Below are 69146 nucleotides of genomic sequence, written 5' to 3' on the forward strand. Positions count from 1 at the left end.
GTCCACGTCTACACACACGTCGCACCACGGAGAATTATGCCTTGTCAATGCTTAGCCTGGAAACCTCGAGGGAGCAGCACAGCCTTAACTCCGAGAGGCAAGCCTGAAGCCGAGCTCCCTTCCGCGAGCAGGCCTCTTTCGAGAAGAGAGAACGCTTGGCCGTGGAGTGGGTGGCGGAAGCCTAAGGGAGGCTGCATGCCGGGCCTCAGGTCGGGGGTCGTCCTAGAAGTAGGCCCCCGACCTCGGCCTCAGCGAAGCACTTCGCAAGTGCGTCGGAAGCGGCTCCTGCCACGACCCTGACGCCGGACCCACGGCAAGCAAACACACTGGTTGTGAGGGCACGGGAGGCCTTCTGACGGCAGCCCCGCTTGCCTCAGCCGGGCACCCGCCCTCAGTCGAACCCACCGGAGCCTGCGTTCGGCATGCCGCGAGCTGAACACCCGGCTCTCGGGGAGGTCGTGACGGCGACGCCGGCCTGCAGGCCAAACTCTATGGGGGCGCCCTGAGCTCGCAGGCTCGCCCGAAACGCATGGGGGAAGCGCCGAGCCCATGCCACGGGATGGATTCAGTACGACGCATTGGCCCAGCAAGCCCCACTCCGTCCCGGGAAGAGAGAAGCGGTTCTGGCACCTAGGAGCCCGGAGCGAGGCGCCCAACCCTCAGCACTTGGAACGCGCTTCCCGGAGGGGGCCCTTTCACCTCCCCATTCCCCGAAAGCACAACGCCTTCTCTCAGATGCGGAAGAAGACGCGCCCACGCTGCCGGCTTGGGCCTCCGCTCCAGGGACCTGCGGGTGCCGCCAGCCCCTCCGGGGCCACAGCGGGCTTCGCGGAGTCAAGGTCGACACCCGCCCGGGCCTGGCAACCGAGGAGACAGCTGCCCCCTGGATCCTGTGCAACAGGGTGCTGCCGGGAAAACGTCCGCCCAGGGAAACATGAGTGCGAAGAGAGAAGCAGGGAGGATAGAGGAAGTGCGCGCTTCGTGAGACCCGAGCACCCGGGCTGTGGGGCCGGATCACGGGCCGGCGCCTCACGTCCTACACGGGGAAGCGGTTTGCTGACTCGCCGGGGCTTGGACGCCCTGAGTGAGGTCAAGCCCCCCGACCTCCCTGGGAGAAAGCAGGCAGGGTGCCATGCCATCGCCGTCCACGTCCACACACACGTCGCACCACGGAGAAGGATGCCTTGTCAACACTTAGCCTGGAAACCTCGAGGGAGCAGCACAGCCTTACCTCCGAGAAGCAAGCCTGAAGCCGAGCTCCCTTCCGCGAGCAGGCCTCTTTCGCGAAGAGAGAACGCTTGGCCGCGGCGGGGGTGGTGGAAGCCTAAGGGAGGCTGCCTGCCGGGCCTCAGGTCGGGGGTCGTCCTAGAAGTAGGCCCCCGACCTCGGCCTCAGCGAAGCACTTCGCAAGGGCGTCGGAAGCGGCTCCTGCCACGACCGTGACGCCGGACCCACGGCAAGCAAACACACTGGTTGTGAGGGCACGAGAGGCCTTCTGACGGCAGCCCCGCTTGCCTCAGCCGGGCGCCCGCCCTCAGTCGAACCCACCGGAGCCTGCGTTCGGCGTCCCGCGAGCTGAACACCCGGCTCTCGGGGAGGTCGTGACGGCGACGCCGGCCTGCAGGCCAAACTCTCTGGGGGCGCCCTGAGCTCGCAGGCTCGCCCGAAACGCATGGGGGAAGCGCCGAGCCCATGCCACGGGATGGCTTCAGTACGACGCATTGGCCCAGCAAGCCCCACTCCGTCCCGGGAAGAGAGAAGCGGTTCTGGCACCTAGGAGCCCGGAGCGAGGCGCCCAACCCTCAGCACTTGGAACGCGCTTCCCGGAGGGGGCCCTTTCACCTCCCCATTCCCCGAAAGCACAACGCCTTCTCTCAGATGCGGAAGAAGACGCGCCCACGCTGCCGGCTTGGGCCTCCGCTCCAGGGACCTGCGGGTGCCGCCAGCCCCTCCGGGGCCACAGCGGGCTTCGCGGAGTCAAGGTCGACACCCGCCCGGGCCTGGCAACCGAGGAGACAGCTGCCCCCTGGATCCTGTGCAACACGGTGCTGCCGGGAAAACGTCCGCCCAGGGAAACATGAGTGCGAAGAGAGAAGCAGGGAGGATAGAGGAAGTGCGCGCTTCGTGAGACCCGAGCACCCGGGCTGTGGGGCCGGATCACGGGCCGGCGCCTCACGTCCTACACGGGGAAGCGGTTTGCTGACTCGCCGGGGCTTGGACGCCCTGAGTGAGGTCAAGCCCCCCGACCTCCCTGGGAGAAACCAGGCAGGGTGCCATGCCATCGCCGTCCACGTCCACACACACGTCGCACCACGGAGAAGGATGCCTTGTCAACACTTAGCCTGGAAACCTCGAGGGAGCAGCACAGCCTTACCTCCGAGAAGCAAGCCTGAAGCCGAGCTCCCTTCCGCGAGCAGGCCTCTTTCGCGAAGAGAGAACGCTTGGCCGCGGCGGGGGTGGCGGAAGCCTAAGGGAGGCTGCCTGCCGGGCCTCAGGTCGGGGGTCGTCCTAGAAGTAGGCCCCCGACCTCGGCCTCAGCGAAGCACTTCGCAAGGGCGTCGGAAGCGGCTCCTGCCACGACCCTGACGCGGGACCCACGGCAGAGCAAACACACTGGTTGTGAGGGCACGGGAGGCCTTCTGACGGCAGCCCCGCTTGCCTCAGCCGGGCGCCCGCCCTCAGTCGAACCCACCGGAGCCTGCGTTCGGCGTGCCGCGAGCTGAACACCCGGCTCTCGGGGAGGTCGTGACGGCGACGCCGGCCTGCAGGACAAACTCTCTGGGGGCGCCCTGAGCTCGCAGGCTCGCCCAAAACGCATGGGGGAAGCGCCGAGCCCATGCCACGGGATGGCTTCAGTACGACGCATTGGCCCAGCAAGCCCCACTCCGTCCCGGGAAGAGAGAAGCGGTTCTGGCACCTAGGAGCCCGGAGCGAGGCACCCAACCCTCAGCACTTGGAACGCGCTTCCCGGAGGGGGCCCTTTCACCTCCCCATTCCCCGAAAGCACAACGCCTTCTCTCAGATGCGGAAGAAGACGCGCCCAAGCTGCCGGCTTGGGCCTCCGCTCCAGGGACCTGCGGGTGCCGCCAGCCCCTCCGGGGCCACAGCGGGCTTCGCGGAGTCAAGGTCGACACCCGCCCGGGCCTGGCAACCGAGGAGACAGCTGCCCCCTGGATCCTGTGCAACACGGTGCTGCCGGGAAAACGTCCGCCCAGGGAAACATGAGTGCGAAGAGAGAAGCAGGGAGGATAGAGGAAGTGCGCGCTTCGTGAGGCCCGAGCGCCCGGGCTGTGGGGCCGGCCTCACGGGCCGGCGCCTCACGTCCTACACGGGGAAGCGGTTTGCTGACTCGCCGGGGCTTGGATGCCTTGAGTGAGGTCAAGCCCCCCGACCTCCCTGGGAGAAACTAGGCAGGGTGCCATGCCATCCCCGTCCACGTCCACACACACGGGGCTCCACGGAGAAGGATGCCTAGTCAATGCTTAGCCTGGAAACCTCGAGGGAGCAGCACAGCCTTATTCCGAGAAGCAAGCCTGAAGCCGAGCTCCCTTCCGCGAGCAGGCCTCTTTCGCGAAGAGAGAACGCTTGGCCGCGGTGGGGGTGGCGGAAGCGTAAGGGAAGCTGCCTGCCGGGCCTCAGGTCGGGGGTCGTCCTAGAAGTAGGCCCCCGACCTCGGCCTCAGCGAGCACTTCGCAAGGGCGTCGGAAGCGGCTCCTGCCACGACCGTGACGCCGGACCCACGGCAAGCAAACACACTGGTTGTGAGGGCACGAGAGGCCTTCTGACGGCAGCCCCGCTTGCCTCAGCCGGGCGCCCGCCCTCAGTCGAACCCACCGGAGCCTGCGTTCGGCGTCCCGCGAGCTGAACACCCGGCTCTCGGGGAGGTCGTGACGGCGACGCCGGCCTGCAGGCCAAACTCTCTGGGGGCGCCCTGAGCTCGCAGGCTCGCCCGAAACGCATGGGGGAAGCGCCGAGCCCATGCCACGGGATGGCTTCAGTACGACGCATTGGCCCAGCAAGCCCCACTCCGTCCCGGGAAGAGAGAAGCGGTTCTGGCACCTAGGAGCCCGGAGCGAGGCGCCCAACCCTCAGCACTTGGAACGCGCTTCCCGGAGGGGGCCCTTTCACCTCCCCATTCCCCGAAAGCACAACGCCTTCTCTCAGATCCGGAAGAAGACGCGCCCACGCTGCCGGCTTGGGCCTCCGCTCCAGGGACCTGCGGGTGCCGCCAGCCCCTCCGGGGCCACAGCGGGCTTCGCGGAGTCAAGGTCGACACCCGCCCGGGCCTGGCAACCGAGGAGACAGCTGCCCCCTGGATCCTGTGCAACACGGTGCTGCCGGGAAAACGTCCGCCCAGGGAAACATGAGTGCGAAGAGAGAAGCAGGGAGGATAGAGGAAGTGCGCGCTTCGTGAGACCCGAGCACCCGGGCTGTGGGGCCGGATCACGGGCCGGCGCCTCACGTCCTACACGGGGAAGCGGTTTGCTGACTCGCCGGGGCTTGGATGCCCTGAGTGAGGTCAAGCCCCCCGACCTCCCTGGGAGAAACCAGGCAGGGTGCCATGCCATCGCCGTCCACGTCCACACACACGTCGCACCACGGAGAAGGATGCCTTGTCAACACTTAGCCTGGAAACCTCGAGGGAGTAGCACAGCCTTACCTCCGAGAAGCAAGCCTGAAGCCGAGCTGCCTTCCGCGAGCAGGCCTCTTTCGCGAAGAGAGAACGCTTGGCCGCGGCGGGGGTGGCGGAAGCCTAAGGGAGGCTGCCTGCCGGGCCTCAGGTCGGGGGTCGTCCTAGAAGTAGGCCCCCGACCTCGGCCTCAGCGAAGCACTTCGCAAGGGCGTCGGAAGCGGCTCCTGCCACGACCCTGACGCGGGACCCACGGCAGAGCAAACACACTGGTTGTGAGGGCACGGGAGGCCTTCTGACGGCAGCCCCGCTTGCCTCAGCCGGGCGCCCGCCCTCAGTCGAACCCACCGGAGCCTGCGTTCGGCGTGCCGCGAGCTGAACACCCGGCTCTCGGGGAGGTCGTGACGGCGACGCCGGCCTGCAGGCCAAACTCTCTGGGGGCGCCCTGAGCTCGCAGGCTCGCCCAAAACGCATGGGGGAAGCGCCGAGCCCATGCCACGGGATGGCTTCAGTACGACGCATTGGCCCAGCAAGCCCCACTCCGTCCCGGGAAGAGAGAAGCGGTTCTGGCACCTAGGAGCCCGGAGCGAGGCGCCCAACCCTCAGCACTTGGAACGCGCTTCCCGGAGGGGGCCCTTTCACCTCCCCATTCCCCGAAAGCACAACGCCTTCTCTCAGATGCGGAAGAAGACGCGCCCAAGCTGCCGGCTTGGGCCTCCGCTCCAGGGACCTGCGGGTGCCGCCAGCCCCTCCGGGGCCACAGCGGGCTTCGCGGAGTCAAGGTCGACACCCGCCCGGGCCTGGCAACCGAGGAGACAGCTGCCCCCTGGATCCTGTGCAACACGGTGCTGCCGGGAAAACGTCCGCCCAGGGAAACATGAGTGCGAAGAGAGAAGCAGGGAGGATAGAGGAAGTGCGCGCTTCGTGAGGCCCGAGCGCCCGGGCTGTGGGGCCGGCCTCACGGGCCGGCGCCTCACGTCCTACACGGGGAAGCGGTTTGCTGACTCGCCGGGGCTTGGATGCCTTGAGTGAGGTCAAGCCCCCCGACCTCCCTGGGAGAAACTAGGCAGGGTGCCATGCCATCCCCGTCCACGTCCACACACACGGGGCTCCACGGAGAAGGATGCCTAGTCAATGCTTAGCCTGGAAACCTCGAGGGAGCAGCACAGCCTTATTCCGAGAAGCAAGCCTGAAGCCGAGCTCCCTTCCGCGAGCAGGCCTCTTTCGCGAAGAGAGAACGCTTGGCCGCGGTGGGGGTGGCGGAAGCGTAAGGGAGGCTGCCTGCCGGGCCTCAGGTCGGGGGTCTTCCTAGAAGTAGGCCCCCGACCTCGGCCTCAGCGAGCACTTCGCAAGGGCGTCGGAAGCGGCTCCTGCCACGACCGTGACGCCGGACCCACGGCAAGCAAACACACTGGTTGTGAGTGCACGAGAGGCCTTCTGACGGCAGCCCCGCTTGCCTCAGCCGGGCGCCCGCCCTCAGTCGAACCCACCGGAGCCTGCGTTCGGCGTCCCGCGAGCTGAACACCCGGCTCTCGGGGAGGTCGTGACGGCGACGCCGGCCTGCAGGCCAAACTCTCTGGGGGCGCCCTGAGCTCGCAGGCTCGCCCGAAACGCATGGGGGAAGCGCCGAGCCCATGCCACGGGATGGCTTCAGTACGACGCATTGGCCCAGCAAGCCCCACTCCGTCCCGGGAAGAGAGAAGCGGTTCTGGCACCTAGGAGCCCGGAGCGAGGCGCCCAACCCTCAGCACTTGGAACGCGCTTCCCGGAGGGGGCCCTTTCACCTCCCCATTCCCCGAAAGCACAACGCCTTCTCTCAGATGCGGAAGAAGACGCGCCCAAGCTGCCGGCTTGGGCCTCCGCTCCAGGGACCTGCGGGTGCCGCCAGCCCCTCCGGGGCCACAGCGGGCTTCGCGGAGTCAAGGTCGACACCCGCCCGGGCCTGGCAACCGAGGAGACAGCTGCCCCCTGGATCCAGGGCAACACGGTGCTTCCGGGAAAACGTCCGCCCAGGGAAACATGAGTGCGAAGAGAGAAGCGGGGAGGAGAGAGGAAGTGCGCGCTTCGTGAGGCACGAGCGCCCGGGCTGTGGGGCCGGCCTCTCCCGGGCCGGCGCCTCACGACCTACACGGGGAAGCGGTTTGCTGACTCGCCGGGGCTTGGATGCCTTGAGTGAGGTCAAGCCCCCCGACCTCCCTGGGAGAAACTAGGCAGGGTGCCATGCCATCCCCGTCCACGTCCACACACACGGGGCTCCACGGAGAAGGATGCCTAGTCAATGCTTAGCCTGGAAACCTCAAGGGAGCAGCAAAGCCTTATTCCGAGAAGCAAGCCTGAAGCCGAACTCCCTTCCGCGAGCAGGCCTCTTTCGCGAAGAGAGAACGCTTGGCCGCGGTGTTGGTGGCGGAAGCGTAAGGGAGGCTGCCTGCCGGGCCTCAGGTCGGGGGTCGTCCTAGAAGTAGGCCCCCGACCTCGGCCTCAGCGAAGCACTTCGCAAGGGCGTCGGAAGCGGCTCCTGCCACGACCGTGACGCCGGACCCACGGCAAGCAAACACACTGGTTGTGAGGGCACGGGAGGCCTTCTGACGGCAGCCCCGCTTGCCTCAGCCGGGCGCCCGCCCTCAGTCGAACCCACCGGAGCCTGCGTTCGGCGTGCCGCGAGCTGAACACCCGGCTCTCGGGGAGGTCGTGACGGCGACGCCGGCCTGCAGGCCAAACTCTCTGGGGGCGCCCTGAGCTGGGAGGCTCGCCCGAAACGCATGGTGGAAGGGCCGAGCCCCTGCCACGGGATTGCTTCAGGACGACGCATTGGCCCAGCAAGCCCCACTCCGTCCCGGGAAGAGAGAAGCGGCTCTGGCACCTAGGAGCCTGGAGCGAGGCGCCCAACCCTCAGCTCTTGGAACGCGCTTCCCGGAGGGGGCCCTTTCACCTTCCCATTCCCCGAAAGCACAACGCCTTCTCTCAGACGCGGAAGAAGCCGCGCCCACGCTGCCGGCTTGGGCCTCCGGTCCAGGGACCTGCGTGTGCCGCAAGCCCCTCCGGGGCCACAGCGGGCTTCGTGGAGTCAAGGTCGACACCCGCCCGGGCCTCGCAACCGAGGAGACAGCTCCCCCTGGATATCATGCAACACGGTGCTTCCGGGAAAACGTCCTTCCAGGGAAACATGAGTGCGAAGAGAGAAGAGGAGAGGAGAGAGGAAGGGCGCGCTTCGTGAGGCATGAGCGCCCGATCTGTTGCGCCGGCCTCTCCCGGGCCGGCGCCTCACGTCCTACACGGGGAAGCGGTTTGCTGACTCGCCGGGGCTTGGACGCCCTGAGTGAGTTCAAGCCCCCCGACCTCCCTGGGAGAAACCAGGCAGGGTGCCATGCCATCCCGGTCCACGTCCACACACTCGTCGCTCCTCGGAGAAGGATGCCTTGTCAACGTTTAGCCTGGAAACCTCTAGGGAGCAGCACAGCCTTACCTCCGAGAGGCAAGCCTGAAGCCGAGCTCCCTTCCGCGAGCAGGCCTCTTTCGAGAAGAGAGAACGCTTGGCCGTGGAGGGGGTGGCGGAAGCCTAAGGGAGGCTGCCTGCCGGGCCTCAGGACGGGGGCCGTCCTAGAAGTATGCCCCCGACCTCGGCCTCAGCAAAGCACTTCGCAAGGGCGTCGGAAGCGGCTCCTGCCACGACCCTGACGCGGGACCCACGACAGAGCAAAGACACTGGTTGTGAGGGCACGGGAGGCCTTCTGACGGCAGCCCCGCTTGCCTCAGCCGGGCGCCCGCCCTCAGTCGAACCCACCGTAGCCTGCGTTCGGCGTGCCGCGAGCTGAACACCCGGCTCTCGGGGAGGTCGTGACGGCGACGCCGGCCTGCAGGCCAAACTCTCTGGGGGCGCCCTGAGCTGGGAGGCTCGCCCGAAACGCATGGGGGATGCGCCAAGCCCCTGCCATGGGATTGCTTCAGGACGACGCATTGACACAGCAAGCCCCACTCCGTCCCGGGAAGAGAGAAGCGGCTCTGGCACCTAGGAGCCCGGAGCGAGGCGACCAAACCTCAGCTCTTGGAACGCGCTTCCGGGAGGGGGCCCTTTCACCTCCCCATTCCCCGAAAACACAACGCCTTCTCTCAGACGCGAAAGAAGACGCGCCCACGCTGCCGGCTTGGGCCTCCGCTCCAGGGACCTGCGGGTGCCGCCAGCCCCTCCGGGGCCACAGCGGGCTACGCGGAGTCAAGGTCGACACCCGCCCGGGCCTCGCAACCGAGGAGACAGCTGCCCCCTGGATCCCGTGCAACACGTTGCTTCCGGGAAAACGTCCGCCCAGGGAAACATGACTGCGAAGAGAGAAGCGGGGAGGAGAGAGGAAGGGCGCGCTTCGTGAGGCACGAGCACCGGTGCTGTGGGGCCGGCCTCTCCCGGGCCGGCGCCTCACGTCCTACACGGGGAAGCGGTTTGCTGACTCGCCGGGGCTTGGACGCCCTGAGTGAGGTCAAGCCCCCCGACCTCCCTGGGAGAAACTAGGCAGGGTGCCATGCCATCCCCGTCCACGTCCACACACACGTCGCACCACGGAGAAGGATGCCTTGTCAACGCTTAGCCTGGAAACTTCGAGGGAGCAGCACAACCTTACCTCCGAGAGTCAAGCCTGAAGCCGAGCTCACTTCCGCGAGCAGGCCTCTTTCGCGAAGAGAGAACGCTTGGCAGCGGCGGGGGTGGCGGAAGCCTAAGGGAGGCTGCCTGCCGGGCCTCAGGTCGGGGGCCGTCCTAGAAGTAGGCCCCCGACCTCGGCCTCAGCGAAGCACTTTGCAAGGGCGTCGGAAGCGGCTCCTGCCAGGACCCTGACGCGGGACCCACGGCAGAGCAAACACACTGGATGTGAGGGCACGGGAGGCCTTCTGACGGCAGCCCCGCTTGCCTCAGGCGGGCGCCCGCCCTAACTTGAACCCACCGGAGCCTGCGTTCGGCGTGCCGCGAGCTGAACACCCGGCTCTCGGGGAGGTCGTGACGGCGACGCCGGCCTGCAGGCCAAACTCTCTGGGGGCGCCCTGAGCTCACATGCTCGCCCGAAACGCATGGGGGAAGCGCCGAGCCCCTGCCACGGGATTGCTTCAGTACGACGCATTGGCCCAGCAAGCCCCAATCCATCCCGGGAAGAGAGAAGCGGTTCTGGCACCTAGGAGCCCGGAGCGAGGCGCCCAACCCTCAGCTCTTGGAACGCGCTTCCCGGAGGGGGCCCTTTCACCTCCCCATTCCCCGAAAGCACAACGCCTTCTCTCAGATGCGGAAGAAGACGCGCCCACGCTGCCGGCTTGGGCCTCCGCTCCAGGGACCTGCGGGTGCCGCCAGCCCCTCCGGGGCCACAGCGGGCTTCGCGGAGTCAAGGTCGACACCCGCCCGGGCCTGGCAACCGAGGAGACAGCTGCCCCCTGGATCCTGTGCAACACGGTGCTGCCGGGAAAACGTCCGCCCAGGGAAACATGAGTGCGAAGAAGAAGCAGGGAGGATAGAGGAAGTGCGCGCTTCGTGAGGCCCGAGCGCCCGGGCTGTGGGGCCGGCCTCACGGGCCGGCGCCTCACGTCCTACACGGGGAAGCGGTTTGCTGACTCGCCGGGGCTTGGACGCCCTGAGTGAGGTCAAGCCCCCCGACCTCCCTGGGAGAAACCAGGCAGGGTGCCATGCCAACCCCGTCCACGTCCACACACTCGTCGCTCCTCGGAGAAGGATGCCTTGTCAACGTTTAGCCTGGAAACCTCGAACGAGCAGCACAGCCTTACCTCGGAGAGGCGAGCCTGAAGCCGAGCTCCCTGCCGCGAGCAGGCCTCTTTCACGAAGAGAGAACGCTTGCCCGGGCGGGGGTGGCGGAAGCCTAAGGGAGGCTGCCTGCCGGGCCTCAGGTCGGGGCCATCCTAGAAGTAAGACCCCGACCTCGGCCTCAGCGAAGCACTTCGCAAGGGCGTCGGAAGCGGCTCCGGCCACGACCCTGACGCGGGACCCACGGCAGAGCAAACACACTGTTTGTGAGGGCACGGAGGCCTTCTGACGGCAGCCCCGCTTGCCTCAGCCGGGCGCCCGCCCTCAGTCGAACCCACCAGAGACTGCGTTCGGCGTGCCGAGAGCTGAACACCCGGCTCTCGGGGAGGTCGTGACGGCGACGCCGGCCTGCAGGCCAAACTCTCTCGGGGCGCCCTGAGCTGGGAGGCTCGCCCGAAACACATGGGGGAAGCGCCGAGCCCCTGCCACGGGATTGCTTCAGTACGACGCATTGGCCCAGCAAGCCCCACTCCGTCCCGGGAAGAGAGAAGCGGTTCTGGCACCTAGGAGCCCGGAGCGAGGCGCCCAACCCTCAGCACTTGGAACGCCCTTCCCGGAGGGGGCCCTTTCACCTCCCCATTCCCCGAAAGCACAACGCCTTCTCTCAGATGCGGAAGAAGACGCGCCCACGCTGCCGGCTTGGGCCTCCGCTCCAGGGACCTGCGGGTGCCGCCAGCCCCTCCGGGGCCACAGCGGGCTTCGCGGAGTCAAGGTCGACACCCGCCCGGGCCTGGCAACCGAGGAGACAGCTGCCCCCTGGATCCCGTGCAAGACGGTGCTGCCGGGAAAACGTCCGCCCAGGGAAACATGAGTGCGAAGAGAGAAGCAGGGAGGATAGAGGAAGTGCGCGCTTCGTGAGGCCCGAGCGCCCGGGCTGTGGGGCCGGCCTCACGGGCCGGCGCCTCACGTCCTACACGGGGAAGCGGTTTGCTGACTCGCCGGGGCTTGGATGCCTTGAGTGAGGTCAAGCCCCCCGACCTCCCTGGGAGAAACTAGGCAGGGTGCCATGCCATCCCCGTCCACGTCCACACACACGGGGCTCCACGGAGAAGGATGCCTAGTCAATGCTTAGCCTGGAAACCTCGAGGGAGCAGCACAGCCTTATTCCGAGAAGCAAGCCTGAAGCCGAGCTCCCTTCCGCGAGCAGGCCTCTTTCGCGAAGAGAGAACGCTTGGCCGCGATGTTGGTGGCGGAAGCGTAAGGGAGGCTGCCTGCCGGGCCTCAGGTCGGGGGTCGTCCTAGAAGTAGGCCCCCGACCTCGGCCTCAGCGAAGCACTTCGCAAGGGCGTCGGAAGCGGCTCCTGCCACGACCCTGACGCGGGACCCACGGCAGAGCAAACACACTGGTTGTGAGGGCACGGGAGGCCTTCTGACGGCAGCCCCGCTTGCCTCAGCCGGGCGCCCGCCCTCAGTCGAACCCACCGGAGCCTGCGTTCGGCGTGCCGCGAGCTGAACACCCGGCTCTCGGGGAGGTCGTGACGGCGACGCCGGCCTGCAGGCCAAACTCTCTGGGGGCGCCCTGAGCTCGCAGGCTCGCCCAAAACGCATGGGGGAAGCGCCGAGCCCATGCCACGGGATGGCTTCAGTACGACGCATTGGCCCAGCAAGCCCCACTCCGTCCCGGGAAGAGAGAAGCGGTTCTGGCACCTAGGAGCCCGGAGCGAGGCGCCCAACCCTCAGCACTTGGAACGCGCTTCCCGGAGGGGGCCCTTTCACCTCCCCATTCCCCGAAAGCACAACGCCTTCTCTCAGATGCGGAAGAAGACGCGCCCACGCTGCCGGCTTGGGCCTCCGCTCCAGGGACCTGCGGGTGCCGCCAGCCCCTCCGGGGCCACAGCGGGCTTCACGGAGTCAAGGTCGACACCCGCCCGGGCCTGGCAACCGAGGAGACAGCTGCCCCCTGGATCCCGTGCAACACGGTGCTGCCGGGAAAACGTCCGCCCAGGGAAACATGAGTGCGAAGAGAGAAGCAGGGAGGATAGAGGAAGTGCGCGCTTCGTGAGGCCCGAGCGCCCGGGCTGTGGGGCCGGCCTCACGGGCCGGCGCCTCACGTCCTACACGGGGAAGCGGTTTGCTGACTCGCCGGGGCTTGGACGCCCTGAGTGAGGTCAAGCCCCCCGACCTCCCTGGGAGAAACCAGGCAGGGTGCCATGCCATCCCCGTCCACGTCCACACACACGTCGCACCACGGAGAAGGATGCCTTGTCAACGCTTAGCCTGGAATCCTCGAGGGAGCAGCACAGCCTTACCTCCCAGTGGCAAGCCTGAAGCCGAGCTCCCTTCCGCGAACAGTCCTCTTTCGAGAAGAGAGAACGCTTGGCCGTGGAGGGGGTGGCGGAAGCCTAAGGGAGGCTGCCTGCCGGGCCTCAGGTCGGGGCCATCCTAGAAGTAGGCCCCCGACCTCGGCCTCAGCGAAGCACTTCGCAAGGGCATCGGAAGCGGCTCCTGCCACGACCCTGACGCGGGACCCACGGCAGAGCAAACACACTGGTTGTGAGGGCACGGGAGGTCTTCTGACGGCAGCCACGCTTGCCTCAGCCGGGCGCCCGCCCTCAGTCGAACCCACCGGAGCCTGCGTTCGGCGTGCCGTGAGCAGAACACCCGGCTCTCGGGAGGTCGTGACGGAGACGCCGGCCTGCATGCCAAACTCTCTGCGGGCGCCCTGAGCTGGGAGGCTCGCCCGAAACGCATGGGGGAAGCGCCGAGCCCCTGCCACGGGATTGCTTCAGGACGACGCATTGGCCCAGCAAGCCCCACTCCGTCCCGGGAAGAGAGAAGCGTCTCTGGCACCTAGGAGCCCGGAGCGAGGCGCCCAACCCTCAGCACTTGGAACGCGCTTCCCGGAGGGGGCCCTTTCACCTCCCCATTCCCCGAAAGCACAACGCCTTCTCTCAGATGCGGAAGAAGACGCGCCCACGCTGCCGGCTTGGGCCTCCGCTCCAGGGACCTGCGGGTGCCGCCAGCCCCTCCGGGGCCACAGCGGGCTTCGCGGAGTCAAGGTCGACACCCGCCCGGGCCTGGCAACCGAGGAGACAGCTGCCCCCTGGATCCCGTGCAACACGGTGCTGCCGGGAAAACGTCCGCCCAGGGAAACATGAGTGCGAAGAGAGAAGCAGGGAGGATAGAGGAAGTGCGCGCTTCGTGAGGCCCGAGCGCCCGGGCTGTGGGGCCGGCCTCACGGGCCGGCGCCTCACGTCCTACACGGGGAAGCGGTTTGCTGACTCGCCGGGGCTTGGACGCCCTGAGTGAGGTCAAGCCCCCCGACCTCCCTGGGAGAAACCAGGCAGGGTGCCATGCCATCCCCGTCCACGTCCACACACACGTCGCACCACGGAGAAGGATGCCTTGTCAACGCTTAGCCTGGAATCCTCGAGGGAGCAGCACAGCCTTACCTCCCAGTGGCAAGCCTGAAGCCGAGCTCCCTTCCGCGAACAGGCCTCTTTCGAGAAGAGAGAACGCTTGGCCGTGGAGGGGGTGGCGGAAGCCTAAGGGAGGCTGCCTGCCGGGCCTCAGGTCGGGGGCCATTCTAGAAGTAGGCCCCCGACCTCGGCCTCAGCGAAGCACTTCGCAAGGGTATCGGAAGCGGCTCCTGCCTCGACCCTGACGCGGGACCCACGGCAGAGCAAACACACTGGTTGTGAGGGCACGGGAGGTCTTCTGACGGCAGCCCCGCTTGCCTCAGCCGGGCGCCCGCCCTCAGTCGAACCCACCGGAGCCTGCGTTCGGCGTGCCGTGAGCTGAACACCCGGCTCTCGGGAGGTCGTGACGGAGACGCCGGCCTGCATGCCAAACTCTCGCGGGCGCCCTGAGCTGGGAGGCTCGCCCGAAACGCATGGGGGAAGCGCCGAGCCCCTGCCACGGGATTGCTTCAGGACCACGCATTGGCCCAGCAAGCCCCACTCCGTCCCGGGAAGAGAGAAGCGTCTCTGGCACCTAGGAGCCCGGAGCGAGGCGCCCAACCCTCAGCTCTTGGAACGCGCTTCCCGGAGGGGGCCCTTTCACCTCCCCGTTCCACGAAAGCACAACGCCTTCTCTCAGACGCGGAAGAAGACGAGCCCAAGCTGCCGGCTTGGGCCTCCGCTCCCGGGACCTGCGGGTGCCGCCAGCCCCTCCGGGGCCACAGCGGGCTTCGCGGAGTCAAGGTCGACACCCGCCCGGGCCTGGCAACCGAGGAGACAGCTGCCCCCTGGATCCCGTGCAACACGGTGCTGCCGGGAAAACGTCCGCCCAGGGAAACATGAGTGCGAAGAGAGAAGCAGGGAGGATAGAGGAAGTGCGCGCTTCGTGAGGCCCGAGCGCCCGGGCTGTGGGGCCGGCCTCACGGGCCGGCGCCTCACGTCCTACACGGGGAAGCGGTTTGCTGACTCGCCGGGGCTTGGATGCCTTGAGTGAGGTCAAGCCCCCCGACCTCCCTGGGAGAAACTAGGCAGGGTGCCATGCCATCCCCGTCCACGTCCACACACACGGGGCTCCACGGAGAAGGATGCCTAGTCAATGCTTAGCCTGGAAACCTCGAGGGAGCAGCACAGCCTTATTCCGAGAAGCAAGCCTGAAGCCGAGCTCCCTTCCGCGAGCAGGCCTCTTTCGCGAAGAGAGAACGCTTGGCCGCGGTGGGGGTGGCGGAAGCATAAGGGAGGCTGCCTGCCGGGCCTCAGGTCGGGGGTCGTCCTAGAAGTAGGCCCCCGACCTCGGCCTCAGCGAAGCACTTCGCAAGGGCGTCGGAAGCGGCTCCTGCCACGACCGTGACGCCGGACCCACGGCAAGCAAACACAATGGTTGTGAGGGCACGAGAGGCCTTCTGACGGCAGCCCCGCTTGCCTCAGCCGGGCGCCCACCCTCAGTCGAACCCACCGGAGCCTGCGTTCGGCGTGCCGCGAGCTGAACACCCGGCTCTCGGGGAGATCGTGACGGCGACGCCGGCCTGCAGGCCCAACTCTCTGGGGGCGCCCTGAGCTCGCAGGCTCGCCCGAAACGCATGGGGGAAGCGCCGAGCCCATGCCTCGGGATGGCTTCAGTACGTCGCATTGGCCCAGCAAGCCCCACTCCGTCCCGGGAAGAGAGAAGCGGTTCTGGCACCTAGGAGCCCGGAGCGAGGCGCCCAACCCTCAGCACTTGGAACGCGCTTCCCGGAGGGGGCCCTTTCACCTCCCCATTCCCCGAAAGCACAACGCCTTCTCTCAGATGCGGAAGAAGACGCGCCCAAGCTGCCGGCTTGGGCCTCCGCTCCAGGGACCTGCGGGTGCCGCCAGCCCCTCCGGGGCCACAGCGGGCTTCGCGGAGTCAAGGTCGACACCCGCCCGGGCCTGGCAACCGAGGAGACAGCTGCCCCCTGGATCCTGTGCAACACGGTGCTGCCGGGAAAACGTCCGCCCAGGGAAACATGAGTGCGAAGAGAGAAGCAGGGAGGATAGAGGAAGTGCGCGCTTCGTGAGGCCCGAGCGCCCGGGCTGTGGGGCCGGCCTCACGGGCCGGCGCCTCACGTCCTACACGGGGAAGCGGTTTGCTGACTCGCCGGGGCTTGGATGCCTTGAGTGAGGTCAAGCCCCCCGACCTCCCTGGGAGAAACTAGGCAGGGTGCCATGCCATCCCCGTCCACGTCCACACACACGGGGCTCCACGGAGAAGGATGCCTAGTCAATGCTTAGCCTGGAAACCTCGAGGGAGCAACACAGCCTTATTCCGAGAAGCAAGCCTGAAGCCGAGCTCCCTTCCGCGAGCAGGCCTCTTTCGCGAAGAGAGAACGCTTGGCCGCGGTGGGGGTGGCGGAAGCGTAAGGGAGGCTGCCTGCCGGGCCTCAGGTCGGGGGTCGTCCTAGAAGTAGGCCCCCGACCTCGGCCTCAGCGAGCACTTCGCAAGGGCGTCGGAAGCGGCTCCTGCCACGACCGTGACGCCGGACCCACGGCAAGCAAACACACTGGTTGTGAGGGCACGAGAGGCCTTCTGACGGCAGCCCCGCTTGCCACAGCCGGGCGCCCGCCCTCAGTCGAACCCACCGGAGCCTGCGTTCGGCGTCCCGCGAGCTGAACACCCGGCTCTCGGGGAGGTCGTGACGGCGACGCCGGCCTGCAGGCCAAACTCTCTGGGGGCGCCCTGAGCTCGCAGGCTCGCCCGAAACGCATGGGGGAAGCGCCGAGCCCATGCCACGGGATGGCTTCAGTACGACGCATTGGCCCAGCAAGCCCCACTCCGTCCCGGGAAGAGAGAAGCGGTTCTGGCACCTAGGAGCCCGGAGCGAGGCGCCCAACCCTCAGCACTTGGAACGCGCTTCCCGGAGGGGGCCCTTTCACCTCCCCATTCCCCGAAAGCACAACGCCTTCTCTCAGATGCGGAAGAAGACGCGCCCACGCTGCCGGCTTGGGCCTCCGCTCCAGGGACCTGCGGGTGCCGCCAGCCCCTCCGGGGCCACAGCGGGCTTCGCGGAGTCAAGGTCGACACCCGCCCGGGCCTGGCAACCGAGGAGACAGCTGCCCCCTGGATCCTGTGCAACACGGTGCTGCCGGGAAAACGTCCGCCCAGGGAAACATGAGTGCGAAGAGAGAAGCAGGGAGGATAGAGGAAGTGCGCGCTTCGTGAGACCCGAGCACCCGGGCTGTGGGGCCGGATCACGGGCCGGCGCCTCACGTCCTACACGGGGAAGCGGTTTGCTGACTCGCCGGGGCTTGGACGCCCTGAGTGAGGTCAAGCCCCCCGACCTCCCTGGGAGAAACCAGGCAGGGTGCCATGCCATCGCCGTCCACGTCCACACACACGTCGCACCACGGAGAAGGATGCCTTGTCAACACTTAGCCTGGAAACCTCGAGGGAGCAGCACAGCCTTACCTCCGAGAAGCAAGCCTGAAGCCGAGCTCCCTTCCGCGAGCAGGCCTCTTTCGCGAAGAGAGAACGCTTGGCCGCGGCGGGGGTGGCGGAAGCCTAAGGGAGGCTGCCTGCCGGGCCTCAGGTCGGGGGTCGTCCTAGAAGTAGGCCCCCGACCTCGGCCTCAGCGAAGCACTTCGCAAGGGCGTCGGAAGCGGCTCCTGCCACGACCCTGACGCGGGACCCACGGCAGAGCAAACACACTGGTTGTGAGGGCACGGGAGGCCTTCTGACGGCAGCCCCGCTTGCCTCAGCCGGGCGCCCGCCCTCAGTCGAACCCACCGGAGCCTGCGTTCGGCGTGCCGCGAGCTGAACACCCGGCTCTCGGGGAGGTCGTGACGGCGACGCCGGCCTGCAGGACAAACTCTCTGGGGGCGCCCTGAGCTCGCAGGCTCGCCCAAAACGCATGGGGGAAGCGCCGAGCCCATGCCACGGGATGGCTTCAGTACGACGCATTGGCCCAGCAAGCCCCACTCCGTCCCGGGAAGAGAGAAGCGGTTCTGGCACCTAGGAGCCCGGAGCGAGGCACCCAACCCTCAGCACTTGGAACGCGCTTCCCGGAGGGGGCCCTTTCACCTCCCCATTCCCCGAAAGCACAACGCCTTCTCTCAGATGCGGAAGAAGACGCGCCCAAGCTGCCGGCTTGGGCCTCCGCTCCAGGGACCTGCGGGTGCCGCCAGCCCCTCCGGGGCCACAGCGGGCTTCGCGGAGTCAAGGTCGACACCCGCCCGGGCCTGGCAACCGAGGAGACAGCTGCCCCCTGGATCCTGTGCAACACGGTGCTGCCGGGAAAACGTCCGCCCAGGGAAACATGAGTGCGAAGAGAGAAGCAGGGAGGATAGAGGAAGTGCGCGCTTCGTGAGACCCGAGCACCCGGGCTGTGGGGCCGGATCACGGGCCGGCGCCTCACGTCCTACACGGGGAAGCGGTTTGCTGACTCGCCGGGGCTTGGATGCCTTGAGTGAGGTCAAGCCCCCCGACCTCCCTGGGAGAAACTAGGCAGGGTGCCATGCCATCCCCGTCCACGTCCACACACACGGGGCTCCACGGAGAAGGATGCCTAGTCAATGCTTAGCCTGGAAACCTCGAGGGAGCAGCACAGCCTTATTCCGAGAAGCAAGCCTGAAGCCGAGCTCCCTTCCGCGAGCAGGCCTCTTTCGCGAAGAGAGAACGCTTGGCCGCGGTGGGGGTGGCGGAAGCGTAAGGGAGGCTGCCTGCCGGGCCTCAGGTCGGGGGTCGTCCTAGAAGTAGGCCCCCGACCTCGGCCTCAGCGAGCACTTCGCAAGGGCGTCGGAAGCGGCTCCTGCCACGACCGTGACGCCGGACCCACGGCAAGCAAACACACTGGTTGTGAGGGCACGAGAGGCCTTCTGACGGCAGCCCCGCTTGCCTCAGCCGGGCGCCCGCCCTCAGTCGAACCCACCGGAGCCTGCGTTCGGCGTCCCGCGAGCTGAACACCCGGCTCTCGGGGAGGTCGTGACGGCGACGCCGGCCTGCAGGCCAAACTCTCTGGGGGCGCCCTGAGCTCGCAGGCTCGCCCGAAACGCATGGGGGAAGCGCCGAGCCCATGCCACGGGATGGCTTCAGTACGACGCATTGGCCCAGCAAGCCCCACTCCGTCCCGGGAAGAGAGAAGCGGTTCTGGCACCTAGGAGCCCGGAGCGAGGCGCCCAACTCTCAGCACTTGGAACGCGCTTCCCGGAGGGGGCCCTTTCACCTCCCCATTCCCCGAAAGCACAACGCCTTCTCTCAGATGCGGAAGAAGACGCGCCCACGCTGCCGGCTTGGGCCTCCGCTCCAGGGACCTGCGGGTGCCGCCAGCCCCTCCGGGGCCACAGCGGGCTTCGCGGAGTCAAGGTCGACACCCGCCCGGGCCTGGCAACCGAGGAGACAGCTGCCCCCTGGATCCTGTGCAACACGGTGCTGCCGGGAAAACGTCCGCCCAGGGAAACATGAGTGCGAAGAGAGAAGCAGGGAGGATAGAGGAAGTGCGCGCTTCGTGAGACCCGAGCACCCGGGCTGTGGGGCCGGATCACGGGCCGGCGCCTCACGTCCTACACGGGGAAGCGGTTTGCTGACTCGCCGGGGCTTGGATGCCCTGAGTGAGGTCAAGCCCCCCGACCTCCCTGGGAGAAACCAGGCAGGGTGCCATGCCATCGCCGTCCACGTCCACACACACGTCGCACCACGGAGAAGGATGCCTTGTCAACACTTAGCCTGGAAACCTCGAGGGAGTAGCACAGCCTTACCTCCGAGAAGCAAGCCTGAAGCCGAGCTGCCTTCCGCGAGCAGGCCTCTTTCGCGAAGAGAGAACGCTTGGCCGCGGCGGGGGTGGCGGAAGCCTAAGGGAGGCTGCCTGCCGGGCCTCAGGTCGGGGGTCGTCCTAGAAGTAGGCCCCCGACCTCGGCCTCAGCGAAGCACTTCGCAAGGGCGTCGGAAGCGGCTCCTGCCACGACCCTGACGCGGGACCCACGGCAGAGCAAACACACTGGTTGTGAGGGCACGGGAGGCCTTCTGACGGCAGCCCCGCTTGCCTCAGCCGGGCGCCCGCCCTCAGTCGAACCCACCGGAGCCTGCGTTCGGCGTGCCGCGAGCTGAACACCCGGCTCTCGGGGAGGTCGTGACGGCGACGCCGGCCTGCAGGCCAAACTCTCTGGGGGCGCCCTGAGCTCGCAGGCTCGCCCAAAACGCATGGGGGAAGCGCCGAGCCCATGCCACGGGATGGCTTCAGTACGACGCATTGGCCCAACAAGCCCCACTCCGTCCCGGGAAGAGAGAAGCGGTTCTGGCACCTAGGAGCCCGGAGCGAGGCGCCCAACCCTCAGCACTTGGAACGCGCTTCCCGGAGGGGGCCCTTTCACCTCCCCATTCCCCGAAAGCACAACGCCTTCTCTCAGATGCGGAAGAAGACGCGCCCAAGCTGCCGGCTTGGGCCTCCGCTCCAGGGACCTGCGGGTGCCGCCAGCCCCTCCGGGGCCACAGCGGGCTTCGCGGAGTCAAGGTCGACACCCGCCCGGGCCTGGCAACCGAGGAGACAGCTGCCCCCTGGATCCTGTGCAACACGGTGCTGCCGGGAAAACGTCCGCCCAGGGAAACATGAGTGCGAAGAGAGAAGCAGGGAGGATAGAGGAAGTGCGCGCTTCGTGAGGCCCGAGCGCCCGGGCTGTGGGGCCGGCCTCACGGGCCGGCGCCTCACGTCCTACACGGGGAAGCGGTTTGCTGACTCGCCGGGGCTTGGATGCCTTGAGTGAGGTCAAGCCCCCCGACCTCCCTGGGAGAAACTAGGCAGGGTGCCATGCCATCCCCGTCCACGTCCACACACACGGGGCTCCACGGAGAAGGATGCCTAGTCAATGCTTAGCCTGGAAACCTCGAGGGAGCAACACAGCCTTATTCCGAGAAGCAAGCCTGAAGCCGAGCTCCCTTCCGCGAGCAGGCCTCTTTCGCGAAGAGAGAACGCTTGGCCGCGGTGGGGGTGGCGGAAGCGTAAGGGAGGCTGCCTGCCGGGCCTCAGGTCGGGGGTCGTCCTAGAAGTAGGCCCCCGACCTCGGCCTCAGCGAGCACTTCGCAAGGGCGTCGGAAGCGGCTCCTGCCACGACCGTGACGCCGGACCCACGGCAAGCAAACACACTGGTTGTGAGGGCACGAGAGGCCTTCTGACGGCAGCCCCGCTTGCCACAGCCGGGCGCCCGCCCTCAGTCGAACCCACCGGAGCCTGCGTTCGGCGTCCCGCGAGCTGAACACCCGGCTCTCGGGGAGGTCGTGACGGCGACGCCGGCCTGCAGGCCAAACTCTCTGGGGGCGCCCTGAGCTCGCAGGCTCGCCCGAAACGCATGGGGGAAGCGCCGAGCCCATGCCACGGGATGGCTTCAGTACGACGCATTGGCCCAGCAAGCCCCACTCCGTCCCGGGAAGAGAGAAGCGGTTCTGGCACCTAGGAGCCCGGAGCGAGGCGCCCAACCCTCAGCACTTGGAACGCGCTTCCCGGAGGGGGCCCTTTCACCTCCCCATTCCCCGAAAGCACAACGCCTTCTCTCAGATGCGGAAGAAGACGCGCCCACGCTGCCGGCTTGGGCCTCCGCTCCAGGGACCTGCGGGTGCCGCCAGCCCCTCCGGGGCCACAGCGGGCTTCGCGGAGTCAAGGTCGACACCCGCCCGGGCCTGGCAACCGAGGAGACAGCTGCCCCCTGGATCCTGTGCAACACGGTGCTGCCGGGAAAACGTCCGCCCAGGGAAACATGAGTGCGAAGAGAGAAGCAGGGAGGATAGAGGAAGTGCGCGCTTCGTGAGACCCGAGCACCCGGGCTGTGGGGCCGGATCACGGGCCGGCGCCTCACGTCCTACACGGGGAAGTGGTTTGCTGACTCGCCGGGGCTTGGACGCCCTGAGTGAGGTCAAGCCCCCCGACCTCCCTGGGAGAAACCAGGCAGGGTGCCATGCCATCGCCGTCCACGTCCACACACACGTCGCACCACGGAGAAGGATGCCTTGTCAACACTTAGCCTGGAAACCTCGAGGGAGCAGCACAGCCTTACCTCCGAGAAGCAAGCCTGAAGCCGAGCTCCCTTCCGCGAGCAGGCCTCTTTCGCGAAGAGAGAACGCTTGGCCGCGGCGGGGGTGGCGGAAGCCTAAGGGAGGCTGCCTGCCGGGCCTCAGGTCGGGGGTCGTCCTAGAAGTAGGCCCCCGACCTCGGCCTCAGCGAAGCACTTCGCAAGGGCGTCGGAAGCGGCTCCTGCCACGACCCTGACGCGGGACCCACGGCAGAGCAAACACACTGGTTGTGAGGGCACGGGAGGCCTTCTGACGGCAGCCCCGCTTGCCTCAGCCGGGCGCCCGCCCTCAGTCGAACCCACCGGAGCCTGCGTTCGGCGTGCCGCGAGCTGAACACCCGGCTCTCGGGGAGGTCGTGACGGCGACGCCGGCCTGCAGGACAAACTCTCTGGGGGCGCCCTGAGCTCGCAGGCTCGCCCAAAACGCATGGGGGAAGCGCCGAGCCCATGCCACGGGATGGCTTCAGTACGACGCATTGGCCCAGCAAGCCCCACTCCGTCCCGGGAAGAGAGAAGCGGTTCTGGCACCTAGGAGCCCGGAGCGAGGCACCCAACCCTCAGCACTTGGAACGCGCTTCCCGGAGGGGGCCCTTTCACCTCCCCATTCCCCGAAAGCACAACGCCTTCTCTCAGATGCGGAAGAAGACGCGCCCAAGCTGCCGGCTTGGGCCTCCGCTCCAGGGACCTGCGGGTGCCGCCAGCCCCTCCGGGGCCACAGCGGGCTTCGCGGAGTCAAGGTCGACACCCGCCCGGGCCTGGCAACCGAGGAGACAGCTGCCCCCTGGATCCTGTGCAACACGGTGCTGCCGGGAAAACGTCCGCCCAGGGAAACATGAGTGCGAAGAGAGAAGCAGGGAGGATAGAGGAAGTGCGCGCTTCGTGAGACCCGAGCACCCGGGCTGTGGGGCCGGATCACGGGCCGGCGCCTCACGTCCTACACGGGGAAGCGGTTTGCTGACTCGCCGGGGCTTGGATGCCTTGAGTGAGGTCAAGCCCCCCGACCTCCCTGGGAGAAACTAGGCAGGGTGCCATGCCATCCCCGTCCACGTCCACACACACGGGGCTCCACGGAGAAGGATGCCTAGTCAATGCTTAGCCTGGAAACCTCGAGGGAGCAGCACAGCCTTATTCCGAGAAGCAAGCCTGAAGCCGAGCTCCCTTCCGCGAGCAGGCCTCTTTCGCGAAGAGAGAACGCTTGGCCGCGGTGGGGGTGGCGGAAGCGTAAGGGAGGCTGCCTGCCGGGCCTCAGGTCGGGGGTCGTCCTAGAAGTAGGCCCCCGACCTCGGCCTCAGCGAGCACTTCGCAAGGGCGTCGGAAGCGGCTCCTGCCACGACCGTGACGCCGGACCCACGGCAAGCAAACACACTGGTTGTGAGGGCACGAGAGGCCTTCTGACGGCAGCCCCGCTTGCCTCAGCCGGGCGCCCGCCCTCAGTCGAACCCACCGGAGCCTGCGTTCGGCGTCCCGCGAGCTGAACACCCGGCTCTCGGGGAGGTCGTGACGGCGACGCCGGCCTGCAGGCCAAACTCTCTGGGGGCGCCCTGAGCTCGCAGGCTCGCCCGAAACGCATGGGGGAAGCGCCGAGCCCATGCCACGGGATGGCTTCAGTACGACGCATTGGCCCAGCAAGCCCCACTCCGTCCCGGGAAGAGAGAAGCGGTTCTGGCACCTAGGAGCCCGGAGCGAGGCGCCCAACTCTCAGCACTTGGAACGCGCTTCCCGGAGGGGGCCCTTTCACCTCCCCATTCCCCGAAAGCACAACGCCTTCTCTCAGATGCGGAAGAAGACGCGCCCACGCTGCCGGCTTGGGCCTCCGCTCCAGGGACCTGCGGGTGCCGCCAGCCCCTCCGGGGCCACAGCGGGCTTCGCGGAGTCAAGGTCGACACCCGCCCGGGCCTGGCAACCGAGGAGACAGCTGCCCCCTGGATCCTGTGCAACACGGTGCTGCCGGGAAAACGTCCGCCCAGGGAAACATGAGTGCGAAGAGAGAAGCAGGGAGGATAGAGGAAGTGCGCGCTTCGTGAGACCCGAGCACCCGGGCTGTGGGGCCGGATCACGGGCCGGCGCCTCACGTCCTACACGGGGAAGCGGTTTGCTGACTCGCCGGGGCTTGGATGCCCTGAGTGAGGTCAAGCCCCCCGACCTCCCTGGGAGAAACCAGGCAGGGTGCCATGCCATCGCCGTCCACGTCCACACACACGTCGCACCACGGAGAAGGATGCCTTGTCAACACTTAGCCTGGAAACCTCGAGGGAGTAGCACAGCCTTACCTCCGAGAAGCAAGCCTGAAGCCGAGCTGCCTTCCGCGAGCAGGCCTCTTTCGCGAAGAGAGAACGCTTGGCCGCGGCGGGGGTGGCGGAAGCCTAAGGGAGGCTGCCTGCCGGGCCTCAGGTCGGGGGTCGTCCTAGAAGTAGGCCCCCGACCTCGGCCTCAGCGAAGCACTTCGCAAGGGCGTCGGAAGCGGCTCCTGCCACGACCCTGACGCGGGACCCACGGCAGAGCAAACACACTGGTTGTGAGGGCACGGGAGGCCTTCTGACGGCAGCCCCGCTTGCCTCAGCCGGGCGCCCGCCCTCAGTCGAACCCACCGGAGCCTGCGTTCGGCGTGCCGCGAGCTGAACACCCGGCTCTCGGGGAGGTCGTGACGGCGACGCCGGCCTGCAGGCCAAACTCTCTGGGGGCGCCCTGAGCTCGCAGGCTCGCCCAAAACGCATGGGGGAAGCGCCGAGCCCATGCCACGGGATGGCTTCAGTACGACGCATTGGCCCAACAAGCCCCACTCCGTCCCGGGAAGAGAGAAGCGGTTCTGGCACCTAGGAGCCCGGAGCGAGGCGCCCAACCCTCAGCACTTGGAACGCGCTTCCCGGAGGGGGCCCTTTCACCTCCCCATTCCCCGAAAGCACAACGCCTTCTCTCAGATGCGGAAGAAGACGCGCCCAAGCTGCCGGCTTGGGCCTCCGCTCCAGGGACCTGCGGGTGCCGCCAGCCCCTCCGGGGCCACAGCGGGCTTCGCGGAGTCAAGGTCGACACCCGCCCGGGCCTGGCAACCGAGGAGACAGCTGCCCCCTGGATCCTGTGCAACACGGTGCTGCCGGGAAAACGTCCGCCCAGGGAAACATGAGTGCGAAGAGAGAAGCAGGGAGGATAGAGGAAGTGCGCGCTTCGTGAGGCCCGAGCGCCCGGGCTGTGGGGCCGGCCTCACGGGCCGGCGCCTCACGTCCTACACGGGGAAGCGGTTTGCTGACTCGCCGGGGCTTGGATGCCTTGAGTGAGGTCAAGCCCCCCGACCTCCCTGGGAGAAACTAGGCAGGGTGCCATGCCATCCCCGTCCACGTCCACACACACGGGGCTCCACGGAGAAGGATGCCTAGTCAATGCTTAGCCTGGAAACCTCGAGGGAGCAGCACAGCCTTATTCCGAGAAGCAAGCCTGAAGCCGAGCTCCCTTCCGCGAGCAGGCCTCTTTCGCGAAGAGAGAACGCTTGGCCGCGGTGGGGGTGGCGGAAGCGTAAGGGAGGCTGCCTGCCGGGCCTCAGGTCGGGGGTCGTCCTAGAAGTAGGCCCCCGACCTCGGCCTCAGCGAGCACTTCGCAATGGCGTCGGAAGCGGCTCCTGCCACGACCGTGACGCCGGACCCACGGCAAGCAAACACACTGGTTGTGAGTGCACGAGAGGCCTTCTGACGGCAGCCCCGCTTGCCTCAGCCGGGCGCCCGCCCTCAGTCGAACCCACCGGAGCCTGCGTTCGGCGTCCCGCGAGCTGAACACCCGGCTCTCGGGGAGGTCGTGACGGCGACGCCGGCCTGCAGGCCAAACTCTCTGGGGGCGCCCTGAGCTCGCAGGCTCGCCCGAAACGCATGGGGGAAGCGCCGAGCCCATGCCACGGGATGGCTTCAGTACGACGCATTGGCCCAGCAAGCCCCACTCCGTCCCGGGAAGAGAGAAGCGGTTCTGGCACCTAGGAGCCCGGAGCGAGGCGCCCAACCCTCAGCACTTGGAACGCGCTTCCCGGAGGGGGCCCTTTCACCTCCCCATTCCCCGAAAGCACAACGCCTTCTCTCAGACGCGGAAGAAGACGCGCCCAAGCTGCCGGCTTGGGCCTCCGCTCCAGGGACCTGCGGGTGCCGCCAGCCCCTCCGGGGCCACAGCGGGCTTCGCGGAGTCAAGGTCGACACCCGCCCGGGCCTGGCAACCGAGGAGACAGCTGCCCCCTGGATCCAGGGCAACACGGTGCTTCCGGGAAAACGTCCGCCCAGGGAAACATGAGTGCGAAGAGAGAAGCGGGGAGGAGAGAGGAAGTGCGCGCTTCGTGAGGCACGAGCGCCCGGGCTGTGGGGCCGGCCTCTCCCGGGCCGGCGCCTCACGACCTACACGGGGAAGCGGTTTGCTGACTCGCCGGGGCTTGGATGCCCTGAGTGAGGTCAAGCCCCCCGACCTCCCTGGGAGAAACTAGGCAGGGTGCCATGCCATCCCCGTCCACGTCCACACACACGGGGCTCCACGGAGAAGGATGCCTAGTCAATGCTTAGCCTGGAAACCTCAAGGGAGCAGCAAAGCCTTATTCCGAGAAGCAAGCCTGAAGCCGAACTCCCTTCCGCGAGCAGGCCTCTTTCGCGAAGAGAGAACGCTTGGCCGCGGTGTTGGTGGCGGAAGCGTAAGGGAGGCTGCCTGCCGGGCCTCAGGACGGGGGCCGTCCTAGAAGTATGCCCCCGACCTCGGCCTCAGCAAAGCACTTCGCAAGGGCGTCGGAAGCGGCTCCTGCCACGACCCTGACGCGGGACCCACGACAGAGCAAAGACACTGGTTGTGAGGGCACGGGAGGCCTTCTGACGGCAGCCCCGCTTGCCTCAGCCGGGCGCCCGCCCTCAGTCGAACCCACCGTAGCCTGCGTTCGGCGTGCCGCGAGCTGAACACCCGGCTCTCGGGGAGGTCGTGACGGCGACGCCGGCCTGCAGGCCAAACTCTCTGGGGGCGCCCTGAGCTGGGAGGCTCGCCCGAAACGCATGGGGGATGCGCCGAGCCCCTGCCATGGGATTGCTTCAGGACGACGCATTGACACAGCAAGCCCCACTCCGTCCCGGGAAGAGAGAAGCGGCTCTGGCACCTAGGAGCCCGGAGCGAGGCGACCAAACCTTAGCTCTTGGAACGCGCTTCCGGGAGGGGGCCCTTTCACCTCCCCATTCCCCGAAAACACAACGCCTTCTCTCAGACGCGAAAGAAGACGCGCCCACGCTGCCGGCTTGGGCCTCCGCTCCAGGGACCTGCGGGTGCCGCCAGCCCCTCCGGGGCCACAGCGGGCTACGCGGAGTCAAGGTCGACACCCGCCCGGGCCTCGCAACCGAGGAGACAGCTGCCCCCTGGATCCCGTGCAACACGTTGCTTCCGGGAAAACGTCCGCCCAGGGAAACATGACTGCGAAGAGAGAAGCGGGGAGGAGAGAGGAAGGGCGCGCTTCGTGAGGCACGAGCACCGGTGCTGTGGGGCCGGCCTCTCCCGGGCCGGCGCCTCACGTCCTACACGGGGAAGCGGTTTGCTGACTCGCCGGGGCTTGGACGCCCTGAGTGAGGTCAAGCCCCCCGACCTCCCTGGGAGAAACTAGGCAGGGTGCCATGCCATCCCCGTCCACGTCCACACACACGTCGCACCACGGAGAAGGATGCCTTGTCAACGCTTAGCCTGGAAACTTCGAGGGAGCAGCACAACCTTACCTCCGAGAGTCAAGCCTGAAGCCGAGCTCACTTCCGCGAGCAGGCCTCTTTCGCGAAGAGAGAACGCTTGGCAGCGGCGGGGGTGGCGGAAGCCTAAGGGAGGCTGCCTGCCGGGCCTCAGGTCGGGGGCCGTCCTAGAAGTAGGCCCCCGACCTCGGCCTCAGCGAAGCACTTTGCAAGGGCGTCGGAAGCGGCTCCTGCCAGGACCCTGACGCGGGACCCACGGCAGAGCACACACACTGGATGTGAGGGCACGGGAGGCCTTCTGACGGCAGCCCCGCTTGCCTCAGGCGGGCGCCCGCCCTAACTTGAACCCACCGGAGCCTGCGTTCGGCGTGCCGCGAGCTGAACACCCGGCTCTCGGGGAGGTCGTGACGGCGACGCCGGCCTGCAGGCCAAACTCTCTGGGGGCGCCCTGAGCTCACATGCTCGCCCGAAACGCATGGGGGAAGCGCCGAGCCCCTGCCACGGGATTGCTTCAGTACGACGCATTGGCCCAGCAAGCCCCAATCCATCCCGGGAAGAGAGAAGCGGTTCTGGCACCTAGGAGCCCGGAGCGAGGCGCCCAACCCTCAGCTCTTGGAACGCGCTTCCCGGAGGGGGCCCTTTCACCTCCCCATTCCCCGAAAGCACAACGCCTTCTCTCAGATGCGGAAGAAGACGCGCCCACGCTGCCGGCTTGGGCCTCCGCTCCAGGGACCTGCGGGTGCCGCCAGCCCCTCCGGGGCCACAGCGGGCTTCGCGGAGTCAAGGTCGACACCCGCCCGGGCCTGGCAACCGAGGAGACAGCTGCCCCCTGGATCCTGTGCAACACGGTGCTGCCGGGAAAACGTCCGCCCAGGGAAACATGAGTGCGAAGAAGAAGCAGGGAGGATAGAGGAAGTGCGCGCTTCGTGAGGCCCGAGCGCCCGGGCTGTGGGGCCGGCCTCACGGGCCGGCGCCTCACGTCCTACACGGGGAAGCGGTTTGCTGACTCGCCGGGGCTTGGACGCCCTGAGTGAGGTCAAGCCCCCCGACCTCCCTGGGAGAAACCAGGCAGGGTGCCATGCCAACCCCGTCCACGTCCACACACTCGTCGCTCCTCGGAGAAGGATGCCTTGTCAACGTTTAGCCTGGAAACCTCGAACGAGCAGCACAGCCTTACCTCGGAGAGGCGAGCCTGAAGCCGAGCTCCCTGCCGCGAGCAGGCCTCTTTCACGAAGAGAGAACGCTTGCCCGGGCGGGGGTGGCGGAAGCCTAAGGGAGGCTGCCTGCCGGGCCTCAGGTCGGGGCCATCCTAGAAGTAAGACCCCGACCTCGGCCTCAGCGAAGCACTTCGCAAGGGCGTCGGAAGCGGCTCCGGCCACGACCCTGACGCGGGACCCACGGCAGAGCAAACACACTGTTTGTGAGGGCACGGAGGCCTTCTGACGGCAGCCCCGCTTGCCTCAGCCGGGCGCCCGCCCTCATCGAACCCACCAGAGACTGCGTTCGGCGTGCCGAGAGCTGAACACCCGGCTCTCGGGGAGATCGTGACGGCGACGCCGGCCTGCAGGCCCAACTCTCTGGGGGCGCCCTGAGCTCGCAGGCTCGCCCGAAACGCATGGGGGAAGCGCCGAGCCCATGCCTCGGGATGGCTTCAGTACGTCGCATTGGCCCAGCAAGCCCCACTCCGTCCCGGGAAGAGAGAAGCGGTTCTGGCACCTAGGAGCCCGGAGCGAGGCGCCCAACCCTCAGCACTTGGAACGCGCTTCCCGGAGGGGGCCTTTTCACCTCCCCATTCCCCGAAAGCACAACGCCTTCTCTCAGATGCGGAAGAAGACGCGCCCACGCTGCCGGCTTGGGCCTCCGCTCCAGGGACCTGCGGGTGCCGCCAGCCCCTCCGGGGCCACAGCGGGCTTCGCGGAGTCAAGGTCGACACCCGCCCGGGCCTGGCAACCGAGGAGACAGCTGCCCCCTGGATCCCGTGCAACACGGTGCTGCCGGGAAAACGTCCGCCCAGGGAAACATGAGTGCGAAGAGAGAAGCAGGGAGGATAGAGGAAGTGCGCGCTTCGTGAGGCCCGAGCGCCCGGGCTGTGGGGCCGGCCTCACGGGCCGGCGCCTCACGTCCTACACGGGGAAGCGGTTTGCTGACTCGCCGGGGCTTGGACGCCCTGAGTGAGGTCAAGCCCCCCGACCTCCCTGGGAGAAACCAGGCAGGGTGCCATGCCATCCCCGTCCACGTCCACACACACGTCGCACCACGGAGAAGGATGCCTTGTCAACGCTTAGCCTGGAATCCTCGAGGGAGCAGCACAGCCTTACCTCCCAGTGGCAAGCCGGAAGCCGAGCTCCCTTCCGCGAACAGGCCTCTTTCGAGAAGAGAGAACGCTTGGCCGTGGAGGGGGTGGCGGAAGCCTAAGGGAGGCTGCCTGCCGGGCCTCAGGTCGGGGCCATCCTAGAAGTAAGACCCCGACCTCGGCCTCAGCGAAGCACTTCGCAAGGGCGTCGGAAGCGGCTCCGGCCACGACCCTGACGCGGGACCCACGGCAGAGCAAACACACTGGTTGTGAGGGCACGGGAGGCCTTCTGACGGCAGCCCCGCTTGCCTCAGCCGGGCGCCCGCCCTCAGTCGAACCCACCGGAGCCTGCGTTCGGCGTGCCGCGAGCTGAACACCCGGCTCTCGGGGAGGTCGTGACGGCGACGCCGGCCTGCAGGCCAAACTCTCTGGGGGCGCCCTGAGCTCGCAGGCTCGCCCGAAACGCATGGGGGAAGCGCCGAGCCCATGCCACGGGATGGCTTCAGTACGACGCATTGGCCCAGCAAGCCCCACTCCGTCCCGGGAAGAGAGAAGCGGTTCTGGCACCTAGGAGCCCGGAGCGAGGCGCCCAACCCTCAGCACTTGGAACGCGCTTCCCGGAGGGGGCCCTTTCACCTCCCCATTCCCCGAAAGCACAACGCCTTCTCTCAGATGCGGAAGAAGACGCGCCCAAGCTGCCGGCTTGGGCCTCCGCTCCAGGGACCTGCGGGTGCCGCCAGCCCCTCCGGGGCCACAGCGGGCTTCGCGGAGTCAAGGTCGACACCCGCCCGGGCCTGGCAACCGAGGAGACAGCTGCCCCCTGGATCCTGTGCAACACGGTGCTGCCGGGAAAACGTCCGCCCAGGGAAACATGAGTGCGAAGAGAGAAGCAGGGAGGATAGAGGAAGTGCGCGCTTCGTGAGGCCCGAGCGCCCGGGCTGTGGGGCCGGCCTCACGGGCCGGCGCCTCACGTCCTACACGGGGAAGCGGTTTGCTGACTCGCCGGGGCTTGGATGCCTTGAGTGAGGTCAAGCCCCCCGACCTCCCTGGGAGAAACTAGGCAGGGTGCCATGCCATCCCCGTCCACGTCCACACACACGGGGCTCCACGGAGAAGGATGCCTAGTCAATGCTTAGCCTGGAAACCTCGAGGGAGCAACACAGCCTTATTCCGAGAAGCAAGCCTGAAGCCGAGCTCCCTTCCGCGAGCAGGCCTCTTTCGCGAAGAGAGAACGCTTGGCCGCGGTGGGGGTGGCGGAAGCGTAAGGGAGGCTGCCTGCCGGGCCTCAGGTCGGGGGTCGTCCTAGAAGTAGGCCCCCGACCTCGGCCTCAGCGAGCACTTCGCAAGGGCGTCGGAAGCGGCTCCTGCCACGACCGTGACGCCGGACCCACGGCAAGCAAACACACTGGTTGTGAGGGCACGAGAGGCCTTCTGACGGCAGCCCCGCTTGCCTCAGCCGGGCGCCCGCCCTCAGTCGAACCCACCGGAGCCTGCGTTCGGCGTCCCGCGAGCTGAACACCCGGCTCTCGGGGAGGTCGTGACGGCGACGCCGGCCTGCAGGCCAAACTCTCTGGGGGCGCCCTGAGCTCGCAGGCTCGCCCGAAACGCATGGGGGAAGCGCCGAGCCCATGCCACGGGATGGCTTCAGTACGACGCATTGGCCCAGCAAGCCCCACTCCGTCCCGGGAAGAGAGAAGCGGTTCTGGCACCTAGGAGCCCGGAGCGAGGCGCCCAACCCTCAGCACTTGGAACGCGCTTCCCGGAGGGGGCCCTTTCACCTCCCCATTCCCCGAAAGCACAACGCCTTCTCTCAGATGCGGAAGAAGACGCGCCCACGCTGCCGGCTTGGGCCTCCGCTCCAGGGACCTGCGGGTGCCGCCAGCCCCTCCGGGGCCACAGCGGGCTTCGCGGAGTCAAGGTCGACACCCGCCCGGGCCTGGCAACCGAGGAGACAGCTGCCCCCTGGATCCTGTGCAACACGGTGCTGCCGGGAAAACGTCCGCCCAGGGAAACATGAGTGCGAAGAGAGAAGCAGGGAGGATAGAGGAAGTGCGCGCTTCGTGAGACCCGAGCACCCGGGCTGTGGGGCCGGATCACGGGCCGGCGCCTCACGTCCTACACGGGGAAGCGGTTTGCTGACTCGCCGGGGCTTGGACGCCCTGAGTGAGGTCAAGCCCCCCGACCTCCCTGGGAGAAACCAGGCAGGGTGCCATGCCATCGCCGTCCACGTCCACACACACGTCGCACCACGGAGAAGGATGCCTTGTCAACACTTAGCCTGGAAACCTCGAGGGAGCAGCACAGCCTTACCTCTGAGAAGCAAGCCTGAAGCCGAGCTCCCTTCCGCGAGCAGGCCTCTTTCGCGAAGAGAGAACGCTTGGCCGCGGCGGGGGTGGCGGAAGCCTAAGGGAGGCTGCCTGCCGGGCCTCAGGTCGGGGGTCGTCCTAGAAGTAGGCCCCCGACCTCGGCCTCAGCGAAGCACTTCGCAAGGGCGTCGGAAGCGGCTCCTGCCACGACCCTGACGCGGGACCCACGGCAGAGCAAACACACTGGTTGTGAGGGCACGGGAGGCCTTCTGACGGCAGCCCCGCTTGCCTCAGCCGGGCGCCCGCCCTCAGTCGAACCCACCGGAGCCTGCGTTCGGCGTGCCGCGAGCTGAACACCCGGCTCTCGGGGAGGTCGTGACGGCGACGCCGGCCTGCAGGACAAACTCTCTGGGGGCGCCCTGAGCTCGCAGGCTCGCCCAAAACGCATGGGGGAAGCGCCGAGCCCATGCCACGGGATGGCTTCAGTACGACGCATTGGCCCAGCAAGCCCCACTCCGTCCCGGGAAGAGAGAAGCGGTTCTGGCACCTAGGAGCCCGGAGCGAGGCACCCAACCCTCAGCACTTGGAACGCGCTTCCCGGAGGGGGCCCTTTCACCTCCCCATTCCCCGAAAGCACAACGCCTTCTCTCAGATGCGGAAGAAGACGCGCCCAAGCTGCCGGCTTGGGCCTCCGCTCCAGGGACCTGCGGGTGCCGCCAGCCCCTCCGGGGCCACAGCGGGCTTCGCGGAGTCAAGGTCGACACCCGCCCGGGCCTGGCAACCGAGGAGACAGCTGCCCCCTGGATCCTGTGCAACACGGTGCTGCCGGGAAAACGTCCGCCCAGGGAAACATGAGTGCGAAGAGAGAAGCAGGGAGGATAGAGGAAGTGCGCGCTTCGTGAGACCCGAGCACCCGGGCTGTGGGGCCGGATCACGGGCCGGCGCCTCACGTCCTACACGGGGAAGCGGTTTGCTGACTCGCCGGGGCTTGGATGCCTTGAGTGAGGTCAAGCCCCCCGACCTCCCTGGGAGAAACTAGGCAGGGTGCCATGCCATCCCCGTCCACGTCCACACACACGGGGCTCCACGGAGAAGGATGCCTAGTCAATGCTTAGCCTGGAAACCTCGAGGGAGCAGCACAGCCTTATTCCGAGAAGCAAGCCTGAAGCCGAGCTCCCTTCCGCGAGCAGGCCTCTTTCGCGAAGAGAGAACGCTTGGCCGCGGTGGGGGTGGCGGAAGCGTAAGGGAGGCTGCCTGCCGGGCCTCAGGTCGGGGGTCGTCCTAGAAGTAGGCCCCCGACCTCGGCCTCAGCGAGCACTTCGCAAGGGCGTCGGAAGCGGCTCCTGCCACGACCGTGACGCCGGACCCACGGCAAGCAAACACAATGGTTGTGAGGGCACGAGAGGCCTTCTGACGGCAGCCCCGCTTGCCTCAGCCGGGCGCCCGCCCTCAGTCGAACCCACCGGAGCCTGCGTTCGGCGTCCCGCGAGCTGAACACCCGGCTCTCGGGGAGGTCGTGACGGCGACGCCGGCCTGCAGGCCAAACTCTCTGGGGGCGCCCTGAGCTCGCAGGCTCGCCCGAAACGCATGGGGGAAGCGCCGAGCCCATGCCACGGGATGGCTTCAGTACGACGCATTGGCCCAGCAAGCCCCACTCCGTCCCGGGAAGAGAGAAGCGGTTCTGGCACCTAGGAGCCCGGAGCGAGGCGCCCAACCCTCAGCACTTGGAACGCGCTTCCCGGAGGGGGCCCTTTCACCTCCCCATTCCCCGAAAGCACAACGCCTTCTCTCAGATCCGGAAGAAGACGCGCCCACGCTGCCGGCTTGGGCCTCCGCTCCAGGGACCTGCGGGTGCCGCCAGCCCCTCCGGGGCCACAGCGGGCTTCGCGGAGTCAAGGTCGACACCCGCCCGGGCCTGGCAACCGAGGAGACAGCTGCCCCCTGGATCCTGTGCAACACGGTGCTGCCGGGAAAACGTCCGCCCAGGGAAACATGAGTGCGAAGAGAGAAGCAGGGAGGATAGAGGAAGTGCGCGCTTCGTGAGACCCGAGCACCCGGGCTGTGGGGCCGGATCACGGGCCGGCGCCTCACGTCCTACACGGGGAAGCGGTTTGCTGACTCGCCGGGGCTTGGATGCCCTGAGTGAGGTCAAGCCCCCCGACCTCCCTGGGAGAAACCAGGCAGGGTGCCATGCCATCGCCGTCCACGTCCACACACACGTCGCACCACGGAGAAGGATGCCTTGTCAACACTTAGCCTGGAAACCTCGAGGGAGTAGCACAGCCTTACCTCCGAGAAGCAAGCCTGAAGCCGAGCTGCCTTCCGCGAGCAGGCCTCTTTCGCGAAGAGAGAACGCTTGGCCGCGGCGGGGGTGGCGGAAGCCTAAGGGAGGCTGCCTGCCGGGCCTCAGGTCGGGGGTCGTCCTAGAAGTAGGCCCCCGACCTCGGCCTCAGCGAAGCACTTCGCAAGGGCGTCGGAAGCGGCTCCTGCCACGACCCTGACGCGGGACCCACGGCAGAGCAAACACACTGGTTGTGAGGGCACGGGAGGCCTTCTGACGGCAGCCCCGCTTGCCTCAGCCGGGCGCCCGCCCTCAGTCGAACCCACCGGAGCCTGCGTTCGGCGTCCCGCGAGCTGAACACCCGGCTCTCGGGGAGGTCGTGACGGCGACGCCGGCCTGCAGGCCAAACTCTCTGGGGGCGCCCTGAGCTCGCAGGCTCGCCCGAAACGCATGGGGGAAGCGCCGAGCCCATGCCACGGGATGGCTTCAGTACGACGCATTGGCCCAGCAAGCCCCACTCCGTCCCGGGAAGAGAGAAGCGGTTCTGGCACCTAGGAGCCCGGAGCGAGGCGCCCAACCCTCAGCACTTGGAACGCGCTTCCCGGAGGGGGCCCTTTCACCTCCCCATTCCCCGAAAGCACAACGCCTTCTCTCAGATGCGGAAGAAGACGCGCCCAAGCTGCCGGCTTGGGCCTCCGCTCCAGGGACCTGCGGGTGCCGCCAGCCCCTCCGGGGCCACAGCGGGCTTCGCGGAGTCAAGGTCGACACCCGCCCGGGCCTGGCAACCGAGGAGACAGCTGCCCCCTGGATCCTGTGCAACACGGTGCTGCCGGGAAAACGTCCGCCCAGGGAAACATGAGTGCGAAGAGAGAAGCAGGGAGGATAGAGGAAGTGCGCGCTTCGTGAGGCCCGAGCGCCCGGGCTGTGGGGCCGGCCTCACGGGCCGGCGCCTCACGTCCTACACGGGGAAGCGGTTTGCTGACTCGCCGGGGCTTGGATGCCTTGAGTGAGGTCAAGCCCCCCGACCTCCCTGGGAGAAACTAGGCAGGGTGCCATGCCATCCCCGTCCACGTCCACACACACGGGGCTCCACGGAGAAGGATGCCTAGTCAATGCTTAGCCTGGAAACCTCGAGGGAGCAGCACAGCCTTATTCCGAGAAGCAAGCCTGAAGCCGAGCTCCCTTCCGCGAGCAGGCCTCTTTCGCGAAGAGAGAACGCTTGGCCGCGGTGGGGGTGGCGGAAGCGTAAGGGAGGCTGCCTGCCGGGCCTCAGGTCGGGGGTCTTCCTAGAAGTAGGCCCCCGACCTCGGCCTCAGCGAGCACTTCGCAAGGGCGTCGGAAGCGGCTCCTGCCACGACCGTGACGCCGGACCCACGGCAAGCAAACACACTGGTTGTGAGTGCACGAGAGGCCTTCTGACGGCAGCCCCGCTTGCCTCAGCCGGGCGCCCGCCCTCAGTCGAACCCACCGGAGCCTGCGTTCGGCGTCCCGCGAGCTGAACACCCGGCTCTCGGGGAGGTCGTGACGGCGACGCCGGCCTGCAGGCCAAACTCTCTGGGGGCGCCCTGAGCTCGCAGGCTCGCCCGAAACGCATGGGGGAAGCGCCGAGCCCATGCCACGGGATGGCTTCAGTACGACGCATTGGCCCAGCAAGCCCCACTCCGTCCCGGGAAGAGAGAAGCGGTTCTGGCACCTAGGAGCCCGGAGCGAGGCGCCCAACCCTCAGCACTTGGAACGCGCTTCCCGGAGGGGGCCCTTTCACCTCCCCATTCCCCGAAAGCACAACGCCTTCTCTCAGATGCGGAAGAAGACGCGCCCAAGCTGCCGGCTTGGGCCTCCGCTCCAGGGACCTGCGGGTGCCGCCAGCCCCTCCGGGGCCACAGCGGGCTTCGCGGAGTCAAGGTCGACACCCGCCCGGGCCTGGCAACCGAGGAGACAGCTGCCCCCTGGATCCAGGGCAACACGGTGCTTCCGGGAAAACGTCCGCCCAGGGAAACATGAGTGCGAAGAGAGAAGCGGGGAGGAGAGAGGAAGTGCGCGCTTCGTGAGGCACGAGCGCCCGGGCTGTGGGGCCGGCCTCTCCCGGGCCGGCGCCTCACGACCTACACGGGGAAGCGGTTTGCTGACTCGCCGGGGCTTGGATGCCTTGAGTGAGGTCAAGCCCCCCGACCTCCCTGGGAGAAACTAGGCAGGGTGCCATGCCATCCCCGTCCACGTCCACACACACGGGGCTCCACGGAGAAGGATGCCTAGTCAATGCTTAGCCTGGAAACCTCAAGGGAGCAGCAAAGCCTTATTCCGAGAAGCAAGCCTGAAGCCGAACTCCCTTCCGCGAGCAGGCCTCTTTCGCGAAGAGAGAACGCTTGGCCGCGGTGTTGGTGGCGGAAGCGTAAGGGAGGCTGCCTGCCGGGCCTCAGGTCGGGGGTCGTCCTAGAAGTAGGCCCCCGACCTCGGCCTCAGCGAAGCACTTCGCAAGGGCGTCGGAAGCGGCTCCTGCCACGACCGTGACGCCGGACCCACGGCAAGCAAACACACTGGTTGTGAGGGCACGGGAGGCCTTCTGACGGCAGCCCCGCTTGCCTCAGCCGGGCGCCCGCCCTCAGTCGAACCCACCGGAGCCTGCGTTCGGCGTGCCGCGAGCTGAACACCCGGCTCTCGGGGAGGTCGTGACGGCGACGCCGGCCTGCAGGCCAAACTCTCTGGGGGCGCCCTGAGCTGGGAGGCTCGCCCGAAACGCATGGTGGAAGGGCCGAGCCCCTGCCACGGGATTGCTTCAGGACGACGCATTGGCCCAGCAAGCCCCACTCCGTCCCGGGAAGAGAGAAGCGGCTCTGGCACCTAGGAGCCTGGAGCGAGGCGCCCAACCCTCAGCTCTTGGAACGCGCTTCCCGGAGGGGGCCCTTTCACCTTCCCATTCCCCGAAAGCACAACGCCTTCTCTCAGACGCGGAAGAAGCCGCGCCCACGCTGCCGGCTTGGGCCTCCGGTCCAGGGACCTGCGTGTGCCGCAAGCCCCTCCGGGGCCACAGCGGGCTTCGTGGAGTCAAGGTCGACACCCGCCCGGGCCTCGCAACCGAGGAGACAGCTCCCCCTGGATATCATGCAACACGGTGCTTCCGGGAAAACGTCCTTCCAGGGAAACATGAGTGCGAAGAGAGAAGAGGAGAGGAGAGAGGAAGGGCACGCTTCGTGAGGCATGAGCGCCCGATCTGTTGCGCCGGCCTCTCCCGGGCCGGCGCCTCACGTCCTACACGGGGAAGCGGTTTGCTGACTCGCCGGGGCTTGGACGCCCTGAGTGAGTTCAAGCCCCCCGACCTCCCTGGGAGAAACCAGGCAGGGTGCCATGCCATCCCGGTCCACGTCCACACACTCGTCGCTCCTCGGAGAAGGATGCCTTGTCAACGTTTAGCCTGGAAACCTCTAGGGAGCAGCACAGCCTTACCTCCGAGAGGCAAGCCTGAAGCCGAGCTCCCTTCCGCGAGCAGGCCTCTTTCGAGAAGAGAGAACGCTTGGCCGTGGAGGGGGTGGCGGAAGCCTAAGGGAGGCTGCCTGCCGGGCCTCAGGACGGGGGCCGTCCTAGAAGTATGCCCCCGACCTCGGCCTCAGCAAAGCACTTCGCAAGGGCGTCGGAAGCGGCTCCTGCCACGACCCTGACGCGGGACCCACGACAGAGCAAAGACACTGGTTGTGAGGGCACGGGAGGCCTTCTGACGGCAGCCCCGCTTGCCTCAGCCGGGCGCCCGCCCTCAGTCGAACCCACCGTAGCCTGCGTTCGGCGTGCCGCGAGCTGAACACCCGGCTCTCGGGGAGGTCGTGACGGCGACGCCGGCCTGCAGGCCAAACTCTCTGGGGGCGCCCTGAGCTGGGAGGCTCGCCCGAAACGCATGGGGGATGCGCCAAGCCCCTGCCATGGGATTGCTTCAGGACGACGCATTGACACAGCAAGCCCCACTCCGTCCCGGGAAGAGAGAAGCGGCTCTGGCACCTAGGAGCCCGGAGCGAGGCGACCAAACCTCAGCTCTTGGAACGCGCTTCCGGGAGGGGGCCCTTTCACCTCCCCATTCCCCGAAAACACAACGCCTTCTCTCAGACGCGAAAGAAGACGCGCCCACGCTGCCGGCTTGGGCCTCCGCTCCAGGGACCTGCGGGTGCCGCCAGCCCCTCCGGGGCCACAGCGGGCTACGCGGAGTCAAGGTCGACACCCGCCCGGGCCTCGCAACCGAGGAGACAGCTGCCCCCTGGATCCCGTGCAACACGTTGCTTCCGGGAAAACGTCCGCCCAGGGAAACATGACTGCGAAGAGAGAAGCGGGGAGGAGAGAGGAAGGGCGCGCTTCGTGAGGCACGAGCACCGGTGCTGTGGGGCCGGCCTCTCCCGGGCCGGCGCCTCACGTCCTACACGGGGAAGCGGTTTGCTGACTCGCCGGGGCTTGGACGCCCTGAGTGAGGTCAAGCCCCCCGACCTCCCTGGGAGAAACTAGGCAGGGTGCCATGCCATCCCCGTCCACGTCCACACACACGTCGCACCACGGAGAAGGATGCCTTGTCAACGCTTAGCCTGGAAACTTCGAGGGAGCAGCACAACCTTACCTCCGAGAGTCAAGCCTGAAGCCGAGCTCACTTCCGCGAGCAGGCCTCTTTCGCGAAGAGAGAACGCTTGGCAGCGGCGGGGGTGGCGGAAGCCTAAGGGAGGCTGCCTGCCGGGCCTCAGGTCGGGGGCCGTCCTAGAAGTAGGCCCCCGACCTCGGCCTCAGCGAAGCACTTTGCAAGGGCGTCGGAAGCGGCTCCTGCCAGGACCCTGACGCGGGACCCACGGCAGAGCAAACACACTGGATGTGAGGGCACGGGAGGCCTTCTGACGGCAGCCCCGCTTGCCTCAGGCGGGCGCCCGCCCTAACTTGAACCCACCGGAGCCTGCGTTCGGCGTGCCGCGAGCTGAACACCCGGCTCTCGGGGAGGTCGTGACGGCGACGCCGGCCTGCAGGCCAAACTCTCTGGGGGCGCCCTGAGCTCACATGCTCGCCCGAAACGCATGGGGGAAGCGCCGAGCCCCTGCCACGGGATTGCTTCAGTACGACGCATTGGCCCAGCAAGCCCCAATCCATCCCGGGAAGAGAGAAGCGGTTCTGGCACCTAGGAGCCCGGAGCGAGGCGCCCAACCCTCAGCTCTTGGAACGCGCTTCCCGGAGGGGGCCCTTTCACCTCCCCATTCCCCGAAAGCACAACGCCTTCTCTCAGATGCGGAAGAAGACGCGCCCACGCTGCCGGCTTGGGCCTCCGCTCCAGGGACCTGCGGGTGCCGCCAGCCCCTCCGGGGCCACAGCGGGCTTCGCGGAGTCAAGGTCGACACCCGCCCGGGCCTGGCAACCGAGGAGACAGCTGCCCCCTGGATCCTGTGCAACACGGTGCTGCCGGGAAAACGTCCGCCCAGGGAAACATGAGTGCGAAGAAGAAGCAGGGAGGATAGAGGAAGTGCGCGCTTCGTGAGGCCCGAGCGCCCGGGCTGTGGGGCCGGCCTCACGGGCCGGCGCCTCACGTCCTACACGGGGAAGCGGTTTGCTGACTCGCCGGGGCTTGGACGCCCTGAGTGAGGTCAAGCCCCCCGACCTCCCTGGGAGAAACCAGGCAGGGTGCCATGCCAACCCCGTCCACGTCCACACACTCGTCGCTCCTCGGAGAAGGATGCCTTGTCAACGTTTAGCCTGGAAACCTCGAACGAGCAGCACAGCCTTACCTCGGAGAGGCGAGCCTGAAGCCGAGCTCCCTGCCGCGAGCAGGCCTCTTTCACGAAGAGAGAACGCTTGCCCGGGCGGGGGTGGCGGAAGCCTAAGGGAGGCTGCCTGCCGGGCCTCAGGTCGGGGCCATCCTAGAAGTAAGACCCCGACCTCGGCCTCAGCGAAGCACTTCGCAAGGGCGTCGGAAGCGGCTCCGGCCACGACCCTGACGCGGGACCCACGGCAGAGCAAACACACTGTTTGTGAGGGCACGGAGGCCTTCTGACGGCAGCCCCGCTTGCCTCAGCCGGGCGCCCGCCCTCAGTCGAACCCACCAGAGACTGCGTTCGGCGTGCCGAGAGCTGAACACCCGGCTCTCGGGGAGGTCGTGACGGCGACGCCGGCCTGCAGGCCAAACTCTCTCGGGGCGCCCTGAGCTGGGAGGCTCGCCCGAAACACATGGGGGAAGCGCCGAGCCCCTGCCACGGGATTGCTTCAGTACGACGCATTGGCCCAGCAAGCCCCACTCCGTCCCGGGAAGAGAGAAGCGGTTCTGGCACCTAGGAGCCCGGAGCGAGGCGCCCAACCCTCAGCACTTGGAACGCCCTTCCCGGAGGGGGCCCTTTCACCTCCCCATTCCCCGAAAGCACAACGCCTTCTCTCAGATGCGGAAGAAGACGCGCCCACGCTGCCGGCTTGGGCCTCCGCTCCAGGGACCTGCGGGTGCCGCCAGCCCCTCCGGGGCCACAGCGGGCTTCGCGGAGTCAAGGTCGACACCCGCCCGGGCCTGGCAACCGAGGAGACAGCTGCCCCCTGGATCCCGTGCAAGACGGTGCTGCCGGGAAAACGTCCGCCCAGGGAAACATGAGTGCGAAGAGAGAAGCAGGGAGGATAGAGGAAGTGCGCGCTTCGTGAGGCCCGAGCGCCCGGGCTGTGGGGCCGGCCTCACGGGCCGGCGCCTCACGTCCTACACGGGGAAGCGGTTTGCTGACTCGCCGGGGCTTGGATGCCTTGAGTGAGGTCAAGCCCCCCGACCTCCCTGGGAGAAACTAGGCAGGGTGCCATGCCATCCCCGTCCACGTCCACACACACGGGGCTCCACGGAGAAGGATGCCTAGTCAATGCTTAGCCTGGAAACCTCGAGGGAGCAGCACAGCCTTACCTCCGAGAAGCAAGCCTGAAGCCGAGCTCCCTTCCGCGAGCAGGCCTCTTTCGCGAAGAGAGAACGCTTGGCCGCGATGTTGGTGGCGGAAGCGTAAGGGAGGCTGCCTGCCGGGCCTCAGGTCGGGGGTCGTCCTAGAAGTAGGCCCCCGACCTCGGCCTCAGCGAAGCACTTCGCAAGGGCGTCGGAAGCGGCTCCTGCCACGACCCTGACGCGGGACCCACGGCAGAGCAAACACACTGGTTGTGAGGGCACGGGAGGCCTTCTGACGGCAGCCCCGCTTGCCTCAGCCGGGCGCCCGCCCTCAGTCGAACCCACCGGAGCCTGCGTTCGGCGTGCCGCGAGCTGAACACCCGGCTCTCGGGGAGGTCGTGACGGCGACGCCGGCCTGCAGGCCAAACTCTCTGGGGGCGCCCTGAGCTCGCAGGCTCGCCCAAAACGCATGGGGGAAGCGCCGAGCCCATGCCACGGGATGGCTTCAGTACGACGCATTGGCCCAGCAAGCCCCACTCCGTCCCGGGAAGAGAGAAGCGGTTCTGGCACCTAGGAGCCCGGAGCGAGGCGCCCAACCCTCAGCACTTGGAACGCGCTTCCCGGAGGGGGCCCTTTCACCTCCCCATTCCCCGAAAGCACAACGCCTTCTCTCAGATGCGGAAGAAGACGCGCCCACGCTGCCGGCTTGGGCCTCCGCTCCAGGGACCTGCGGGTGCCGCCAGCCCCTCCGGGGCCACAGCGGGCTTCACGGAGTCAAGGTCGACACCCGCCCGGGCCTGGCAACCGAGGAGACAGCTGCCCCCTGGATCCCGTGCAACACGGTGCTGCCGGGAAAACGTCCGCCCAGGGAAACATGAGTGCGAAGAGAGAAGCAGGGAGGATAGAGGAAGTGCGCGCTTCGTGAGGCCCGAGCGCCCGGGCTGTGGGGCCGGCCTCACGGGCCGGCGCCTCACGTCCTACACGGGGAAGCGGTTTGCTGACTCGCCGGGGCTTGGACGCCCTGAGTGAGGTCAAGCCCCCCGACCTCCCTGGGAGAAACCAGGCAGGGTGCCATGCCATCCCCGTCCACGTCCACACACACGTCGCACCACGGAGAAGGATGCCTTGTCAACGCTTAGCCTGGAATCCTCGAGGGAGCAGCACAGCCTTACCTCCCAGTGGCAAGCCTGAAGCCGAGCTCCCTTCCGCGAACAGTCCTCTTTCGAGAAGAGAGAACGCTTGGCCGTGGAGGGGGTGGCGGAAGCCTAAGGGAGGCTGCCTGCCGGGCCTCAGGTCGGGGCCATCCTAGAAGTAGGCCCCCGACCTCGGCCTCAGCGAAGCACTTCGCAAGGGCATCGGAAGCGGCTCCTGCCACGACCCTGACGCGGGACCCACGGCAGAGCAAACACACTGGTTGTGAGGGCACGGGAGGTCTTCTGACGGCAGCCACGCTTGCCTCAGCCGGGCGCCCGCCCTCAGTCGAACCCACCGGAGCCTGCGTTCGGCGTGCCGTGAGCAGAACACCCGGCTCTCGGGAGGTCGTGACGGAGACGCCGGCCTGCATGCCAAACTCTCTGCGGGCGCCCTGAGCTGGGAGGCTCGCCCGAAACGCATGGGGGAAGCGCCGAGCCCCTGCCACGGGATTGCTTCAGGACGACGCATTGGCCCAGCAAGCCCCACTCCGTCCCGGGAAGAGAGAAGCGTCTCTGGCACCTAGGAGCCCGGAGCGAGGCGCCCAACCCTCAGCACTTGGAACGCGCTTCCCGGAGGGGGCCCTTTCACCTCCCCATTCCCCGAAAGCACAACGCCTTCTCTCAGATGCGGAAGAAGACGCGCCCACGCTGCCGGCTTGGGCCTCCGCTCCAGGGACCTGCGGGTGCCGCCAGCCCCTCCGGGGCCACAGCGGGCTTCGCGGAGTCAAGGTCGACACCCGCCCGGGCCTGGCAACCGAGGAGACAGCTGCCCCCTGGATCCCGTGCAACACGGTGCTGCCGGGAAAACGTCCGCCCAGGGAAACATGAGTGCGAAGAGAGAAGCAGGGAGGATAGAGGAAGTGCGCGCTTCGTGAGGCCCGAGCGCCCGGGCTGTGGGGCCGGCCTCACGGGCCGGCGCCTCACGTCCTACACGGGGAAGCGGTTTGCTGACTCGCCGGGGCTTGGACGCCCTGAGTGAGGTCAAGCCCCCCGACCTCCCTGGGAGAAACCAGGCAGGGTGCCATGCCATCCCCGTCCACGTCCACACACACGTCGCACCACGGAGAAGGATGCCTTGTCAACGCTTAGCCTGGAATCCTCGAGGGAGCAGCACAGCCTTACCTCCCAGTGGCAAGCCTGAAGCCGAGCTCCCTTCCGCGAACAGGCCTCTTTCGAGAAGAGAGAACGCTTGGCCGTGGAGGGGGTGGCGGAAGCCTAAGGGAGGCTGCCTGCCGGGCCTCAGGTCGGGGGCCATTCTAGAAGTAGGCCCCCGACCTCGGCCTCAGCGAAGCACTTCGCAAGGGCATCGGAAGCGGCTCCTGCCTCGACCCTGACGCGGGACCCACGGCAGAGCAAACACACTGGTTGTGAGGGCACGGGAGGTCTTCTGACGGCAGCCCCGCTTGCCTCAGCCGGGCGCCCGCCCTCAGTCGAACCCACCGGAGCCTGCGTTCGGCGTGCCGTGAGCTGAACACCCGGCTCTCGGGAGGTCGTGACGGAGACGCCGGCCTGCATGCCAAACTCTCGCGGGCGCCCTGAGCTGGGAGGCTCGCCCGAAACGCATGGGGGAAGCGCCGAGCCCCTGCCACGGGATTGCTTCAGGACCACGCATTGGCCCAGCAAGCCCCACTCCGTCCCGGGAAGAGAGAAGCGTCTCTGGCACCTAGGAGCCCGGAGCGAGGCGCCCAACCCTCAGCTCTTGGAACGCGCTTCCCGGAGGGGGCCCTTTCACCTCCCCGTTCCACGAAAGCACAACGCCTTCTCTCAGACGCGGAAGAAGACGAGCCCAAGCTGCCGGCTTGGGCCTCCGCTCCCGGGACCTGCGGGTGCCGCCAGCCCCTCCGGGGCCACAGCGGGCTTCGCGGAGTCAAGGTCGACACCCGCCCGGGCCTGGCAACCGAGGAGACAGCTGCCCCCTGGATCCCGTGCAACACGGTGCTGCCGGGAAAACGTCCGCCCAGGGAAACATGAGTGCGAAGAGAGAAGCAGGGAGGATAGAGGAAGTGCGCGCTTCGTGAGGCCCGAGCGCCCGGGCTGTGGGGCCGGCCTCACGGGCCGGCGCCTCACGTCCTACACGGGGAAGCGGTTTGCTGACTCGCCGGGGCTTGGATGCCTTGAGTGAGGTCAAGCCCCCCGACCTCCCTGGGAGAAACTAGGCAGGGTGCCATGCCATCCCCGTCCACGTCCACACACACGGGGCTCCACGGAGAAGGATGCCTAGTCAATGCTTAGCCTGGAAACCTCGAGGGAGCAGCACAGCCTTATTCCGAGAAGCAAGCCTGAAGCCGAGCTCCCTTCCGCGAGCAGGCCTCTTTCGCGAAGAGAGAACGCTTGGCCGCGGTGGGGGTGGCGGAAGCATAAGGGAGGCTGCCTGCCGGGCCTCAGGTCGGGGGTCGTCCTAGAAGTAGGCCCCCGACCTCGGCCTCAGCGAAGCACTTCGCAAGGGCGTCGGAAGCGGCTCCTGCCACGACCGTGACGCCGGACCCACGGCAAGCAAACACAATGGTTGTGAGGGCACGAGAGGCCTTCTGACGGCAGCCCCGCTTGCCTCAGCCGGGCGCCCACCCTCAGTCGAACCCACCGGAGCCTGCGTTCGGCGTGCCGCGAGCTGAACACCCGGCTCTCGGGGAGATCGTGACGGCGACGCCGGCCTGCAGGCCCAACTCTCTGGGGGCGCCCTGAGCTCGCAGGCTCGCCCGAAACGCATGGGGGAAGCGCCGAGCCCATGCCTCGGGATGGCTTCAGTACGTCGCATTGGCCCAGCAAGCCCCACTCCGTCCCGGGAAGAGAGAAGCGGTTCTGGCACCTAGGAGCCCGGAGCGAGGCGCCCAACCCTCAGCACTTGGAACGCGCTTCCCGGAGGGGGCCCTTTCACCTCCCCATTCCCCGAAAGCACAACGCCTTCTCTCAGATGCGGAAGAAGACGCGCCCACGCTGCCGGCTTGGGCCTCCGCTCCAGGGACCTGCGGGTGCCGCCAGCCCCTCCGGGGCCACAGCGGGCTTCGCGGAGTCAAGGTCGACACCCGCCCGGGCCTGGCAACCGAGGAGACAGCTGCCCCCTGGATCCCGTGCAACACGGTGCTGCCGGGAAAACGTCCGCCCAGGGAAACATGAGTGCGAAGAGAGAAGCAGGGAGGATAGAGGAAGTGCGCGCTTCGTGAGGCCCGAGCGCCCGGGCTGTGGGGCCGGCCTCACGGGCCGGCGCCTCACGTCCTACACGGGGAAGCGGTTTGCTGACTCGCCGGGGCTTGGACGCCCTGAGTGAGGTCAAGCCCCCCGACCTCCCTGGGAGAAACCAGGCAGGGTGCCATGCCATCCCCGTCCACGTCCACACACACGTCGCACCACGGAGAAGGATGCCTTGTCAACGCTTAGCCTGGAATCCTCGAGGGAGCAGCACAGCCTTACCTCCCAGTGGCAAGCCGGAAGCCGAGCTCCCTTCCGCGAACAGGCCTCTTTCGAGAAGAGAGAACGCTTGGCCGTGGAGGGGGTGGCGGAAGCCTAAGGGAGGCTGCCTGCCGGGCCTCAGGTCGGGGCCATCCTAGAAGTAAGACCCCGACCTCGGCCTCAGCGAAGCACTTCGCAAGGGCGTCGGAAGCGGCTCCGGCCACGACCCTGACGCGGGACCCACGGCAGAGCAAACACACTGGTTGTGAGGGCACGGGAGGCCTTCTGACGGCAGCCCCGCTTGCCTCAGCCGGGCGCCCGCCCTCAGTCGAACCCACCGGAGCCTGCGTTCGGCGTGCCGCGAGCTGAACACCCGGCTCTCGGGGAGGTCGTGACGGCGACGCCGGCCTGCAGGCCAAACTCTCTGGGGGCGCCCTGAGCTCGCAGGCTCGCCCGAAACGCATGGGGGAAGCGCCGAGCCCATGCCACGGGATGGCTTCAGTACGACGCATTGGCCCAGCAAGCCCCACTCCGTCCCGGGAAGAGAGAAGCGGTTCTGGCACCTAGGAGCCCGGAGCGAGGCGCCCAACCCTCAGCACTTGGAACGCGCTTCCCGGAGGGGGCCCTTTCACCTCCCAATTCCCCGAAAGCACAACGCCTTCTCTCAGATGCGGAAGAAGACGCGCCCACGCTGCCGGCTTGGGCCTCCGCTCCAGGGACCTGCGGGTGCCGCCAGCCCCTCCGGGGCCACAGCGGGCTTCGCGGAGTCAAGGTCGACACCCGCCCGGGCCTGGCAACCGAGGAGACAGCTGCCCCCTGGATCCCGTGCAACACGGTGCTGCCGGGAAAAGGTCCGCCCAGGGAAACATGAGTGCGAAGAGAGAAGCAGGGAGGATAGAGGAAGTGCGCGCTTCGTGAGGCCCGAGCGCCCGGGCTGTGGGGCCGGCCTCACGGGCCGGCGCCTCACGTCCTACACGGGGAAGCGGTTTGCTGACTCGCCAGGGCTTGGACGCCCTGAGTGAGGTCAAGCCCCCCGACCTCCCTGGGAGAAACCAGGCAGGGTGCCATGCCATCCCCGTCCACGTCCACACACACGTCGCACCACGGAGAAGGATGCCTTGTCAACGCTTAGCCTGGAATCCTAGAGGGAGCAGCACAGCCTTACCTCCCAGTGGCAAGCCTGAAGCCGAGCTCCCTTCCGCGAACAGGCCTCTTTAGAGAAGAGAGAACGCTTGGCCGTGGAGGGGGTGGCGGAAGCCTAAGGGAGGCTGCCTGCCGGGCCTCAGGTCGGGGGCCTCCTAGAAGTAGGCCCCCGACCTCGGCCTCAGCCAGCACTTCGCAAGGGCATCGGAAGCGGCTCCTGCCACGACCCTGACGCGGGACCCACGGCAGAGCAAACACACTGGTTGTGAGGGCACGGGAGGTCTTCTGACGGCAGCCCCGCTTGCCTCAGCCGGGCGGCCGCCCTCAGTCGAACCCACCGGAGCCTGCGTTCGGCGTGCCGCGAGCTGAACACCCGGCTCTCGGGGAGGTCGTGACGGCGACGCCGGCCTGCAGGCCAAACTCTCTGGGGGCGCCCTGAGCTCGCAGGCTCGCCCGAAACGCATGGGGGAAGCGCCTAGCCCATGCCACGGGATGGCTTCAGTACGACGCATTGGCCCAGCAAGCCCCACTCCGTCCCGGGAAGAGAGAAGCGGTTCTGGCACCTAGGAGCCCGGAGCGAGGCGCCCAACCCTCAGCACTTGGAACGCGCTTCCCGGAGGGGGCCCTTTCACCTCCCCATTCCCCGAAAGCACAACGCCTTCTCTCAGATGCGGAAGAAGACGCGCCCACGCTGCCGGCTTGGGCCTCCGCTCCAGGGACCTGCGGGTGCCACCAGCCCCTCCGGGGCCACAGCGGGCTTCGCGGAGTCAAGGTCGACACCCGCCCGGGCCTGGCAACCGAGGAGACAGCTGCCCCCTGGATCCTGTGCAACACGGTGCTGCCGGGAAAACGTCCGCCCAGGGAAACATGAGTGCGAAGAGAGAAGCAGGGAGGATAGAGGAAGTGCGCGCTTCGTGAGACCCGAGCACCCGGGCTGTGGGGCCGGATCACGGGCCGGCGCCTCACGTCCTACACGGGGAAGCGGTTTGCTGACTCGCCGGGGCTTGGACGCCCTGAGTGAGGTCAAGCCCCCCGACCTCCCTGGGAGAAACCAGGCAGGGTGCCATGCCATCGCCGTCCACGTCCACACACACGTCGCACCACGGAGAAGGATGCCTTGTCAACACTTAGCCTGGAAACCTCGAGGGAGCAGCACAGCCTTACCTCCGAGAAGCAAGCCTGAAGCCGAGCTCCCTTCCGCGAGCAGGCCTCTTTCGCGAAGAGAGAACGCTTGGCCGCGGCGGGGGTGGCGGAAGCCTAAGGGAGGCTGCCTGCCGGGCCTCAGGTCGGGGCCATCCTAGAAGTAGGCCCCCGACCTCGGCCTCAGCGAAGCACTTCGCAAGGGCGTCGGAAGCGGCTCCTGCCACGACCCTGACGCGGGACCCACGGCAGAACAAACACACTGGTTGTGAGGGCACGGGAGGCCTTCTGACGGCAGCCCCGCTTGCCTCAGCCGGGCGCCCGCCCTCAGTCGAACCCACCGGAGCCTGCGTTCGGCGTGCCGCGAGCTGAACACCCGGCTCTCGGGGAGGTCGTGACGGCGACGCCGGCCTGCAGGCCAAACTCTCTGGGGGCGCCCTGAGCTCGCAGGCTCGCCCAAAACGCATGGGGGAAGCGCCGAGCCCATGCCACGGGATGGCTTCAGTACGACGCATTGGCCCAGCAAGCCCCACTCCGTCCCGGGAAGAGAGAAGCGGTTCTGGCACCTAGGAGCCCGGAGCGAGGCGCCCAACCCTCAGCACTTGGAACGCGCTTCCCGGAGGGGGCCCTTTCACCTCCCCATTCCCCGAAAGCACAACGCCTTCTCTCAGATGCGGAAGAAGACGCGCCCACGCTGCCGGCTTGGGCCTCCGCTCCAGGGACCTGCGGGTGCCGCCAGCCCCTCCGGGGCCACAGCGGGCTTCACGGAGTCAAGGTCGACACCCGCCCGGGCCTGGCAACCGAGGAGACAGCTGCCCCCTGGATCCCGTGCAAGACGGTGCTGCCGGGAAAACGTCCGCCCAGGGAAACATGAGTGCGAAGAGAGAAGCAGGGAGGATAGAGGAAGTGCGCGCTTCGTGAGGCCCGAGCGCCCGGGCTGTGGGGCCGGCCTCACGGGCCGGCGCCTCACGTCCTACACGGGGAAGCGGTTTGCTGACTCGCCGGGGCTTGGACGCCCTGAGTGAGGTCAAGCCCCCCGACCTCCCTGGGAGAAACCAGGCAGGGTGCCATGCCATCCCCGTCCACGTCCACACACACGTCGCACCACGGAGAAGGATGCCTTGTCAACGCTTAGCCTGGAATCCTCGAGGGAGCAGCACAGCCTTACCTCCCAGTGGCAAGCCTGAAGCCGAGCTCCCTTCCGCGAACAGGCCTCTTTCGAGAAGAGAGAACGCTTGGCCGTGGAGGGGGTGGCGGAAGCCTAAGGGAGGCTGCCTGCCGGGCCTCAGGTCGGGGGCCATCCTAGAAGTAGGCCCCCGACCTCGGCCTCAGCGAAGCACTTCGCAAGGGCATCGGAAGCGGCTCCTGCCACGACCCTGACGCGGGACCCACGGCAGAGCAAACACACTGGTTGTGAGGGCACGGGAGGTCTTCTGACGGCAGCCACGCTTGCCTCAGCCGGGCGCCCGCCATCAGTCGAACCCACCGGAGCCTGCGTTCGGCGTGCCGTGAGCTGAACACCCGGCTCTCGGGAGGTCGTGACGGAGATGCCGGCCTGCATGCCAAACTCTCTGCGGGCGCCCTGAGCTGGGAGGCTCGCCCGAAACGCATGGGGGAAGCGCCGAGCCCCTGCCACGGGATTGCTTCAGGACGACGCATTGGCCCAGCAAGCCCCACTCCGTCCCGGGAAGAGAGAAGCGTCTCTGGCACCTAGGAGCCCGGAGCGAGGCGCCCAACCCTCAGCTCTTGGAACGCGCTTCCCGGAGGGGGCCCTTTCACCTCCCCGTTCCCCGAAAGCACAACGCCTTCTCTCAGACGCGGAAGAAGACGCGCCCAAGCTGCCGGCTTGGGCCTCCGCTCCAGGGACCTGCGGGTGCCGCCAGCCCCTCCGGGGCCACAGCGGGCTTCGCGGAGTCAAGGTCGACACCCGCCCGGGCCTCGCAACCGAGGAGACAGCTGCCCCCTGGATCCCGGGCAACACGGTGCTTCCGGGAAAACGTCCGCCCAGGGAAACATGAGTGCGAAGAGAGAAGCAGGGAGGAGAGAGGAAGTGCGCGCTTCGTGAGGCACGAGCGCCCGGGCTGTGGGGCCGGCCTCTCCCGGGCCGGCGCCTCACGACCTACACGGGGAAGCGGTTTGCTAACTCGCCGGGGCTTGGATGCCTTGAGTGAGGTCAAGCCCCCCGACCTCCCTGGGAGAAACTAGGCAGGGTGCCATGCCATCCCCGTCCACGTCCACACACACGGGGCTCCACGGAGAAGGATGCCTAGTCAATGCTTAGCCTGGAAACCTCGAGGGAGCAGCACAGCCTTATTCCGAGAAGCAAGCCTGAAGCCGAGCTCCCTTCCGCGAGCAGGCCTCTTTCGCGAAGAGAGAACGCTTGGCCGCGGTGGGGGTGGCGGAAGCGTAAGGGAGGCTGCCTGCCGGGCCTCAGGTCGGGGGTCGTCCTAGAAGTAGGCCCCCGACCTCGGCCTCAGCGAAGCACTTCGCAAGGGCGTCGGAAGCGGCTCCTGCCACGACCGTGACGCCGGACCCACGGCAAGCAAACACACTGGTTGTGAGGGCACGGGAGGCCTTCTGACGGCAGCCCCGCTTGCCTCAGCCGGGCGCCCGCCCTCAGTCGAACCCACCGGAGCCTGCGTTCGGCGTCCCGCGAGCTGAACACCCAGCTCTCGGGGAGGTCGTGACGGCGACGCCGGCCTGCAGGCCAAACTCTCTGGGGGCGCCCTGAGCTCGCAGGCTCGCCCGAAACGCATGGGGGAAGCGCCGAGCCCATGCCACGGGATGGCTTCAGGACGACGCATTGGCCCAGCAAGCCCCACTCCGTCCCGGGAAGAGAGAAGCGGTTCTGGCACCTAGGAGCCCGGAGCGAGGCGACCAACCCTCAGCACTTGGAACGCGCTTCCCGGAGGGGGCCCTTTCACCTCCCCGTTCCCCGAAAGCACAACGCCTTCTCTCAGATGCGGAAGAAGACGCGCCCACGCTGCCGGCTTGGGCCTCCGCTCCAGGGACCTGCGGGTGCCGCCAGCCCCTCCGGGGCCACAGCGGGCTTCGCAGAGTCAAGGTCGACACCCGCCCGGGCCTGGCAACCGAGGAGACAGTTGCCCCCTGGATCCTGTGCAACACGGTGCTGCCGGGAAAAGGTCCGCCCAGGGAAACATGAGTGCGAAGAGAGAAGCCGGGAGGTTAGAGGAAGTGCGCGCTTCGTGAGACACGAGCGCCCGGGCTGTGGGGCCGGATCACGGGCCGGCGCCTCACGTCCTACACGGGGAAGCGGTTTGCTGACTCGCCGGGGCTTGGACGCCCTGAGTGATGTCAAGCCCCCCGACCTCCCTGGGAGAAACCAGGCAGGGTGCCATGCCATCGCCGTCCACGTCCACACACACGTCGCACCACGGAGAAGGATGCCTTGTCAACGCTTAGCCTGGAAACCTCGAGGGAGCAGCACAGCCTTACCTCCGAGAAGCAAGCCTGAAGCCGAGCTCCCTTCCGCGAGCAGGCCTCTTTCGCGAAGAGAGAACGCTTGGCCGCGGCGGGGGTGGCGGAAGCGTAAGGGAGGCTGCCTGCCGGGCCTCAGGTCTGGGGTCGTCCTAGAAGTAGGCCCCCGACCTCGGCCTCAGCGAAGCACTTCGCAAGGGCGTCGGAAGCGGCTCCTGCCACGACCCGGACGCCGGACCCACGGCAAGCAAACGCACTGGTTGTGAGGGCACGGGAGGTCTTCTGACGGCAGCCTCGCTTGCCTCAGCCGGGCGGCCGCCCTCAGTCGAACCCACCGGAGCCTGCGTTCGGCGTGCCGCGAGCTGAACACCCGGCTCTCGGGGAGGTCGTGACGGCGACGCCGGCCTGCAGGCCAAACTCTCTGGGGGCGCCCTGAGCTCGCAGGCTCGCCCGAAACGCATGGGGGAAGCGCCGAGCCCATGCCACGGGATGGCTTCAGTACGACGCATTGGCCCAGCAAGCCCCACTCCGTCCCGGGAAGAGAGAAGCGGTTCTGGCACCTAGGAGCCCGGAGCGAGGCGCCCAACCCTCAGCACTTGGAACGCGCTTCCCGGAGGGGGCCCTTTCACCTCCCCATTCCCCGAAAGCACAACGCCTTCTCTCAGATGCGGAAGAAGACGCGCCCACGCTGCCGGCTTGGGCCTCCGCTCCAGGGACCTGCGGGTGCCGCCAGCCCCTCCGGGGCCACAGCGGGCTTCGCGGAGTCAAGGTCGACACCCGCCCGGGCCTGGCAACCGAGGAGACAGCTGCCCCCTGGATCCTGTGCAACACGGTGCTGCCGGGAAAACGTCCGCCCAGGGAAACATGAGTGCGAAGAGAGAAGCAGGGAGGATAGAGGAAGTGCGCGCTTCGTGAGGCCCGAGCGTCCGGGCTGTGGGGCCGGCCTCACGGGCCGGCGCCTCACGTCCTACACGGGGAAGCGGTTTGCTGACTCGCCGTGGCTTGGACGCCCTGAGTGAGGTCAAGCCCCCCGACCTCCCTGGGAGAAACCAGGCAGGGTGCCATGCCATCCCCGTCCACGTCCACACACACGTCGCACCACGGAGAAGGATGCCTTGTCAACGCTTAGCCTGGAATCCTCGAGGGAGCAGCACAGCCTTACCTCCCAGTGGCAAGCCTGAAGCCGAGCTCCCTTCCGCGAACAGGCCTCTTTCGAGAAGAGAGAACGCTTGGCCGTGGAGGGGGTGGCGGAAGCCTAAGGGAGGCTGCCTGCCGGGCCTCAGGTTGGGGGCCATCCTAGAAGTAGGCCCCCGACCTCGGCCTCAGCGAAGCACTTCGCAAGGGCCTCGGAAGCGGCTCCTGCCACGACCCTGACGCGTGACCCACGGCAGAGCAAACACACTGGTTGTGAGGGCACGGGAGGTCTTCTGACGGCAGCCCCGCTTGCCTCAGCCGGGCGCCCGCCCTCAGTCGAACCCACCGGAGCCTGCGTTCGGCGTGCCGTGAGCTGAACACCCGGCTCTCGGGAGGTCGTGACGGAGATGCCGGCCTGCATGCCAAACTCTCTGCGGGCGCCCTGAGCTGGGAGGCTCGCCCGAAACGCATGGGGGAAGCGCCGAGCCCCTGCCACGGGATTGCTTCAGGACGACGCATTGGCCCAGCAAGCCCCACTCCGTCCCGGGAAGAGAGAAGCGTCTCTGGCACCTAGGAGCCCGGAGCGAGGCGCCCAACCCTCAGCTCTTGGAACGCGCTTCCCGGAGGGGGCCCTTTCACCTCCCCGTTCCCCGAAGCACAACGCCTTCTCTCAGACGCGAAAGAAGACGCGCCCACGCTGCCGGCTTGGGCCTCCGCTCCAGGGACCTGCGGGTGCCACCAGCCACTCCGGGGCCACAGCGGGCTTCGCGGAGTCAAGGTCGACACCCGCCCGGGCCTGGCAACCGAGGAGACAGCTGCCCCCTGGATCCCGTGCAACACGGTGCTGCCGGGAAAACGTCCGCCCAGGGAAAGATGAGTGCGAAGAGAGAAGCAGGGAGGATAGAGGAAGTGCGCGCTTCGTGAGGCCCGAGCGCCCGGGCTGTGGGGCCGGCCTCACGGGCCGGCGCCTCACGTCCTACACGGGGAAGCGGTTTGCTGACTCGCCGGGGCTTGGACGCCCTGAGTGAGGTCAAGCCCCCCGACCTCCCTGGGAGAAACCAGGCAGGGTGCCATGCCATCCCCGTCCACGTCCACACACACGTCGCACCACCGAGAAGGATGCCTTGTCAACGCTTAGCCTGGAATCCTCGAGGGAGCAGCACAGCCTTACCTCCCAGTGGCAAGCCTGAAGCCGAGCTCCCTTCCGCGAACAGGCCTCTTTCGAGAAGAGAGAACGCTTGGCCGTGGAGGGGGTGGCGGAAGCCTAAGGGAGGCTGCCTGCCGGGCCTCAGGTCGGGGGCCGTCCTAGAAGGAGGCCCCCGACCTCGGCCTCAGCGAAGCACTTCGCAAGGGCATCGGAAGCGGCTCCTGCCACGACCCTGACGCGGGACCCACGGCAGAGCAAACACACTGGTTGTGAGGGCACGGGAGGTCTTCTGACGGCAGCCCCGCTTGCCTCAGCCGGGCGCCCGCCCTCAGTCGAACCCACCGGAGCCTGCGTTCGGCGTGCCGCGAGCTGAACACCCGGCTCTCGGGGAGGTCGTGACGGCGACGCCGGCCTGCAGGCCAAACTCTCTGGGGGCGCCCTGAGCTCGCAGGCTCGCCCGAAACGCATGGGGGAAGCGCCGAGCCCATGCCACGGGATGGCTTCAGTACGTCGCATTGGCCCAGCAAGCCCCACTCCGTCCCGGGAAGAGAGAAGGGGTTCTGGCACCTAGGAGCCCGGAGCGAGGCGCCCAACCCTCAGCACTTGGAACGCGCTTCCCGGAGGGGGCCCTTTCACCTCCCCATTCCCCGAAAGCACAACGCCTTCTCTCAGATGCGGAAGAAGACGCGCCCACGCTGCCGGCTTGGGCCTCCGCTCCAGGGACCTGCGGGTGCCGCCAGCCCCTCCGGGGCCACAGCGGGCTTCGCGGAGTCAAGGTCGACACCCGCCCGGGCCTGGCAACCGAGGAGACAGCTGGCCCCTGGATCCCGTGCAACACGGTGCTGCCGGGAAAACGTCCGCCCAGGGAAACATGAGTGCGAAGAGAGAAGCAGGGAGGATAGAGGAAGTGCGCGCTTCGTGAGGCCCGAGCGCCCGGGCTGTGGGGCCGGCCTCACGGGCCGGCGCCTCACGTCCTACACGGGGAAGCGGTTTGCTGACTCGCCGGGGCTTGGACGCCCTGAGTGAGGTCAAGCCCCCCGACCTCCCTGGGAGAAACCAGGCAGGGTGCCATGCCATCCCCGTCCACGTCTACACACACGTCGCACCACGGAGAAGGATGCCTTGTCAACGCTTAGCCTGGAATCCTCGAGGGAGCAGCACAGCCTTACCTCCCAGTGGCAAGCCTGAAGCCGAGCTCCCTTCCGCGAACAGGCCTCTTTCGAGAAGAGAGAACGCTTGGCCGTGGAGGGCGTGGCGGAAGCCTAAGGGAGGCTGCCTGCCGGGCCTCAGGTCGGGGGCCGTTCTAGAAGTAGGCCCCCGACCTCGGCCTCAGCGAAGCACTTCGCAAGGGCATCGGAAGCGGCTCCTGCCACGAACCTGACGCGGGACCCACGGCAGAGCAAACACACTGGTTGTGAGGGCACGGGAGGTCTTCTGACGGCAGCCCCGCTTGCCTCAGCCGGGCGCCCGCCCTCAGTCGAACCCACCGGAGCCTGCGTTCGGCGTGCCGTGAGCTGAACACCCGGCTCTCGGGAGGTCGTGACGGAGACGCCGGCCTGCATGCCAAACTCTCTGCGGGCGCCCTGAGCTGGGAGGCTCGCCCGAAACGCATGGGGGAAGTGCCGAGCCCCTGCCACGGGATTGCTTCAGGACGACGCATTGGCCCAGCAAGCCCCACTCCGTCCCGGGAAGAGAGAAGCGTCTCTGGCACCTAGGAGCCCGGAGCGAGGCGCCCAACCCTCAGCTCTTGGAACGCGCTTCCCGGAGGGGGCCCTTTCACCTCCCCGTTCCACGAAAGCACAACGCCTTCTCTCAGACGCGGAAGAAGACGCGCCCAAGCTGCCGGCTTGGGCCTCCGCTCCCGGGACCTGCGGGTGCCGCCAGCCTCTCCGAGGCCACAGCGGGCTTCGCGGAGTCAAGGTCGACACCCGCCCGGGCCTGGCAACCGAGGAGACAGCTGCCCCCTGGATCCCGTGCAACACGGTGCTGCCGGGAAAACGTCCGCCCAGGGAAACATGAGTGCGAAGAGAGAAGCAGGGAGGATAGAGGAAGTGCGCGCTTCGTGAGGCCCGAGCGCCCGGGCTGTGGGGCCGGCCTCACGGGCCGGCGCCTCACGTCCTACACGGGGAAGCGGTTTGCTGACTCGCCGGGGCTTGGATGCCTTGAGTGAGGTCAAGCCCCCCGACCTCCCTGGGAGAAACTAGGCAGGGTGCCATGCCATCCCCGTCCACGTCCACACACACGGGGCTCCACGGAGAAGGATGCCTAGTCAATGCTTAGCCTGGAAACCTCGAGGGAGCAGCACAGCCTTACCTCCGAGAAGCAAGCCTGAAGCCGAGCTCCCTTCCGCGAGCAGGCCTCTTTCGCGAAGAGAGAACGCTTGGCCGCGGTGTTGGTGGCGGAAGCGTAAGGGAGGCTGCCTGCCGGGCCTCAGGTCGGGGGTCGTCCTAGAAGTAGGCCCCCGACCTCGGCCTCAGCGAAGCACTTCGCAAGGGCGTCGGAAGCGGCTCCTGCCACGACCCTGACGCGGGACCCACGGCAGAGCAAACACACTGGTTGTGAGGGCACGGGAGGCCTTCTGACGGCAGCCCCGCTTGCCTCAGCCTGGCGCCCGCCCTCAGTAGAACCCACCGGAGCCTGCGTTCGGCGTGCCGCGAGCTGAACACCCGGCTCTCGGGGAGGTCGTGACGGCGACGCCGGCCTGCAGGCCAAACTCTCTGGGGGCGCCCTGAGCTCGCAGGCTCGCCCAAAACGCATGGGGGAAGCGCCGAGCCCATGCCACGGGATGGCTTCAGTACGACGCATTGGCCCAGCAAGCCCCACTCCGTCCCGGGAAGAGAGAAGCGGTTCTGGCACCTAGGAGCCCGGAGCGAGGCGCCCAACCCTCAGCACTTGGAACGCGCTTCCCGGAGGGGGCCCTTTCACCTCCCCATTCCCCGAAAGCACAACGCCTTCTCTCAGATGCGGAAGAAGACGCGCCCACGCTGCCGGCTTGGGCCTCCGCTCCAGGGACCTGCGGGTGCCGCCAGCCCCTCCGGGGCCACAGCGGGCTTCGCGGAGTCAAGGTCGACACCCGCCCGGGCCTGGCAACCGAGGAGACAGCTGCCCCCTGGATCCTGTGCAACACGGTGCTGCCGGAAAAACGTCCGCCCAGGGAAACATGAGTGCGAAGAGAGAAGCAGGGAGGATAGAGGAAGTGCGCGCTTCGTGAGGCCCGAGCGTCCGGGCTGTGGGGCCGGCGCCTCACGTCCTACACGGGGAAGCGGTTTGCTGACTCGCCGTGGCTTGGACGCCCTGAGTGAGGTCAAGCCTCCCGACCTCCCTGGGAGAAACCAGGCAGGGTGCCATGCCATCCCCGTCCACGTCCACACACACGTCGCACCACGGAGAAGGATGCCTTGTCAACGCTTAGCCTGGAATCCTCGAGGGAGCAGCACAGCCTTACCTCCCAGTGGCAAGCCTGAAGCCGAGCTCCCTTCCGCGAACAGGCCTCTTTCGAGAAGAGAGAACGCTTGGCCGTGGAGGGGGTGGCGGAAGCCTAAGGGAGGCTGCCTGCCGGGCCTCAGGTTGGGGGCCATCCTAGAAGTAGGCCCCCGACCTCGGCCTCAGCGAAGCACTTCGCAAGGGCCTCGGAAGCGGCTCCTGCCACGACCCTGACGCGGGACCCACGGCAGAGCAAACACACTGGTTGTGAGGGCACGGGAGGTCTTCTGACGGCAGCCCCGCTTGCCTCAGCCGGGCGCCCGCCCTCAGTCGAACCCACCGGAGCCTGCGTTCGGCGTGCCGTGAGCTGAACACCCGGCTCTCGGGAGGTCGTGACGGAGATGCCGGCCTGCATGCCAAACTCTCTGCGGGCGCCCTGAGCTGGGAGGCTCGCCCGAAACGCATGGGGGAAGCGCCGAGCCCCTGCCACGGGATTGCTTCAGGACGACGCATTGGCCCAGCAAGCCCCACTCCGTCCCGGGAAGAGAGAAGCGTCTCTGGCACCTAGGAGCCCGGAGCGAGGCGCCCAACCCTCAGCTCTTGGAACGCGCTTCCCGGAGGGGGCCCTTTCACCTCCCCGTTCCCCGAAGCACAACGCCTTCTCTCAGACGCGAAAGAAGACGCGCCCACGCTGCCGGCTTGGGCCTCCGCTCCAGGGACCTGCGGGTGCCACCAGCCACTCCGGGGCCACAGCGGGCTTCGCGGAGTCAAGGTCGACACCCGCCCGGGCCTGGCAACCGAGGAGACAGCTGCCCCCTGGATCCCGTGCAACACGGTGCTGCCGGGAAAACGTCCGCCCAGGGAAACATGAGTGCGAAGAGAGAAGCAGGGAGGATAGAGGAAGTGCGCGCTTCGTGAGGCCCGAGCGCCCGGGCTGTGGGGCCGGCCTCACGGGCCGGCGCCTCACGTCCTACACGGGGAAGCGGTTTGCTGACTCGCCGGGGCTTGGACGCCCTGAGTGAGGTCAAGCCCCCCGACCTCCCTGGGAGAAACTAGGCAGGGTGCCATGCCATCCCCGTCCACGTCCACACACACGGGGCTCCACGGAGAAGGATGCCTAGTCAATGCTTAGCCTGGAAACCTCGAGGGAGCAGCACAGCCTTATTCCGAGAAGCAAGCCTGAAGCCGAGCTCCCTTCCGCGAGCAGGCCTCTTTCGCGAAGAGAGAACGCTTGGCCGCGGTGGGGGTGGCGGAAGCGTAAGGGAGGCTGCCTGCCGGGCCTCAGGTCGGGGGTCGTCCTAGAAGTAGGCCCCCGACCTCGGCCTCAGCGAAGCACTTCGCAAGGGCGTCGGAAGCGGCTCCTGCCACGACCGTGACGCCGGACCCACGGCAAGCAAACACACTGGTTGTGAGGGCACGAGAGGCCTTCTGACGGCAGCCCCGCTTGCCTCAGCCGGGCGCCCGCCCTCAGTCGAACCCACCGGAGCCTGCGTTCGGCGTGCCGCGAGCTGAACACCCGGCTCTCGGGGAGGTCGTGACGGCGACGCCGGCCTGCAGGCCCAACTCTCTGGGGGCGCCCTGAGCTCGCAGGCTCGCCCGAAACGCATGGGGGAAGCGCCGAGCCCATGCCTCGGGATGGCTTCAGTACGTCGCATTGGCCCAGCAAGCCCCACTCCGTCCCGGGAAGAGAGAAGCGGTTCTGGCACCTAGGAGCCCGGAGCGAGGCGCCCAACCCTCAGCACTTGGAACGCGCTTCCCGGAGGGGGCCCTTTCACCTCCCCATTCCCCGAAAGCACAACGCCTTCTCTCAGATGCGGAAGAAGACGCGCCCACGCTGCCGGCTTGGGCCTCCACTCCAGGGACCTGCGGGTGCCGCCAGCCCCTCCGGGGCCACAGCGGGCTTCGCGGAGTCAAGGTCGACACCCGCCCGGGCCTGGCAACCGAGGAGACAGCTGCCCCCTGGATCCTGTGCAACACGGTGCTGCCGGGAAAACGTCCGCCCAGGGAAACATGAGTGCGAAGAGAGAAGCAGGGAGGATAGAGGAAGTGCGCGCTTCGTGAGGCCCGAGCGCCCGGGCTGTGGGGCCGGCCTCACGGGCCGGCGCCTCACGTCCTACACGGGGAAGCGGTTTGCTGACTCGCCGGGGCTTGGACGCCCTGAGTGAGGTCAAGCCCCCCGACCTCCCTGGGAGAAACCAGGCAGGGTGCCATGCCATCCCCGTCCACGTCCACACACACGTCGCACCACGGAGAAGGATGCCTTGTCAACGCTTAGCCTGGAATCCTCGAGGGAGCAGCACAGCCTTACCTCCCAGTGGCAAGCCGGAAGCCGAGCTCCCTTCCGCGAACAGGCCTCTTTCGAGAAGAGAGAACGCTTGGCCGTGGAGGGGGTGGCGGAAGCCTAAGGGAGGCTGCCTGCCAGGCCTCAGGTCGGGGGCCATTCTAGAAGTAGGCCCCCGACCTCGGCCTCAGCGAAGCACTTCGCAAGGGCATCGGAAGCGGCTCCTGCCACGAACCTGACGCGGGACCCACGGCAGAGCAAACACACTGGTTGTGAGGGCACGGGAGGTCTTCTGACGGCAGCCCCGCTTGCCTCAGCCGGGCGCCCGCCCTCAGTCGAACCCACCGGAGCCTGCGTTCGGCGTGCCGTGAGCTGAACACCCGGCTCTCGGGAGGTCGTGACGGAGACGCCGGCCTGCATGCCAAACTCTCTGCGGGCGCCCTGAGCTGGGAGGCTCGCCCGAAACGCATGGGGGAAGCGCCGAGCCCCTGCCACGGGATTGCTTCAGGACGACGCATTGGCCCAGCAAGCCCCACTCCGTCCTGGGAAGAGAGAAGCGTCTCTGGCACCTAGGAGCCCGGAGCGAGGCGCCCAACCGTCAGCTCTTGGAACGCGCTTCCCGGAGGGGGCCCTTTCACCTCCCCGTTCCACGAAAGCACAACGCCTTCTCTCAGACGCGGAAGAAGACGCGCCCAAGCTGCCGGCTTGGGCCTCCGCTCCAGGGACCTGCGGGTGCCGCCAGCCCCTCCGGGGCCACAGCGGGCTTCGCGGAGTCAAGGTCGACACCCGCCCGGGCCTCGCAACCGAGGAGACAGCTGCCCCCTGGATCCCGGGCAACACGGTGCTTCCGGGAAAACGTCCGCCCAGGGAAACATGAGTGCGAAGGGAGAAGCGGGGAGGAGAGAGGAAGTGCGCGCTTCGTGAGGCACGAGCGCCCGGGCTGTGGGGCCGGCCTCTCCCGGGCCGGCGCCTCACGACCTACACGGGGAAGCGGTTTGCTAACTCGCCGGGGCTTGGATGCCTTGAGTGAGGTCAAGCCCCCCGACCTCCCTGGGAGAAACTAGGCAGGGTGCCATGCCATCCCCGTCCACGTCCACACACACGGGGCTCCACGGAGAAGGATGCCTAGTCAATGCTTAGCCTGGAAACCTCGAGGGAGCAGCACAGCCTTATTCCGAGAAGCAAGCCTGAAGCCGAGCTCCCTTCCGCGAGCAGGCCTCTTTCGCGAAGAGAGAACGCTTGGCCGCGGTGGGGGTGGCGGAAGCGTAAGGGAGGCTGCCTGCCGGGCCTCAGGTCGGGGGTCGTCCTAGAAGTAGGCCCCCGACCTCGGCCTCAGCGAAGCACTTCGCAAGGGCGTCGGAAGCGGCTCCTGCCACGACCGTGACGCCGGACCCACGGCAAGCAAACACACTGGTTGTGAGGGCACGAGAGGCCTTCTGACGGCAGCCCCGCTTGCCTCAGCCGGGCGCCCGCCCTCAGTCGAACCCACCGGAGCCTGCGTTCGGCGTGCCGCGAGCTGAACACCCAGCTCTCGGGGAGGTCGTGACGGCGACGCCGGCCTGCAGGCCAAACTCTCTGGGGGCGCCCTGAGCTCGCAGGCTCGCCCGAAACGCATGGGGGAAGCGCCGAGCCCATGCCACGGGATGGCTTCAGTACGACGCATTGGCCCAGCAAGCCCCACTCCGTCCCGGGAAGAGAGAAGCGGTTCTGGCACCTAGGAGCCCGGAGCGAGGCGACCAACCCTCAGCACTTGGAACGCGCTTCCCGGAGGGGGCCCTTTCACCTCCCCGTTCCCCGAAAGCACAACGCCTTCTCTCAGATGCGGAAGAAGACGCGCCCACGCTGCCGGCTTGGGCCTCCGCTCCAGGGACCTGCGGGTGCCGCCAGCCCCTCCGGGGCCACAGCGGGCTTCGCAGAGTCAAGGTCGACACCCGCCCGGGCCTGGCAACCGAGGAGACAGCTGCCCCCTGGATCCTGTGCAACACGGTGCTGCCGGGAAAACGTCCGCCCAGGGAAACATGAGTGCGAAGAGAGAAGCAGGGAGGATAGAGGAAGTGCGCGCTTCGTGAGACACGAGCGCCCGGGCTGTGGGGCCGGATCACGGGCCGGCGCCTCACGTCCTACACGGGGAAGCGGTTTGCTGACTCGCCGGGGCTTGGACGCCCTGAGTGATGTCAAGCCCCCCGACCTCCCTGGGAGAAACCAGGCAGGGTGCCATGCCATCGCCGTCCACGTCCACACACACGTCGCACCACGGAGAAGGATGCCTTGTCAACGCTTAGCCTGGAAACCTCGAGGGAGCAGCACAGCCTTACCTCCGAGAAGCAAGCCTGAAGCCGAGCTCCCTTCCGCGAGCAGGCCTCTTTCGCGAAGAGAGAACGCTTGGCCGCGGCGGTGGTGGCGGAAGCGTAAGGGAGGCTGCCTGCCGGGCCTCAGGTCTGGGGTCGTCCTAGAAGTAGGCCCCCGACCTCGGCCTCAGCGAAGCACTTCGCAAGGGCGTCGGAAGCGGCTCCTGCCACGACCCGGACGCCGGACCCACGGCAAGCAAACACACTGGTTGTGAGGGCACGGGAGGCCTTCTGACGGCAGCCCCGCTTGCCTCAGCCGGGCGCCCGCCCTCAGTCGAACCCACCGGAGCCTGCGTTCGGCGTGCCGCGAGCTGAACACCCGGCTCTCGGGGAGGTCGTGACGGCGACGCCGGCCTGCAGGCCAAACTCTCTGGGGGCGCCCTAGGCTCGCATGCTCGCCCGAAACGCATGGGGGAAGCGCCGAGCCAATGCCACGGGATGGCTTCAGTACGACGCATTGGCCCAGCAAGCCCCACTCCGTCCCGGGAAGAGAGAAGCGGTTCTGAAACCTAGGAGCCCGGAGCGAGGCGCCCAACCCTCAGCACTTGGAACGCGCTTCCCGCAGGGGGCCCTTTCACCTCCCCAATCCCCGAAAGCACAACGCCTTCTCTCAGATGCGGAAGAAGAAGCGCCCACGCTGCCGGCTTGGGCCTCCGCTCCAGGGACCTGCGGGTGCCGCCAGCCCCTCCGGGGCCACAGCGGGCTTTGCGGAGTCAAGGTCGACACCCGCCCGGGCCTGGCAACCGAGGAGACAGCTGCCCCCTGGATCCCGTGCAACACGGTGCTGCCGGGAAAACGTCCGCCCAGGGAAAGATGAGTGCGAAGAGAGAAGCAGGGAGGATAGAGGAAGTGCGCGCTTCGTGACGCCCGAGCGCCCGGGCTGTGGGGCCGGCCTCACGGGCCGGCGCCTCCCGTCCTACACGGGGAAGCGGTTTGCTGACTCGCCGGGGCTTGGATGCCTTGAGTGAGGTCAAGCCCCCCGACCTCCCTGGGAGAAACTAGGCAGGGTGCCATGCCATCCCCGTCCACGTCTACACACACGGGGCTCCACGGAGAAGGATGCCTCGTCAATGCTTAGCCTGGAAATTTCGAGGGAGCAGCACAGCCTTATTCCGAGAAGCAAGCCTGAAGCCGAGCTCCCTTCCGCGAGCAGGCCTCTTTCGCGAAGAGAGAACGCTTGGCCGCGGTGGGGGTGGCGGAAGCGTAAGGGAGGCTGCCTGCCGGGCCTCAGGTCGGGGGTCGTCCTAGAAGTAGGCCCCCGACCTCGGCCTCAGCGAAGCACTTCGCAGGGCGTCGGAAGCGGCTCCTGCCACGACCGTGATGCCGGACCCACGGCAAGCAAACACACTGGTTGTGAGGGCACGAGAGGCCTTCTGACGGCAGCCCCGCTTGCCTCAGCCGGGCGCCCGCCCTCAGTCGAACCCACCGGAGCCTGCGTTCGGCGTGCCGCGAGCTGAACACCCGGCTCTCGGGGAGGTCGTGACGGCGACGCCGGCCTGCAGGCCAAACTCTCTGGGGGCGCCCTGAGCTCGCAGGCTCGCCCGAAACGCATGGGGGAAGCGCCGAGCCCATGCCACGGGATGGCTTCAGTACGACGCATTGGTCCAGCAAGCCCCACTCCGTCCCGGGAAGAGAGAAGCGGTTCTGGCACCTAGGAGCCCGGAGCGAGGCGCCCAACCCTCAGCACTTGGAACGCGCTTCCCGGAGGGGGCCCTTTCACCTCCCCATTCCCCGAAAGCACAACGCCTTCTCTCAGATGCGGAAGAAGACGCGCCCACGCTGCCGGCTTGGGCCTCCGCTCCAGGGACCTGCGGGTGCCGCCAGCCCCTCCGGGGCCACAGAGGGCTTCGCGGAGTCAAGGTCGACACCCGCCCGGGCCTGGCAACCGAGGAGACAGCTGCCCCCTGGATCCTGTGCAACACGGTGCTGCCGGGAAAACGTCCGCCCAGGGAAACATGAGTGCGAAGAGAGAAGCAGGGAGGATAGAGGAAGTGCGCGCTTCGTGAGACCCGAGCACCCGGGCTGTGGGGCCGGCCTCACGGGCCGGCGCCTCACGTCCTACACGGGGAAGCGGTTTGCTGACTCGCCGGGGCTTGGACGCCCTGAGTGAGGTCAAGCCCCCCGACCTCCCTGGGAGAAACCAGGCAGGGTGCCATGCCATCGCCGTCCACGTCCACACACACGTCGCACCACGGAGAAGGATGCCTTGTCAACACTTAGCCTGGAAACCTCGAGGGAGCAGCACAGCCTTACCTCCGAGAGGCAAGCCTGAAGCCGAGCTCCCTTCCGCGAGCAGGCCTCTTTCGCGAAGAGAGAACGCTTGGCCGCGGCGGGGGTGGCGGAAGCGTAAGGGAGGCTGCCTGCCGGGCCTCAGGTCTGGGGTCGTCCTAGAAGTAGGCCCCCGACCTCGGCCTCAGCGAAGCACTTCGCAAGGGCGTCGGAAGCGGCTCCTGCCACGACCCTGACGCGGGACCCACGGCAGAGCAAACACACTGGTTGTGAGGGCACGGGAGGCCTTCTGACGGCAGCCCCGCTTGCCTCAGCCTGGCGCCCGCCCTCAGTAGAACCCACCGGAGCCTGCATTCGGCGTGCCGCGAGCTGAACACCCGGCTCTCGGGGAGGTCGTGACGGCGACGCCGGCCTGCAGGCCAAACTCTCTGGGGGCGCCCTGAGCTCGCAGGCTCGCCCAAAACGCATGGGGGAAGCGCCGAGCCCATGCCACGGGATGGCTTCAGTACGACGCATTGGCCCAGCAAGCCCCACTCCGTCCCGGGAAGAGAGAAGCGGTTCTGGCACCTAGGAGCCCGGAGCGAGGCGCCCAACCCTCAGCACTTGGAACGCGCTTCCCGGAGGGGGCCCTTTCACCTCCCCATTCCCCGAAAGCACAACGCCTTCTCTCAGATGCGGAAGAAGACGCGCCCACGCTGCCGGCTTGGGCCTCCGCTCCAGGGACCTGCGGGTGCCGCCAGCCCCTCCGGGGCCACAGCGGGCTTCGCGGAGTCAAGGTCGACACCCGCCCGGGCCTGGCAACCGAGGAGACAGCTGCCCCCTGGATCCCGTGCAACACGGTGCTGCCGGGAAAACGTCCGCCCAGGGAAACATGAGTGCGAAGAGAGAAGCAGGGAGGATAGAGGAAGTGCGCGCTTCGTGAGGCCCGAGCGTCCGGGCTGTGGGGCCGGCCTCACGGGCCGGCGCCTCACGTCCTACACGGGGAAGCGGTTTGCTGACTCGCCGGGGCTTGGACGCCCTGAGTGAGGTCAAGCCCCCCGACCTCCCTGGGAGAAACCAGGCAGGGTGCCATGCCATCCCCGTCCACGTCCACACACACGTCGCACCACGGAGAAGGATGCCTTGTCAACGCTTAGCCTGGAATCCTCGAGGGAGCAGCACAGCCTTACCTCCCAGTGGCAAGCCTGAAGCCGAGCTCCCTTCCGCGAACAGGCCTCTTTCGAGAAGAGAGAACGCTTGGCCGTGGAGGGGGTGGCGGAAGCCTAAGGGAGGCTGCCTGCCGGGCCTCAGGTTGGGGGCCATCCTAGAAGTAGGCCCCCGACCTCGGCCTCAGCGAAGCACTTCGCAAGGGCCTCGGAAGCGGCTCCTGCCACGACCCTGACGCGGGACCCACGGCAGAGCAAACACACTGGTTGTGAGGGCACGGGAGGTCTTCTGACGGCAGCCCCGCTTGCCTCAGCCGGGCGCCCGCCCTCAGTCGAACCCACCGGAGCCTGCGTTCGGCGTGCCGTGAGTTGAACACCCGGCTCTCGGGAGGTCGTGACGGAGACGCCGGCCTGCATGCCAAACTCTCTGCGGGCGCCCTGAGCTGGGAGGCTCGCCCGAAACGCATGGGGGAAGCGCCGAGCCCCTGCCACGGTATTGCTTCAGGACGACGCATTGGCCCAGCAAGCCCCACTCCGTCCCGGGAAGAGAGAAGCGTCTCTGGCACCTAGGAGCCCGGAGCGAGGCGCCCAACCCTCAGCTCTTGGAACGCGCTTCCCGGAGGGGGCCCTTTCACCTCCCCGTTCCCCGAAGCACAACGCCTTCTCTCAGACGCGAAAGAAGACGCGCCCACGCTGCCGGCTTGGGCCTCCGCTCCAGGGACCTGCGGGTGCCACCAGCCACTCCGGGGCCACAGCGGGCTTCGCGGAGTCAAGGTCGACACCCGCCCGGGCCTGGCAACCGAGGAGACAGCTGCCCCCTGGATCCCGTGCAACACGGTGCTGCCGGGAAAACGTCCGCCCAGGGAAAGATGAGTGCGAAGAGAGAAGCAGGGAGGATAGAGGAAGTGCGCGCTTCGTGAGGCCCGAGCGCCCGGGCTGTGGGGCCGGCCTCACGGGCCGGCGCCTCACGTCCTACACGGGGAAGCGGTTTGCTGACTCGCCGGGGATTGGACGCCCTGAGTGAGGTCAAGCCCCCCGACCTCCCTGGGAGAAACCAGGCAGGGTGCCATGCCATCCCCGTCCACGTCCACACACACGTCGCACCACGGAGAAGGATGCCTTATCAACGCTTAGCCTGGAATCCTCGAGGGAGCAGCACAGCCTTACCTCCCATTGGCAAGCCTGAAGCCGAGCTCGCTTCCGCGAACAGGCCTCTTTCGAGAAGAGAGAACGCTTGGCCGTGGAGGGGGTGGCGGAAGCCTAAGGGAGGCTGCCTGCCGGGCCTCAGGTCGGGGGCCGTCCTAGAAGGAGGCCCCCGACCTCGGCCTCAGCGAAGCACTTCGCAAGGGCATCGGAAGCGGCTCCTGCCACGACCCTGACGCGGGACCCACGGCAGAGCAAACACACTGGTTGTGAGGGCACGGGAGGTCTTCTGACGGCAGCCCCGCTTGCCTCAGCCGGGCGCCCGCCCTCAGTCGAACCCACCGGAGCCTGCGTTCGGCGTGCCGCGAGCTGAACACCCGGCTCTCGGGGAGGTCGTGACGGCGACGCCGGCCTGCAGGCCAAACTCTCTGGGGGCGCCCTGAGCTCGCAGGCTCGCCCGAAACGCATGGGGGAAGCGCCGAGCCCATGCCACGGGATGGCTTCAGTACGTCGCATTGGCCCAGCAAGCCCCACTCCGTCCCGGGAAGAGAGAAGCGGTTCTGGCACCTAGGAGCCCGGAGCGAGGCGCCCAACCCTCAGCACTTGGAACGCGCTTCCCGGAGGGGGCCCTTTCACCTCCCCATTCCCCGAAAGCACAACGCCTTCTCTCAGATGCGGAAGAAGACGCGCCCACGCTGCCGGCTTGGGCCTCCGCTCCAGGGACCTGCGGGTGCCGCCAGCCCCTCCGGGGCCACAGCGGGCTTCGCGGAGTCAAGGTCGACACCCGCCCGGGCCTGGCAACCGAGGAGACAGCTGCCCCCTGGATCCCGTGCAACACGGTGCTGCCGGGAAAACGTCCGCCCAGGGAAACATGAGTGCGAAGAGAGAAGCAGGGAGGATAGAGGAAGTGCGCGCTTCGTGAGGCCCGAGCGCCCGGGCTGTGGGGCCGGCCTCACGGGCCGGCGCCTCACGTCCTACACGGGGAAGCGGTTTGCTGACTCGCCGGGGCTTGGACGCCCTGAGTGAGGTCAAGCCCCCCGACCTCCCTGGGAGAAACCAGGCAGGGTGCCATGCCATCGCCGTCCACGTCCACACACACGTCGCACCACGGAGAAGGATGCCTTGTCAACGCTTAGCCTGGAATCCTCGAGGGAGCAGCACAGCCTTACCTCCCAGTGGCAAGCCTGAAGCCGAGCTCCCTTCCGCGAACAGGCCTCTTTCGAGAAGAGAGAACGCTTGGCCGTGGAGGGGGCGGCGGAAGCCTAAGGGAGGCTGCATGCCGGGCCTCAGGTCGGGGGCCGTTCTAGAAGTAGGCCCCCGACCTCGGCCTCAGCGAAGCACTTCGCAAGGGCATCGGAAGCGGCTCCTGCCACGAACCTGACGCGGGACCCACGGCAGAGCAAACACACTGGTTGTGAGGGCACGGGAGGTCTTCTGACGGCAGCCCCGCTTGCCTCAGCCGGGCGCCCGCCCTCAGTCGAACCCACCGGAGCCTGCGTTCGGCGTGCCGTGAGCTGAACACCCGGCTCTCGGGAGGTCGTGACGGAGACGCCGGCCTGCATGCCAAACTCTCTGCGGGCGCCCTGAGCTGGGAGGCTCGCCCGAAACGCATGGGGGAAGCGCCGAGCCCCTGCCACGGGATTGCTTCAGGACGACGCATTGGCCCAGCAAGCCCCACTCCGTCCCGGGAAGAGAGAAGAGTCTCTGGCACCTAGGAGCCCGGAGCGAGGCGCCCAACCCTCAGCTCTTGGAACGCGCTTCCCGGAGGGGGCCCTTTCACCTCCCCGTTCCACGAAAGCACAACGCCTTCTCTCAGACGCGGAAGAAGACGCGCCCAAGCTGCCGGCTTGGGCCTCCGCTCCCGGGACCTGCGGGTGCCGCCAGCCCCTCCGGGGCCACAGCGGGCTTCGCGGAGTCAAGGTCGACACCCGCCCGGGCCTGGCAACCGAGGAGACAGCTGCCCCCTGGATCCCGTGCAACACGGTGCTGCCGGGAAAACGTCCGCCCAGGGAAACATGAGTGCGAAGAGAGAAGCAGGGAGGATAGAGGAAGTGCGCGCTTCGTGAGGCCCGAGCGCCCGGGCTGTGGGGCCGGCCTCACGGGCCGGCGCCTCACGTCCTACACGGGGAAGCGTTTTGCTGACTCGCCGGGGCTTGGATGCCTTGAGTGAGGTCAAGCCCCCCAACCTCCCTGGGAGAAACTAGGCAGGGTGCCATGCCATCCCCGTCCACGTCCACACACACGGGGCTCCACGGAGAAGGATGCCTAGTCAATGCTTAGCCTGGAAACCTCGAGGGAGCAGCACAGCCTTATTCCGAGAAGCAAGCCTGAAGCCGAGCTCCCTTCCGCGAGCAGGCCTCTTTCGCGAAGAGAGAACGCTTGGCCGCGGTGGGGGTGGCGGAAGCGTAAGGGAGGCTGCCTGCCGGGCCTCAGGTCGGGGGTCGTCCTAGAAGTAGGCCCCCGACCTCGGCCTCAGCGAAGCACTTCGCAAGGGCGTCGGAAGCGGCTCCTGCCACGACCGTGACGCCGGACCCACGGCAAGCACACACACTGGTTGTGAGGGCACGAGAGGCCTTCTGACGGCAGCCCCGCTTGCCTCAGCCGGGCGCCCGCCCTCAGTCGAACCCACCGGAGCCTGCGTTCGGCGTGCCGCGAGCTGAACACCCGGCTCTCGGGGAGGTCGTGACGGCGACGCCGGCCTGCAGGCCCAACTCTCTGGGGGCGCCCTGAGCTCGCAGGCTCGCCCGAAACGCATGGGGGAAGCGCCGAG

The sequence above is a fragment of the Martes martes genome (genome assembly GCF_963455335.1).
Source record: "Martes martes genome assembly, chromosome: 5".
NCBI classification, from domain to species: Eukaryota; Metazoa; Chordata; class Mammalia; order Carnivora; family Mustelidae; genus Martes; species Martes martes.